The 72,089-nt window shown below is 32.6% G+C and overlaps 7 protein-coding genes and 1 long non-coding RNA gene across 8 annotated transcripts; 2 read left to right on the plus strand and 6 right to left on the minus strand.

Annotated features, from left to right (window-relative positions):
* Positions 1-11,502: 11,502 nt before the first annotated feature.
* On the minus strand, positions 11,503-12,853 carry LOC107941280 (uncharacterized). The gene is made up of 2 exons (XR_001695571.2): positions 12,209-12,853; positions 11,503-11,896 (listed from the first exon to the last, which is right to left on the minus strand). It is a non-coding gene; the product is annotated as an uncharacterized lncRNA (long non-coding RNA).
* A 7,384-nt stretch (positions 12,854-20,237) lies between these two features.
* Positions 20,238-21,961, minus strand: LOC107941283 (LRR receptor-like serine/threonine-protein kinase ERL1). The gene has a single exon (XM_016874841.2). The coding sequence runs from the start codon at positions 21,726-21,728 to the stop codon at positions 20,526-20,528; it is 1,203 nt and encodes a 400-aa protein (XP_016730330.1). The 5' UTR covers positions 21,729-21,961; the 3' UTR covers positions 20,238-20,525.
* A 2,456-nt stretch (positions 21,962-24,417) lies between these two features.
* LOC107941285 (RING-H2 finger protein ATL66) lies at positions 24,418-24,909 on the minus strand. The gene has a single exon (XM_016874843.1). It carries the CDS (start codon positions 24,907-24,909, stop codon positions 24,418-24,420), a length of 492 nt encoding a protein of 163 aa, XP_016730332.1.
* A 1,765-nt stretch (positions 24,910-26,674) lies between these two features.
* LOC107941288 (probable LRR receptor-like serine/threonine-protein kinase RKF3) lies at positions 26,675-29,079 on the plus strand. Its single transcript, XM_016874848.2, has one exon. The coding sequence runs from the start codon at positions 27,014-27,016 to the stop codon at positions 28,898-28,900; it is 1,887 nt and encodes a 628-aa protein (XP_016730337.1). The 5' UTR covers positions 26,675-27,013; the 3' UTR covers positions 28,901-29,079.
* A 575-nt stretch (positions 29,080-29,654) lies between these two features.
* LOC107941289 (probable LRR receptor-like serine/threonine-protein kinase RKF3) lies at positions 29,655-32,665 on the plus strand. Its single transcript, XM_016874849.2, has one exon. It carries the CDS (start codon positions 30,376-30,378, stop codon positions 32,215-32,217), a length of 1,842 nt encoding a protein of 613 aa, XP_016730338.1. The 5' UTR covers positions 29,655-30,375; the 3' UTR covers positions 32,218-32,665.
* Positions 32,666-32,748: 83 nt separating this feature from the next.
* Positions 32,749-35,204, minus strand: LOC107941290 (probable indole-3-acetic acid-amido synthetase GH3.6). The gene is made up of 4 exons (XM_016874850.2): positions 34,743-35,204; positions 34,615-34,644; positions 34,415-34,522; positions 32,749-34,307 (listed from the first exon to the last, which is right to left on the minus strand). The coding sequence occupies exons 1-4, from the start codon at positions 35,024-35,026 to the stop codon at positions 32,981-32,983; spliced, it is 1,749 nt and encodes a 582-aa protein (XP_016730339.1). The 5' UTR covers positions 35,027-35,204; the 3' UTR covers positions 32,749-32,980.
* A 1,534-nt stretch (positions 35,205-36,738) lies between these two features.
* Positions 36,739-43,344, minus strand: LOC107941295 (uncharacterized). Its single transcript, XM_016874853.2, has 4 exons — positions 42,258-43,344; positions 38,453-38,660; positions 37,620-37,749; positions 36,739-37,533 (listed from the first exon to the last, which is right to left on the minus strand). Exons 1-4 carry the CDS (start codon positions 43,118-43,120, stop codon positions 37,265-37,267), a joined length of 1,470 nt encoding a protein of 489 aa, XP_016730342.1. The 5' UTR covers positions 43,121-43,344; the 3' UTR covers positions 36,739-37,264.
* Positions 43,345-47,074: 3,730 nt separating this feature from the next.
* Positions 47,075-62,007, minus strand: LOC107941286 (piezo-type mechanosensitive ion channel homolog). Its single transcript, XM_016874844.2, is given in 22 exon segments — positions 47,075-47,662; positions 47,815-47,959; positions 48,059-48,212; positions 48,321-48,830; positions 49,388-49,546; positions 49,680-50,075; positions 50,220-52,273; positions 52,276-52,704; positions 53,062-54,615; positions 55,198-55,431; positions 55,550-55,723; positions 55,911-56,039; positions 56,432-56,606; positions 56,701-56,916; positions 57,024-57,108; positions 57,652-57,767; positions 58,435-58,621; positions 58,738-58,894; positions 59,823-59,980; positions 60,070-60,229; positions 60,596-60,676; positions 61,628-62,007. Coding segments are annotated over 22 exon segments (7,458 nt in total). The 5' UTR covers positions 61,677-62,007; the 3' UTR covers positions 47,075-47,526.
* Between the last annotated feature and the right edge of the window lie 10,082 nt (positions 62,008-72,089).

The raw sequence follows: 72,089 nt of genomic DNA on the forward strand, positions 1-72,089 counted from the left end.
ATATTTTAAAAAAAATGTTTATTACAATTAATTCTAATTAAAATATTTTAAAGATTAAAAAGAAATTAAAATCCGGATATAAATGCAATTAGCAAGTTTGAGGGTTGGGGCTCTACTTGCAAGCCCCTGCAACGCCCATAAATTCATTGTTTACCAAGTCAAAGCTTAGTAGTCAACTTTTTCAGACCCTAGAAAATGAAATGAATTTTGGCATTACATGAGGAGGCATTTTTAATAATTTATTATATTATTATATGTCTCAATTGTACTATCATATGTGCCTTGAAAACATAAAATTCTATTTTAGCATTTCATATTATAATTTCATATAATTGAGTTAGCATTTCTCATAATACTCTTTCCAATTTTTTCTATTTTTAGCCCACGATTTCCATTCCAACAATACTTTGGCAAAAACTTCTATCATTTTTATATAAGTTTACGTTATTTTAAAAAATTATAATTTAGTTATTTATTTATTCGAAAGCTTTTATTTAAGTTATTAGTTTGTTGAGATTTTCTTTTTAAAAATCTAGCTAGTGAGCTCTAAGCGACGATTCAACAACCAGTAGGGTGAATAAGTACCAATCGTCAAGTAGAAGAACATACCTTAGATCTAAGTAGATTTGACGTTTAGTGATGAAGATCAAATAATAAAACTATTTTTATTTATGATTAATAGATTTGTGACATTAAAAGTTGTTTCATGAAACAAAAACTTGAGTTGTAGAAGAGGAGGGGAATGAGAGCTTTCGATTAGTCTAGACGGTGCAAACAGAGAATGGCATACATAAGCTGTTTTAACAGTCCATTAACTCAAATGAAAACATTCAAATAGTTTAGTGATCATTTTGTAACTGTTTGAAGTTGAGTGACCAAAACATAAATTTATTAATAATTTATTCTGTTGTTTGATAGAGTTTCAGTTGTTTTGAAAGTCTGAGAGTGGGAGTTACTGGGAGAAAAAGAGGGGATTTAAGGATAATGACTTTTATTTTGAAAATTTCTCTCTTTCCTGGAAAAATTGACGTTCTTTCCTCCTCCTCTGCCGTCTTTCTTTTTTCTTTTCCAAACGCAATATTTTTTTCTCTTTTCATTACTCATTCTGACAAAATCGTGCTTCCTTGTCGCGGTATTTCTGATTGTGCACTCTTCGTTTGGTAAGTGGTGGTGAGTTTTGTCGAGGAGGGAGCCTTTGTTATTCTTTTTGGCCTTGTCGAATTCTCTGTTAATGTGGTACTTGTGTTTTGGTAGCAACAAATCATGAAAGTAAGGGCTTTCCTCGTTCGAAATTGTAATCGAATCGTCGAGGTATTAAAGTAAGTGTTGGATTTCGGTATTGGTTTCGTAGTCATGATTTAGTTGTGAATTAAGTATGATTCTAAGTTTTGGGTTGTTAATTTTTAGGTTTTTGGAGGCTTAGGAGTGGTTTCGTATTGAAAGGATACCAAGCGTGTACCTGAAACATAAAAAAACTATTATCGGCAAAAGCCGAAAACCTTTGTTGTCGACGACACACGGGCGTGTGGTCAACCGTGTGGAATGCTGTATGCGAAGACACGACAGTGTGGTTGAGGAAAGCCATATGCGCAACACAAGGCCATATGGTGGTTCGAGTGTGGCCATGTGGGCCATACGGGCTAGGCCAAGTTGGGTGTATAGGCCAAACGGGCGTGTGGGCCTACATGGGCATATCACACAAGCATGTGGATTTTGGGCCAGATTGTGTGGGCCACACGGGCAAGGCCAATCTGGGCGTATGGGCCACACGGGCATGTGGGCCCATTATACTAAAATTTTACAAATGGTCACACGAGTCGTCCTAATCAACTGTGGGCCTACTATAGGGTCAGTAAATGCTAGTTAAACCCTAAAATGATATGATTTATTAGACTGAATTATTATATTGAGCGTGTTTATGTTACGTGTATCTGTAATCTGTTTATGTAAGCATGTTAAGCATGTTTTATCTGCTAATTCTGTATGTATGCTCTATATCTGTTTTGGGGTGGGGTTTGTATATGTGGAGAAAGTATTTTGAACGGCGTTAAATGCCTATTTTCTGGCAGTTTGGCTGCATATTCTATCTGATATGTGTCTTAATGGCATGCCTTGGTGTGTAAGGATGGGTGAGTGTTTTTAATCCTACATGGTGTGATGGGATGGTCGAAGATGGTGTGTAGAGGATATGGGTAAGATTTTGCATATATGTAACTGATTCTGTCACTGTATCTGAAAAGGATATGAGTCCGTATCTGTATTTGTTTCTAGTTATGTACATGATGATTATATGCTTGCATGTTTAATTCTGTTGGGTTACACATTAAGTTTACGTAAACTCACATCTTTTTAATTGTTCTGTCAGGTAATCCACAGTCTTAGGCGAATCAGTGCAGTAGAGACTCAATGGTGGCCACTTTATCGTAAAACTGCTAAAACTTAGTATTTTGGTTAATTTAAATTTTGGATTGTTTTAAGAGTTGTAATTTTTGGGGACTCTTTGGACTATTGGTTTTTAACTTGACTTTAGATTTGATCGCTTGTTATTTTTCATGCTTGATAAATTGCTTATGGAAATTTTTTTTACATACAAACGTGATTTTCCTAAAATTACAAATCGAATTTCTAAAATCTATTGGTTTGATAAAATTCTACTATATTAAGTTTTGATAAAAAGATTAATTAAACTGTGTTTTCGATTAAACTTAGGAATTATAAAATGGTAATGCTCTGACGTGACAACTTCGTTTTCAAAACCTATTTCATGTGACATAACCAGATTCGGCCATAACGTCTAGGCCGGGTTTGGGGTGTACATTTAGTGGTATCAGAGCTAGGTTTCAAAACTCAACTGTAAATTTTGGGTTCCAAAATTTTATTTTAAAAGTATTGATTTTTAAATAATCTAAATAAAATAAGGAAGTATATGGTACACCGAGTCTCCGATGCCGATCTTGTAAGTATTTTCAAAACTTAGATAGTTTATTTTGAAAATACTGTAGATAGTACCTTCTGAGACTGTATTGAAATAGTTAGAGACTGAAACTTTTGAAAACATCTCTAAACTTTTGATAATTTATGCTTAAAACATCTGTTAATAAATATTTGAACTGATGCATAAAACTTTATAATGTAGATAAAACTTGAAATAGACAATGAGTGTAAGTGGAATCCGCAGACGTGGTACTCGTGGCCGTGGAAGAAGCTGTAGAGTGGCTTGAGCTGAGTTTTCCTCACTGGGCAGTATGTTGAATTTAGATACGAGTGAGACACCAGTTTTACCTACTACTGAGACTGGGTCTCAATGCTGTTTGACTGGGGACGACTATCAGGCATGCTGGGATTAGAAGGGTTGGTTCACAGGAGTCGCCGAATATTATTTAAAGGCCACGAAGAGGATTATGAATAATTTGGACTGCACTCCTAAGCAGAAACTGAAAGGTGCAATCTCTTTACTTTGCAATGAGGCGTATCAGTGGTGACTAACGGTTGAAGAGGGTACTCAGCCTGTTCGATTGAGTTAGAACTTCTTTAAGACCACCTTCCTAAGTAAGTACGTGGGGGCGAGCTATGTTGATGCTCGTAGGCGTGAGTTTTTGAATCTCATACAATGTGACAGATCTGTGGCTGAGTATGAGGTCGAATTTTTGAGATTGAGTTACTACGCTCGAGGCTGGTGGCGTCTGAGTACGAGAGATGTGTCCTGTTTGAAGATGGTTTAAGAGATAACTTGAGGGTCTTAATTACTCCACAGAGGAAGCGAAAGTTTGTTGTACTGGTGTAGAAAACTAAGACCACTGAGGATGTTAAATGTATGAAGCGCCAGAATAGGGATTGAGAGAGAGGCAAAAGCAAGTGGGAGTCGGAGCCCTCTAGTTCTGTTCCGAGGCTTAAGAAAAAGGTAAGATCTAATAGGCCAGTTAGAGTGGGGGCCCCTATTGCTCCTACTGAGTTACAGCCATACAGTGATTGTGGTAGGCGCCATCTGGGCGAGTGTTGGAGTAGGATTAGGGCTTGTCTGAGATGTGAGTTTCTCGAGCACCGTATTAGGAAGTGTTCCCAGCGGGCAGATCAGATACAACCTTCAGTTCCAGGTCCTGTGCAACCTTAGAGGACAGTTCAGCAGCCACCTAGGCGCCGTGGGCAAGTTAGGCGTGGTAATGGTATGGGTCATGGATAGAGAGCACTGGACAGAGGTGCTGGACAGACTGAGGCGAGGTAGTTTGTACTTGTTTATACTGCTCGACGTCGAGAGGATAGAGATACTCCAGATGTTATCACTGTTACGTTCTTTATATTTAATGTACCTTATACTGCTCTGATAGACATAGGTTCTGCATATTCCTATGTAGCTAGTACTGTCTCTAAAAACTTGAGGGTTTCCGTGGAGAGCACTTCTAGTGACGTTACAGTTCTAAGTCCATTGGAGCAGTCGGTTCAGTTTAGTAAACACTATAAGGATGTTTCGTTAGAGGTTAAAGGGATTATTTTCCTGGCGAACCTGGTGGAGTTATCGCTTGAGGAGTTCGATATGATTCTAGGTATGAACTGGTTATTCAAGCACCAAGTTAGTTTGGACTGCGTTGCTAAGAGGGTCGTACTGAAAACTGAGGATGATAAGGAGGTAGTTGTGATCAGTGAGCGTCAAAATTATCTGTCAAATGTGATCTCCACTCTTGTGGCTAAAAAATTTGTCCAGATAGGATGTGAGGTGTATTTGGCTTACGTTAGTGTTTCTTTTTCTAGGGACTCTTCTGTCAATGATATCAGAATTGTAAGAGACTTTTCGAACGTCTTTCCTGAGGAATTACCAAATCTACCTCTGAACCGAGAGGTTGAGTTTGAGATTGAGCTTCTTCTGGCTACAGTTCTGGTATCCATCGCTCCCTACCGTATAGCATCGAAGAAGCTTACATAATTTAAAGCTCAACTACAAGATCTTCTAGATTGTAGATTCATCTTCCTTAGTGTGTCTCCGTGGGAGACACCAGTTTTGTTTGTTAAGAAGAAAGATGGGGCCATAAAGATGTGCATCGACTATCGGTAGTTGAATAAGTTGACTGTGAAGAATAAGTATCCGCTTTCAAGGATCGAAGACCTGTTCAATTAGTTCCAAGGGGCTTCAGTGTTCTCTAGGATTGATCTTCGATTTGAGTATCATCAGTTGAGGGTTAAAGAAGCTGATGTTCATAAGACTGCATTTAGGACTCGTTATGGGCATTACAAGTTCCTAGTTGTACCTTTTAGTTTGACGAATGTTCCGGCTACATTTATGGATGTGATGAACCGAGTATTTTAGTCTTATCTGGACCAGTTTATCGTGGTCTTCATCGATGATATTCTGGTATACTTTAATACCGAGGATGAGCATGATGAGCATCTTAAGGTTGTGCTTCAAATACTCTGATAAAAATGACTTTACGCTAAATTGAGCAAGTGTGAATTCTGGTTGCGAGAGATAACTTTTCTGGGGCATATGGTTTCTGTTGAGGGGATTCGTGTGGACCGTCGAAAGATTGAGGATGTGCTTGATTGGAAACAGCCTAGGTCTGGCGAGATATTATCTGCAGTTTTTCGAGGGGTTTTCTCTGATTGCAGCTCTATTGACTAAGTTTCTGCGTAAATGTGTTCCATTTGTTTAGACTGATGCGCAACAATTGAGCTTTGGGAAGCTCAAATCTGTTCTGAATCAAGCTCTTGTTCTGATACAGCTTGAATCCAGAAAGGAGTTTGTGGTTTACAGTGATGCTTCACATATTGGTTTGGGTTGGGTCCTGATACAGGATGATAAAGTTGTGGCTTATACATTCCGTCAGCTTAAGACACATGAAGTGAACTATTCAACGCATGATCTTAAATTGGCTGCTGTGGTCTTTACGTTAAAAATATGAAGGCACTATTTGTATGGTGAGAGGTGTATTATTTACACTGATCATAAAAACCTCAAGTACCTCCTTACTCAGAAGGAGTTAAATCTTAGGCAGCGTTGGTAGATTGAGCTGCTCAAGGATTATGAATGTATAACTAAGTATCACCCTAGTAAATGTGGTGGGCGACATTTTAAGCCGTAGAGCGATGACTGATTTGAGGGCGATGTTTGCTCACCTTAGTCTGTTTGATGATGGAAGTCTGTTAGCTGAGTTGTAAGTTAAGCCGACATGGATTGAGTAGATTTGAGATAAGCAGTTAGGGGATGAAACTCTGGGTTCACAGTTCTATCAGATTAAGAGTGGTACTACTTTTGATTTTGGGTTGAATAATGATGGAGTATTATGTTTTCATGGATGGATTTGTGTTCCAAGTGATTCGGATTTGAGTAGGTCAATTCTGAGAGAGGCATATAGTAGCTCTTATGCTACGCATCTCGATAGGAATAAGATGTATCGGGATCTCCGTGAACTGTATTGGTGGCTGGGTTTGAAGCATAAGGTTACTGATTTTGTTTCTTTTTGTCTGACGTACCAATAGGTTAAGGCTGAGTACTAGTTACCCTCAGAGTTGTTGCAGCTAGTGAATATTCCCTTATGGAAATGGAAACAAGTGACGATGGACTTCATTAGTGTGTTGCCCTTGACACCCACTAAGAAGGATTCTGTTTGGCTCATCATGGATTGATTGACCAAGTTTCCTCACTTTATTCCTGTTCGGACAGACTACTCTCTACAGAAGTTAGCGAAGCTATACATATCTGAAATTGTAAGACTGCATGAGGTTCCAGTGTCGATTATATCTTATAGAGATCCTTGCTTCATATCTTAATTCTAGAAGAAGTTACACGAGACTCTGGATTTGAGATTGGACTTCAGTATTGCGTTCCATCCTCAGACCGATGGTCAATCTGAGAAGGTGATTCAGATACTAGAGGATATGCTTTGGAGTTCTATGATTGATTTATGAGGGAGTTGTGAGGATTATCTGCAGCTGGCTGAGTTCACCTACAATAACAGTTTCTAGGCTAGCATTCAAATGGCACTTTACTAGGCTTTGTGTGGTTGTAAGTGTCGTACTCCACTCTGTTGGACTGAGTTGGGTGAACGTTGAGTGTTGGGCCTAGAGTTGGTTTCGGAGACCAAAGAAAATTAGACTGATTCAGAACCGTCTGAAGGCAGTTTTTAATAGACAGAAATCATATCTAGATCTGAAGAAGCGTGATATTGAGTATTCTGTGGAGAACTTCGTCTTTCTTAGGGTCTTTCCGTAGAAAAAAGTTCTGAAGTTCGGTCGTAAAGGCAAGCTGAGCCCTAGGTTCATTGGGCCGTACCGAATTCTTAAATGTGTGGGATCGATCACTTTCAATTGGAACTATCTCCAGAGTTAGACCATAATTATGATGTTTTTAATGTTTTAATGTTGAGGCGGTATTGGTCTGATCCATCCCACGTTGTCTCTATTGAGGAGATCGATGTTAGACCGAACTTGACTTTTGAGGAGGAATTGGTCCAGATTCTGGATTGTGATATTAAGGTTTTGAGAAGGAAGTCTATACCGTTAGTGAAGGTTCTGTGGCAGAATCATGACACTGAGGAGGCCACGTGGGAACCTGAGGACTTGATGCGTCAGTAGTATCCTCATCTATTCTGATCAAGTAAATTTTGAGGTAGAAATTTCTTTTAAGGGGTAAAGTACTAACGCCCCAATTATTTTATCCATTCGTTTGTAAAAATCTGACACAACTGTGTATCTGCTTCAGCGGTTAAGTGTTTTGGGTGTGGTTGAGAGGTCTCAAGTTCAAGCCCTAGCTTTAGCAAATTTTGTATATTTTTGGAATTAAGCTCTATCTCTGTTCAGTGGGCTTATATTTAATTATTTGTAAATCCATATCAGAATGAGTCTGTTGGTTCGAGTGGTAAGGGTGTTGGTGTGTTGGAGGTCTTGTGTTAGATTCCTTTTGCGAGCGTCGGTATTAATTTTAGCCTTGCTATCTGATAGAGTTTCTTTCTTGGAAAAATTAACGTCATTTCATCCTCTTCCGCCGTCTTTCTTTTTTCTTTTCCAAATGTAATATTTTTCTCTTTTCGTTACTCGTTCTGATAAAATCGTGCTTCCTTGTCGTGGTATTTCTGATTGTGCGCTCTTCGTTTGGTAAATGATGGTGAGTTTTTCCAAGGAGGGAGCCACTGTTATTTTTTTGGCCTTGTCAAATTCTCTATTAATGTGGTACTTGTGTTTTGGCAACAGCAAATCAAGAAAGTAAGGGCTTTCCTCGTTCGAAATTGTAATCGAATCGTCAAGGTATTAAAGTAAGTGTTGAATTTCGATATTGGCTTCGTAGTTACGATTTAGTTGTGAATTAAGTCTGATTCTAAGCATTGGGTTGTTGATTTTTAGGTTTCTGGAGGCTCGGAAGTGGTTTCGCATCGAAATGATACCAGGTGTATACCCAAAACGCAGAAAAACAATTGTCGGCAAAAGCCGAAAAACCTTGCTGCCAATGCCACACGGGCGTATGGTCACTCGTGTAGAAGGCCATGTGCGAGAACACAGCCGTGTGGTCTTCGAAAGCATAGTCGTGCGCAGCACACAACCGTGTGGTGGTTCAAGCATGGCCGTGTGAGCCAGACGAACTAGGCCAAGTTGGGTGTGTGGGGCTACACAGGCATATCACACTGACATGTGGATTGTGGGCCAAGCTGTGTGAGCTACACGGGCAAGGCCAATCTGGGCGTATGGGCTACACGGGCATATGAGCCAATTATACTGAAATTTTACGAAGGGTCATACGAGTTGTCCTAGTCGACTGTAGGCCTACCATAGGGTCGATAATGGCTAACTAAACCCTAAAATGATATGATTTGTTAGACTGAATTATTGTAGTGAGCATGTTTATGTTACATGTATCTGTAATCTGTTTATATAAGTATGTTAAACATGTTTTATCTGCTAATTTTGTATGTATACTCTGTATCTGTTTTGGGGTGGGGTTTGTATATGCAGAGGAAGTATTTTGAGCGGCGTTAAACGCCTATTTTCTGGCAGCTTGGCTGCATATTCTGTCTGATATGTGTCTTAATGGTAGGCCATGGTGTGTAGGGATGGGTGGGTGTTTTTAACCCCATATAGTATGATGGGATGTTCGGAGATAGTGTGTAGAGGATGGGGGTAGGATTTTGCATATCTGTAACTGATTCTGTAACTATATCTGAAAAGGACATGAGTCCGTATTTGTATTTGTTTCCGGTTATGAACATAATGATTGTATGCTTGCATGCTTAATTCTGTTGGGTGACACACTGAGTTTACATAAACTCACATCCTTTTGACTGTTCTGTCAAGTAATTCACAGTTTTAGGCGGATCAGTGCAGCAGAGACTCAGCGGCGGCCACTTTGTCGTAAAATTGCTAAAACTTAGTATTTTGGTTAATTTAAATTTTGGACTGTTTTGAGAGTTGTAATTTTTGGGAACTCTCTGGACTATTGGTTTTTAACTTGACTTTGGATTTGATCGCTTGTTATTTTACATGCTTGATAAATTGCTTATGGAAATTTTTTTTACATACAAACGTGATTTTCCTAAAATTACAAATCAAATTTCTAAAATCTATTGGTTTAATAAACTTCTGTTGTATTAAGTTTTGATAAAATGATTAATTAAACGGTGTTTTCGATTAAACTTAAGAATTATAAAATGGTAATGCTCTGACGAGGCAACTTCGTTTTCAAAACTCATTTCATGTGACATTACCAGATTCAGCTATAATGTCTAGGCCGGATTTAAGGAGTTACAGTAGTTTACCCTTATTATGTTTGTTATACCCTAACGTCAAAATTTCTAAAACAAAAATATATTAAGCAACACCATTAAATTATTGTCTGAACAACAAAATTTGTTGTCTTAAATTTTATGCAACGGTTTTGTGAACGCTATGTATGCGACCATTGCCTAAACTCAAAAGCAACACTAATTTCATTTTAAACAATGATTTATTTTAATGTTGTCATTAGTATTTTAGGTAACAGTTTTTTATTGTTAAATGCAATATTTATTTGAAAGAAAAATACTATTTTTTATGGCTAATGCAACACTACGTGGTTGTTGCCTAAAGTAAAAAACAACACTTTTAAATTTTAAGTAATGGTTTATTTTAATGTTGTTGTTAGTATTTCGCGCAACGTCATTTTATAGTTACATACAACGTTTACTTGAAAGAAAATGCAACATCTTTTAACCATTAATGCAATGTTACGAGAGTGTAACCTAAAAACGAAAGCAACATTTTTTATAATTAATGCAACATCTATTTGATAGAATAGTCTATATTTTTTATATTTATTGCAATGCTATTTGGTCATTACTTAAAAAGTAACTTTTTTTTAAATTAAAGTCTCAATTAGTTGGGCTCACCAATACGAACTTCATCAAAGTGGTTACAAGGTCAACACTCTGAGTCCAAAATATATCTTTCAAGACAAAAGTTCGTGGGTTCATTTATACATGAATGGCGCAGTTGCAAGAGATACGAGGAATGCTTCTGCTGGAAGTATGCTGCGAGATCAACTTGAAAATTGGATTATGAGATTTAATCGATACTTGGGTAATTGTTCACCTTTTGAGGCTGAAGTATGGGGTATTCTGGATGGGCTCCTTGTGTAAATTATCTTTCTAATCACGGACGAACTTGTGTAAATTTTAAATTAATTGTTGACATAAAATCTAAAGTTGGTTTAATGTATTTATAAATCTCTTCATCCATTGTAATGTAATTACTTATTTGTATGAAAAGAATTAAATTATCTTAAATTTAAAATTAAATATGATTTAAAAAACTCAAATTTGGTTATTTCCTTAAACTTCAAATATTTGCTGGTGAAAAGAAATAGTTTTAAATGTAAGTATATAATTTTTGTTAGGTTGAATAGTAACAAAATTGATTTTTTAAAGTAAGGTCGTTTTCTGTATGAAAATACAACATTGAAAGAATTTTTCAATTAAGCTATTTAGTTGGGATCCGATGCTGCTACCAAATACTTCTTATCACTTAATTATAAAAAAAATTATAAAATTGTTACTAATATATTTTTATTTGTTTTTTTATTCTATTGTTAAATAACAAACCAAAATATGAGGTGATAGTTTTTAAAATTAATAAGATAATTAAATTAACTTTAATATTTAATTATAATAGTTGAATAAGCAGATATCTTATTTTTTATTAATTATTTAACGATTGATGATTAGAAAAATTAAAACTCAAATACTATTATTTTTTTCTATAGAAAATAACGTCATAAAGCGAATCAGCAACTAATTAAATCTTAACCCGACATCGGCCGAACTAGATCAGCTAATAAAGTTTCCACTGTATCCAAGGGATCATCGTATACTTGAAAACTTAAAATTCCGAGAGTATAACATTTAGCCATACAATCAATAATTTCATTATGAATTTTTGGAATATGATGAATCTTTACTCTTCAACTCTTCTCAAAATTTGATGCAACAAATATAACTCTACCAGACTGCTATTGTCTCTCCCATCAATCAAAAATATGTTCAACAATTGTTGGGATGAAAATAGATTTTTAATTAAATAAATTTAATTTGGACTGCCACGTACGACAGCTGTAAGAACTCAAATTTACCCGGGCCTAAAACCATTACCCAGCCCAAACAAAAAAACAACATAAAAACGAAAGCCCAAATACAAAAATTACCAGTCCAGAGTCCAAAATACAAGTCCAAATTTTTGCAGACCCAAAACTAAAAAAACTTAGCCCAAAGATAACAAGCCCATGTACCTAAACATTTTTTACAGAAGCCTAAACCCTAATTTTATGTGCGCCGCACCTATGCCCTCCTCGGCCACGTCGCCTGCACCTCGTCCCGAGGCTCGTCTGCAAGCTTGCACCGAAATGGAAAAAGAAACCTTTCTCCCCTCCATTGACTAAGCGCCGACCCTGCAAAAAGAAGAAAGAGAGACAGAAACAAGGATAATAGAAATAGTAGCATAAACGGAATCATGAACAGCACCAATAGTGAAATAAACAGTAGAATAGGAAGTTTTTATTTGGCTATAAAAGCCAGAAAGATCAATGTATTAAAAAAAATGAGAAGATTAAGCAATCAAAAAAGCAAAAACAAAAAAGGTTGATTTTAAATATCATTTACTTGTTCTTTTTCTTTCGGATTTCCCCTTTTTTATTTATTTTTCTGCTTTTTAAATTTATTTTTTGACAAAAATATAAAGGAGAGGAGAAGAGGAAGTTTACCCAAACCCCGGGGTCCCGTCCGTCTTCGAAATCGGGCTCAAAAGGGGAGGAGAGACTTTCTTCTCTTGATGTTTTAGGGCTAAAGAGATGGCTTTTAAAACCGTCTACAGTGGAGGAGCGGCGGTCATGGCGATGGTGGCGATGATGGGTTAAGAAACCCTAGCAGAGAAAGAAATGGGGAGAAGGGGGGTTGCTCTCTCTGTTTTTTGCAGAAGAAAAGGGATGAAATAAAAAAAATGAAAACTTTAGTTTAAATAGCAGTGCACAAACGGTGCCGTTTTGCACTAGGGGTACCAGCATTGAAACGACGCCGTTTAAGGCGACCTGCGCGCGACCCGACTAGTTCCAAGGGGGATACGTGTGTTTCTAAAAAAGGGTTATTTACAATCCAGGTCCCTCCACATTTTTATTTGTCTTTATTTAATCCGTTTGTTTATTTTCCCTTTATTTTTAAATTTAGCCACACAAATCTACTCGATTCTCATTTCGGTCCCTGACCCGTGGACGCAATGGGTAATGGACACGTGTCCAGAAGCAGGATTTTTGCCCATAAAGTCTTCAGGTCTTGTGTTTTTTTTTAATTTTTGCCCCGTGTTTCTATTTTATTATTATTTTTACTTCTAATTTCATTTATGCTCCAGTTTAATCCCTAAACAGTTTGATTTTTTTTATCCTACTATCATTTATTTACTCATTTTTTACGCACATTATTTATTTTGGATTTGTATATTAATTCATTAAAATTTTTTTATGAACCATACATCTAAATTTGCTTTACCAATATTATTAAATTCACCTGCTTTATTTATTTTAAATATTTTCGTGTATTGACTATTAACTTCTATGTATTATTTACCTTAGATATTTTTTTTATATATAAATTATTTGTTTTAAATTATTTTACATGTCATCTATTTTAAATCTTTACGTATAATATTTAGTTTGAACTACTTTATATGTTATTCATTTGTAAATTTTTATGTAGTGTTCCTTTTAAATTGTTTAAACACGTGTTACTTTAAATTTTTTACTTTACATTGCTTTATTTATTTATTTCAAACTTTTTCATATATTATTATTATTATTATTATTATTATTATTATAAATTTATATATACCTTATTCTTAGTCCTTTTTTATGGATTATTTATTTACAAATTTTCATATATAATTTATCCTAAATTCTTTATACATTATTTATTTTTATATATATTATTTATATTAGACCTTTTATTTTATGTATACTATTTATATTAAGTTCCCTTTTACATGTCTTAGACCTTTTGTATATAACTTCAAATTATTATATATATTATTTATCTCAAGTTGCTTTATTTTATTTAAAATCTTTCGTATATTAATTATTCCAAATTGTTAACTTTAAATTGCTTTTATAGTTTCTATTTTTAACCTTTTATATGTAATATTTGTTTAAAATTATCTCATTATTTGTTTTAAGTTGTTTTATATTTAATTTTTATGTTTATTAATGTTGCCATTACATGTTATGGAGATTTTTTATTTAAAAGCCCTCATATTATTGACTCCCATCAATCCTGCCTTTAATTCATGTATTATTATTTCATGTTCCATATTCCTTTTTGTTTCATCTCATTCAAGTCATATCGTGCACCAAATTAGTTGTCCAAACATGGATCGTTTCATTCCCAAAAAATAAATGCACATTTCTAAATGTCGCACTTGTTTTATTCAAAGAAAGGCAATGTTTCATATTTGGAAATTTTGAAAAAATCGTGCCCTATGTGTTAGGTTTCGATTTATTGTTTGACCGAACAACCAAATATGCTTTTTAAAATTTCAATGCATAAGTTTTGGAAATCATGAGATGATTTTGGTATTGAAGGTTTGAAATATCGTGTCCTACGTGCTGGATGTGATATTTTATTTCTTCGAAACAAGAGAATCTTAATCTTTTCATACTATTACATTTCTTTCAAGATCTTTTTTTTAAAAAAAGGGGCGCAATATTTCGTGTTTAGAAATTTCAAGAAATTGTGCCCTACGTGCTGGGTTTCGATTTTTTCGTTTGACCCAAATAACCGAATAACCTTTTAAAATGCCAATACATGAGTTTTGGAAATCACGAGACGATTTTGGTATCGAAGGTTTGAAATGTTGTGTCCTACGTGCTGGATGTGATATTTCATTTCTTTGAAACAAGAGAATCTTAATGTCCATTTCAAGTTACCCAAACATGCATAAAAAGGGATCGTATCTTAAATTTTATTTTAAATCTTTTCAACTCTCGACATTAAGACATTAATTAATCAATTAGGTACCAATTTTGGGCGTTATGAGGGTGCTAGTCCTTCCTCGTACGTAACCGGCTCCCGAACCCTTTTTCTCAAATATTCATAGACCAAAATCGTTGTTTTAGTAAACCAAAATATTTTATTAAAATGACCAAACTTCTTGGTGATCCGATCACACCTAAACAAAAAAGATTGGTGGCGACTCCCGTTTTCGTTTTTGCTTTCAAAACCAAAGTCGACGCCCTTTTCAAAAAAATGGTTTCGACAACAGCTATTAGAGAGAAAATGAAGCTTAACGGTAGAGTGACCACTTTGTAACAAAATAAAAACGTAAGTGATTAAAACATAACATTTCAAACCTAAATAATTAAAATGTAATCTGATACAAATAAAAGTAATAATGCGTAGTTTAATCAAAATAATTCGAACCATATATTGAAAAAAAAAATCCAAATCGTGGGTTACATCAATCTTTCCCACATTGATTGACTTTTTTTTCATTTTCTTTTATTTTAGTGAACATATTGTCAGCAGTTTGACGGGCATTGAGTTTTGGAGTGTTGGGATAATTGGCCTAATGCAATGACAGATTTGATTTTTTATTTAATAATAAAAACATGTTTTCTAATCAATTTAATTTCGACTTAAATAAGAGACGATGGTCCACGTTTAAATTTTAAATTTATAAAATTTTGTATCTTTAAATTAGTTTTGAAATTTTAGAACAGGTCCTTGACAAGAAAAAGGACTTGAGAACTTAAGTTTTAAATTTAAGTTCATCATGCGAAATTGAAATGGGTGAGTTTCCATCTTACTTTGTACATATATCATGTATGGGTTTTGGTCGATTCTTTTCAATTTGATTTGGTTGTTTTGGACTCTCCGTCTACTGTGTTTTGTACTTGTATTACATTGTAATTATTATCAATGGCGGATCTAAAAATATGACTTAGAGAGGACAAACTTATATTAGCATTGTCGACTACATATATTTTTTTAGTATTACTTTTCATGTGTAATTATTCAATAATTAAAATATAGATGTATATTTATGATTTGAAATATGAATAAAATTAAAGTTTAACCTTTTAATCTTGATAATTACATTGTGCTTCCAATTTCTAGTAAGTAATACCAACATATCAAAATCTAAAAATTAGTATGATCTTCTACCATCTGAAAAAAAAAAGAAAAAACAAACCAAAACTAAAAAATATATATTTATTAAACTTTTTTTTTGGGTTTAGAGAAAAAATTTAAATTTTTAAGAGATTTAATGAAATAAAATTCATCTTAAACGGGTACTATGTAAATTTCTAGAAAGCTAGACTGCAATGACCCTTCAACTCATACTTTATATAATTTTCATCCGATTGAAATTTAGTTGAATAATAGTCACTCTCTAAATCCATTAACCGAAAGGTATTTACCGGCTTCCATAAAACATAAATTCCACTAAGAAGTGGATTAAAACTAATCTTCTCCCCAAAAATTTGATCACCATGCTCTTTCTCCATTAAAAATGACAATTAATAACTTCAATCTAAGTCTTAGTGTCCACTGTTGTTGTTTAACCTAAACTTACAATCTATTATTGTTGTTTCTTTCCAATTGAGAATTTTGGAAGTGGTCTAAGGGACCACTTTGGAATTTTATTATTTTTAAAAGAGAAAACAAGGAATCAAAATTAAGGCTGTTGGAATTTTTTAAAATGGTTTTAATTAATGGAAACTAAACAACAATAGAAAGTAGAAACAGCTAAGATTGGACAAAGGGCATCTAGACATTGAACCCCCCCTTTTTTTTTTTGACTTTTAGGTCCCTTGCTTAGAATATATGCTCAATTCTTGCATTCTCCAATAACCACTTATTCATTATTTTATTTTATTTTTCTTGCTTTTCATGTTTTTAAGTTTTTCTTTTTCCTGTTTGTTGTCTTATTATGAAGCTGTCTCCTTGTAAATTAGCTTTTTATGTCTGAAAACGAAGTCTAGTCATCGTCAACATTTTGCCTTTTTTTTTTTTAGGTTTCATTAGTAAATTTTCACTCATAAATTATTTTTCTATTTTAAATTGGTTTTTAGTTTTTTCTAGAAGTGATTTATAAACTATTAACGTGCCATGTTCATATTAGTTAATTTCTTTGGGGGCAGACTAGGACTAACTTCAAGGATCAATGTGAAAATTAAGGAATAGTTTAAGGGTAAATTTACTAAAAAAAAGTATTTTTAAATATTAATAATTATTAGAGACAACATCTTTAATAATGATTAGGGACAGAATCTCTTCAATTAAGGTTTTTTTTTTTTAACTTTGATACTTTTTATGTCTGTTTTATAATTTATGTTTTAGGTTTATAATTGTCATTTTTAATAATGTCTGTCTTCAAGGTTTTAAATTGTCTTCTTTAGGATAATAATGTGACCTGTTACGAACCCAATACTTGTTAATTAATTAGTAAATTTTGTGAAAAAAATGATATAATAGTTCTAAAATTGGCATAATAACAAGCTCGATTTTTAACGTTTACATATTGTGTCGATTTGGTCATAATTTTAAAAATTAACTATCAATATTTACACATTATCTCAAATTAATCTTAATATTTTTAAAGATTGGAACTTTAAAAAAATTCAAAACAAATATTAAATTTATCAATCAAACATTAAAAAAATACAAACAATGGAGTAGGGATGTCAACTGGGCGGCACGGGTGCAGGGAGTGCTCCCTCCGCACTCATCCACGCCAAGAATTTTCATCCCTATCCCCGCTCCTCGATCTGCTACAGGTACAAAACTCAAAAACATCCTCGCCATACGACCCACAAGACTAAAACCATCCCCACCCCACCACCCACATAGGTCCCCAACCCACCTAATCCCCACTATACTTGCCCCGCAATCCACTTCATATAATATATTTATAACTATCGGTTAAATAAATATAAACCAAATTTTTTATGAAAAAAGTATGAAATACTTATCCTTCGAACTCCCACTACATATGTGATATTATTCGAACGATCACCGTTTAAAAAAAAGTCATCACGACCATTTAATTGGTAAATAAAATATAACTTCAATACTAGTTTAAAAATTCAGAAAATAAAATCCTTGCTTAATATCCAAATACAAACAATGTCTCAAATACATCATAAATATATTCAAATGCAACACAAGTGCAATAATTAAATATTATTAAATTAATTAAATATTATTAAGATAATTATTAAATTAAATTTTTATAAATTTTTATTTTTTAAATACATTTATTATATTATGCAAGACGGGTGGGGATGGGGTAGGTACAAGGTCATACCCACGCCTGCCCCACCACCTACGGCTGGTCTAATTTTTGCCCCCATCTCACCCAATTAAATGTGAAATGGGATGGGACCCAGCAAAACCCTCCCCATTGACATTCCTACAATGGAGTTTTTAAAATTTTTATTTTTGTTTTTTATTTTGTTAAAAAACTCATTTTAGTTTAAAAATTGGTTACATTTGACATGATAATACCCATCTTTTCTGGTGAAAAATTTTGATAGGGGCAATTTTTTCTATTAACAAAACCATCCAAAATTCAAAACAAATAATATTAATAATTAATTTTAATTAAATTAATTTTAAAAATTAAATTAAATATTAAAATATTAACACTTTCATCTTTAAATATCAAAATATATAACTTTTGTTAAAATATACAGATTGGACAAAAAAACACATATACAATATTAGAAAAAATCTCAAATTCTGATACTAAATAATATATAAAGGCAACTTAAAATTTAAAATTAAGAAAATACCCCTAATATAATAGCATCTGGGTTAATGTACACTTTAGTCCTTGAATTTAGCAACTTGTACTTACTTGGTACTTAAAATTTTTTTGGATCTAACTGGTACATAAACTTAAAAACCGTAAACTAAAGTGGTACTTTTTTTAAGTACTTAAAATTTTTTTGGACCTAATTGGTACTTGAACTTGAAAGCCTAAATCAAAGTGATACTTTCTTTTAGATCCAGTCAATCCTTGCACCTCATGAGTATTAAAAATGAGAAAAGAAAATATTTTTCAATTTTATTTTAATATTTATTTATTAAAATACATTGAAAAGTTTTAAAAAACTTTTATTTTTTTTAATACTCCCAACCAAACTTAATCATGGGTTGGGTTGGGTTCAGTTCGAGCTAATGTAGAATTTTAGGCTCATTTTTTATGCCAAAACTCATCCCAAAAAATAGGTCTAAAATTCTGCTCAAGCCCAAATCAGACTAAAAATACTAAATTCAAGCCTAATACAATCCGACCCACCCATATTAATTTTAAAATAAGTTAAAAAATATATAATATTTGAAAATTTAGCAAAAGAATGAATAAAACTTGGTTTGCATCCTCCATCATTGACTGGGGTTCTTAGGTTTTTTGTCTTACAAAAATATCTTGATTTTATTGAAATGGAATTTATTGCCATTTGAAGTTAGTTTCCATGCGCTTATTTTACAATACAAAGTCATGAATATCATTTTTATTTATTTTACTAACTCTATTTATTTCATTTTCTCTTCTATTCAATTCTCCAATTTTACTTCTCTTATAACCATAAGTTAGAAACATGAAGATGTGTGTTTCAAAAACTAGACAATTAAGGGAAAAATGAAAGAAAGTATAGGCACGTGTTTGGGCCGATCTGTTTAGAAAATGGGTTTTATTTTTATTTTTTATTTAAATTTATTTTTCGGATCTATATTTTTGTCTAAGCTAATTTTTTGGATCTATATTTTTATCCAAACTCTCTCACTTTTCGAACGAGCCTTCAGACCTAGACAGGTGACTCGGCTCCTGATAAGTTCTAACCCTACCCCTACCCCTTTGCTCTCCTTTTTCTTTCTTCTCCCAATCCCTCACTTTTCTATTTTTTTTTCCTTTCATTTAAAAGACGTATCACTTTATTATAATTTTTTAAATTTAAATATCAATTAAATAAAAAAAGTAAATATTAAATAAATATAAATTGTCAAATTTAAAGACTAAAGTCTACATTAATCCGACCCATATACTTAGATTACTGTCGGATCCATTAGCTTCATGGAGCAAAGACTGGGTGGTGGGCCTTAAATCCCATGCAACTTTGGCAAGTAAAACGGCTACGTTTGTAGTGACCTCACCAGTGTCAATGGGTTCAAGCATTTAGGCCCATTTAAGTTTGCTTATAATTTTAATATCTAATTCCATCCTCAAAGAATCATTAAGTGTATTAATTAATATAGTCGTTAATTTGAATATTTATAAAATCTTAATTAAGTTAATGTACGAATTAATGAAAGATCAACTCAATTTGGTAATAACTAAAATATCGTTATTTGTATTATTTTGAAAATATTTTTTTCTTTTTTATATAAAAAAATTGAAAAATGCTCATATATAAAGGATTTAAACTCCATACATTATATTTTTAACATTTTTATTTTACCATTTCAATTAAAGCACATTGTTAAACGTTTGTTTTTTCATAATCTAGTTAAAAAGTTTAATTTAATTATAACGAACTTATATTTATTACACGATCTTATATCTAACTTGTTGATAAAGCAAATAATATTTATGACACATTACATTTTCAAGAGAAAATGTAAATTCAAACCTTAAAATTATTAAAAAGAATAATCATGAACCCCAAATATGAAACTTAAAATAACTATGAAGAATAAAAAAAAAATTTAAAAAAATTCCAATTAACATTAAACAAAGTGAGATAGGTGAAATAGTACATATTATGAATTTATGATAATCAAGAACATAATAAACCACAAAAATAAAAAAAAAAGTAAAAATTACAACTTACATTTTCTAATTTATCAACAAATTGTCTTTGAAAAGAAAAAAAAAATCAACAAATTCGTTTTGAACCTAAAAAATATTCAACAAATTTTCTTATAAAAATAAACGAATAAAAAAATCCAGTAAAATAAATGAATAAAAAAAATTTCCCATTATTTTATCTTCCTAAAGTACCCAGCACTAGCACTTTCGAAATTACCAATCTACCCTTTCCATTCGTTACAGAGGGAAGTAGGCCTAGTCTTCTGTGTTTCAAACTTTAAAGGGCAGGGCGTCTGTACGGGCGGCACCATGCAATTATACTGTATACACAGCGAAGTGCTTTGAGGGATCTCAGCCGTTGGATTAATCCCGATCCCGGTCAAAAAATTATGCTGCAAATAAAGTGTTTGTAAGCTGGCTGATAATAAACGGTCCACTAAGCTGTCCGGTACCTGACCCGTGAACCGGTTATGATTCAAGTAAAGATTCTGCACGGTCGAGAACATCGGTGAAATTCGACCCGAAAGCATGTTATGGCTCAGATCAACGGTCGAGATCTTCACTTGATCGCCCGGTTGGACTGGACCGTAAAACGAGTTTCTTTGCAAGTGAAGGTTTGTGAGAGGAAATGAGAAAACCCGGTCGGGGATTGGACCGGTGAAACGGTTAAAACTCAAATCTAGGAAACTTAACTGGTCGAGCCGGGATAGGACACTGTCCACCGGTCCAGTCAGTTGGTTCCATGAGAGAGAGAGAAACTGGAGGGAAGGAGAGAAGGAGTTGGGGAGTGAACCGGTGAGAGCGTTCCGTTTTAGGTCCAACCGGGTTAAGGCTTGGGAGAGAAACGGAGGGACCGAACCGGAGAGGTTATTGTGGCAGAGAAGAACATTGGTAAGCTCCGGTAAGGTCCCGACAGAACGAGGGATTTTACCGGTGAGTCGATTGTAACTAAGATCAAGAGTTTTAAGCCTTCTCAATCGACCGACACTCGCCGGTATATTCCCGGAGATAAAATTCCGAGTTATCGCAAGAACCCGAAGGTTCTGTAATTGCGAAATCGACATCGGCAACGACCCGAAGACCCGACCCGGAACCAGAGAAAACTCTGTAAGTGCTGAGAGTTTCCCAATAGCCGTGTCTAACCTTCCGGTTAAACCCGGAAAACCAGCACGCGGGTCACCTAGATTAAGAGCTATTACCTTATCGGACTCACAATAAACTCCGGTGAAGTTACAAGGATCGGAGGTGAAATCCCAGGAAGCAAAAAAACTAGACCCCGGTAAATCATTCATCGACTTCCTAATCAACTGTAAAGCTAAAAAATCAAGTGGGTCTAAAATTGCAAAAGCCAAGAATCTACATTGAAACAGAGCAGCTAAAAACAGAGCATAAGAAACCAATCTCTTTCTTCCTTGTTTCCCCATTGAAAGAGCCGATGGGCGTTTTTGGGTCCACGAAGGTTAGCTTTCTTATTGACAGAATACTATCAACTCAAAGATGAAAGCTTTTTTAATGGCTTGAAAGAAAATGAAGAAGAAGAAGAAGAAGAAGAAGACTGGAGATTGGGTAGTAAGAGGAAATGCAGAGTATTGATGGCTTATAGATACTGATTACCGAAAAGGGAGTGAATCAGTGAACGTATATTTTTTGGTTTAGTTTATTATTATTTTTTGGTTATTGATTTTGTTTCATTATTGGGATAGGTTCGGGAATAAACGGTTGTCCGAGCCTACTCGTAAGGTAGAAATTTAGGTTCGGAGAGTGCGGAAGCTGTATTAGTGCAATTATGTTCTCTTATAGAAAGTAGTGTATAGAAAGTAATGTTACGACAAAAGCAATTATATTTCACCGGATCGAGGTTTAGGGTTGTGAATTCCATTCCTTGATGTGTTATATACATGTATCAAACAAGTCTAGGATTGCATTTCAATTTTTTATTAAAAAATAAGTTAATTAATTTTTATATATTTCACGCTATGTAAATTAGATTATTTTTTTAAAAGAAAATTTATGAGCCGCACAATTTAAAGAAAAATATAGTAAATACTCGTTATAGATGGTGAATGACAAGTTTCATTAACACAACAAAAGTTTTAGCCTTAGCATCAATAGAACATTATGACACGTTGACAATTAGCTTTGTCATAACTTAAGCATGACATATCCAGAGTGATTGCTAGCACTTAATACGTTAAGGAAATCAACTCTGGATGGTCCAAAGCGACGAGCAAAAATCGATAAAAGAATCGAGCATTTACTAAACTAGAGAGGACGTCAACAAAATCATCATTAATATCACTTGTAAAACTAAGATTATATGCATAAAGACTAAAAAACGTGCTACAAGAGCAGACAATACTTATTAAACAATGGAAAAATAAACAAAAATCATATAAAACTTAAGACAACATATGTCCAAATCGACATGTGAAATCATTTATTATTTTAAAATACTCTCAAAACGGAAACAAATTAAAAAGTTGACGAAGAGCCACCTATTTTTTAAGAAAAACTACTAGTGGCCGATGGAGTTTTAGCGAATGACAAATATCATCATTTGTCCATCACAACTTGTGGAGACAACAAATATACCTACAAAATAGATTCGCAAACTGAAAAGAGAGAAGACATGTGTAGTGAATGAAAAGAAGAAGAAATAAATGGTTGATGGGAGAGAAAAAAGGTGGATGATAGCTAGCCTAAAAGCTGACACTGACGCTGAGCAAATCAAAAAATAAGAATCAAATGGCTTGGGGAGAAAAAGATAAAAGTTTTTAGGGTTTTTAGTTATTAATCTCTGCATTTAAGGAGGATTTTGAAATTATAGGAAAATCACTAAACCCATATAGAAACCCGACCCATCTTATGCCCAATTGACCCGAGAAAACCCATGCTCGACTGACCCGACCCATCACTAATCTAAACAGACAATTAGTAAGGATATTTATCAAAATTTCTTAAGAATATTTACTAAACAAACACCCTACTTTTCACTACATTAATCATGAATTTATTATAAAATTAAAAAAAATTCCAATGTAAATGATTACTTTTGTTTCCTTATTAATATTTTCTCTAGACTAAAATAAATCAGATAAAATGATCATGGGAATCTTTTTATTTAATTATATGATTATATATGTACCAATTATTCGAAAGGGTCAACTATACTCATGAACACTTTTATTTATCTTAAGTTATATTTTAGTCACTTATATTTGAAATGTTTTGTTTTAGTTACTTACGTTATCATGTTGTAACCTTTTAGTCACTGAACTGTTAATTGCCGCTAACGTGACATGTTAAACACTCATATTTTTTCGTTTTGAACAATTTAATTTTTTCTTTATGTTCTTTAAACTTTTTTTTTCTTCTTTATTTTCTATTCTCTTTTGTTTCTCCCTTTGTTTTCTTATTTTCTCTATATCTTTTAACACGTCAGAAAGTTAATTGACAGTGAAGAAAGAAGTAAAAAATATTGTCAAACATTATTATCGTATCTTAATAATTCTATTATTGAATTATAATAATTGAAAAATATTAATGATATTGCATCAATTTAAAAACAATGAAAATATAAAAACATTGAATCCCGTGCATCGCACGAGTAAATACATTAATTTATTTTAAGAAAATTTTTATAATGATACCTTAATTTCGAACTAGATTTCTCTAAGACGAGAGGTCTATCTTTTGCTCATTGACTTGTTTAGTTACGGAGTTTTTATTTCTTTTAATTAAAAATTTTGTATTTGGTTAATTGGAATTTTTTTTTTATTTAGATAGTTGAATTCTATTTGAAGTTGAGTTACATTTAAGTCTATTAATTAAAAAGTGATTTTTAAATCAGATATGAATTTTGAGTTTATTAATTAAAATTTAATTGACTTAATCGAAATTAAAGAGAAAAGAAATTCGGAAAAAAACCAATTTATTTTCAATTCTTAATAACCAAAATTTATTGTTGACTTACAATTGAAATTTAAAAACTTATAATTGTATTCTCAAAATTTTAATATTATATCAATTATGTCCATTCATCGATCTATTGTTCACTTAAACATTAAATACCAACTCGTATCTAACCCATAAAATATGTAAAACAAACAAATATCAAGTGGTGGGATACGATGTTAGTTCCAAAGTGTAGACTGAACCACGACAGAGAGGGCAACCCTCATCCTTAACCAACCATTTATCTATACAAAGTTGATGGTACATATGTTTGCAGTTAGGAAGAACCCTACAAGTATCCCCATCTTTGAACTCTTCCAAGCATATAACGCAATGACACGATTCGATTTCTCCCTCAATCTTGTACTTAACAACGGTCCCGACCGTAATCGGCCTCGGAACTTCATCCGGCAACATTGATCGGCTTCGCATGGCGTGATCAATTGCCGCTACATATCTCGGCAACCTGTTTTCGGTATCCTCGTCGATATCCCGGCAAAAACAATGGAGCAGCATCAAGATAAACACGACCGTGAAGTATAAACAAGACCAGACAAGAAATACCATGAAAATAAGTATTATGATGATAATGGGGATAGCAAGCATGACCCCTACGGGTATTGCAATTATCATGCTGATCGGTGGTTCCATTATTTTGAGAGATTCGAAGAGATTTTTTTGGTATATTAATCAACTTAAAGGCAAATTCGATTAAGGGGCTATATAAAGATAAGATAATAGACTTTTATTATAACTAGGATTTAACTATATAAATTAAAATATAATAATAAATCTATTCTAAAATCTTAAATACTCAAATTTTAACATTTAAACTCTAAACCCTAAACATTATTTATAAATTAAAACCCCTAAATTTCAAAAAAAAAAAAGTTGGTTGCTCTAAGCCCAATCATGAAATCTTTTAATAACGAAGCTATGAGTTTTATTAGAATAATTACCATCACTAGCCCAAAACCTAAATGGATTTGAGCCAAATTGCAATAAGCTTGTAGGATTGATTCACAGGTCGAGCTCGCTTGATCTGGTTGCAGAATAGGTTCACATAGGACCCTATGAACATGAGTTTAGTCTAGAAGATGATACATGTCTATATGCATGTATATATTGCATTCTAATTATTGAATCTTCAAAATATCACTATCGTATCAATCAATTCATTCTATAATTAGTTTAGGCATTAAATAGTATCTTAAATTTGAGGTAGAACATATATATATATATATATTGCATGAAAGGAGTGAATAGTTATCCTATATTTTAATGATATTGTCTATTTTTTAAATATGTCAGATCCAAGTTCTTTATATAGTAAACACACACGTATTTATTATTTTGTGAAATAAAGATGCTACATATCTAATTTGTATTGTATTTAACAACTAAACTGATAGAAAAACATGATTAATGCAATGTTGACACTTTAATCATTTATTTAAAATATTTTAAGTTTTAGGGACTAATTTGCAATTCATACGTCAGTTTTAAAATGTTTTGGTATTATCCCTTGAATTGACTTCATTTTCACCTTACTGAGGTTCTGGAAACAGTCGGAAAATGTTTGCCCTTAGCAAAACATGTGGGAAATTCATTTTCCTAGATGGAAATAAAACATGCCTCACTATAATAACACAAGTTGTTGAAATTTCAACTAACACCAATATACTTTTTATTTACAAGTGGAAATTTATTTAGTCATATACTAAATGGAAAAATAAAAGTCAATATGCTCAATGCAAAATATTGTAATAAGATGGGTGGATTTTTTTAAATAATATTTCGAGTTTAAGTTTTATTAACGTGGGATGGTAGCGTTTGCTATAGTTTATTTGATAGGTGGAGAGGTTTATGCGATTAAAGTTGATCAAAGTCTAAGTTCTTTGAGTTAAGAGAGTCATTTTTAATCAGTTTACAACTTTTCATTCATCGAGTGAATTGTCACAAACTATTATAATCTTAACATTGTTGTACCGATAAGTCTTATGAATAAAATATATATATATATAAGAACTGTTTTATAGAAATCTAATCCGACTTAGCTTTGGATTTAATCAAAATGCCAATAAAGGGTAAAAAATACCATAAAAGCTCTTGTACTAAGAGTCGAAATGTATTTTTTCGTTTTATTAAAAAATGAGTAAAGTAGTTCATTTACTTAGATGAAAGAATAAATTGGTCTTTTTGTTAAAAATTCATCTATTTTTATTGTTAAAAACCGGTCTCTATACATTAGTATTAAATATAAATAACATATTATATGTCACTGTTTAATTATTCTATTAATCGCGATAATTTTTAACTCTATTTTAAACAAAAAGAAATTTTTGATTTCATATATAAGAATTAATTGTAATCTCCTTTTGCATCATCTATTACCGATAAAGAAGAACACTGCAACAAGTAAGAATGTGTTTGGCTCCTGAGAAAAAAATGACACCATTTTGAAACCTGGGTAAAAGACAAAAGGTTTTTAGGAACCCAAATTGGACCCGAAACGAAGAAAAACGAAAAACCAATCACATCATCGATAAATAAAAGTAAAAACCACAAAACCAACCTCCGACGAATTTCCCAACTTCATTTCTCCGCCGCCATCTCCGCCGTCTCCGAATCTTTTTCACCCTTAACTGTCTCTAATCTTTCAAAAACATAAAGCCCAGAGACGAAACTTAATCATTAATCCCATAATCACCACCACCAATGAATTATTATCTTCCATAATCAAATTTCCTCCCAAATGTCCTTTCATTATCTTCTCTTCTTGTTCTTCATCTTAAACCTTTTCCCATTTTGCTTTGCTGAAAACGACACCGTATCATGTCCCTTAAACTTCACCATCCTACGGCCGGCTCTTCCCAACAGACCCCAACACAACACCACCAGCGAGTGCCATTACCTCCTCCAAGGCCTCCGCCTTGTCCTCTCCGACTACCTTAAACGCACCGGTTTGTTCTTCCCTCCTCTAAACACCTCGGAGTCCTGTTGGGAATCTTATCAGTCCCTCCTCCCAAGTTTCAACATCCGTTCTTCATGTGGTCTCGAGACCGATTGGATCTCCCAAGGCTGCAAGAACTTAACCACGACGGCCGAATTCGAAGCTTCGACCCCAAACGCCACTTTAAACGACGTGGTTTTGAATTGTAACCAGTCGTTACATGGTTCAGCTTGTGCTTCATGTGTTCGAAGCTTGGCTAGTTTACAAGCTTTACACTCGGTGAACAGTTCGATAGCAAACGTGTCTGATTGTACGGATTACCCCTTTATTTACGCAGCAGCTGAAGCTAATTACTTGGGACCAACTGATGAAGATACAGCTTATTGTTTGTTTTCAATTGATTTCAGTAATGGTGAAGGTAAGAAAAAAAATGTGAATTTGGGTCTAATAATTGGTGTTGCTATTGGTTTAGCTGTTTTCATTGTTGGGTTTTGGTTTGTTTATAGAAAACTTAAGGATTCAAAGAAGAAAGGAAGGGATCAAATTGGGAATCTTGAGAACAATTCTGGGTTGGATTCCATTAGTGAAAGTACTAATTTGGTTAAGTTTACATTCAATGAGATTAAGATGGCTACTAGGAATTTCGCAATAGATAACATTATAGGAAGAGGAGGGTATGGAAATGTGTACAAAGGGTACTTACTTGATGGTTCTGAGGTAGCTTTTAAGAGGTTCAAGAACTGTTCTGCCGCCGGCAATGCCAATTTCGTGCACGAAGTCGAGGTTATTGCTAGTGTTAGGCATGTGAATCTTGTTACTTTGAGGGGATATTGTACAGCTACGATGCCATCAGAGAGTCACCAGAGGATCATTGTGTGTGATTTAATGAAGAATGGGAGTTTGCATGATCATCTCTTTGGTTCCACTAAAAGGAGACTTACTTGGCCTATACGTCAAAAGATTGCCTTAGGGACAGCAAGGGGATTAGCTTACTTGCATTACGGGGCACAATCGACAATCATTCCTAGGGATATCAAAGCGAGTAATATACTTTTGGATGATATGTTCGAGGCCAAAGTAGCTGATTTCGGACTTGCTAAGTTTGCGCCAGAAGGGATGACGCATTTGAGCACTAGGGTAACCGGAACAATGGGGTATGTTGCCCCTGAATACGCTTTATATGGCCAATTGACCGATAGGAGCGATGTGTATAGTTTTGGAGTAGTGCTTCTTGAGTTGCTGAGCGGAAAGAAGGCACTCAATATGGGTGATGAGAACCAACCTTTAGTGGCTGATTGGGCATGGTCATTGGTGAAGAACGAGAAAGCTTTAGAAGTTATCGAAGATGGCATGCTGGAGTTGGGGCTGCCGGACGTTATGGAGAAATATGTGTTGATAGCGGTTCTTTGTTCTCACCCGGAATTACAATGCAGACCATCTATGGATCAGGTTGTGAAAATGTTGGAAACAGACATTTCGGTTCCTTCGATCCCTGATAGGCCAATTCCTATCGTAGCTCGTATTGATGAGATTGAGAGATCTATAAGAAGTAATGGCTCAGGTCAGTCCATCAGTTCTGGTGGTTATCAGATGTTTGGTTATGAAAACAGTCATCATTCTGATTATAAGATGGGAGGGACAAGTTCAGGGTCTTCAATAGAAGTTCCTCATAAACACAACTCAACATAATAAAGGACCATTGAGCTCTCCAATGGTGTTATAAGGATACAATAGATTTACAATCAAGTAACATTCATTTAAAGTCGATAGATATAAGGCATACGGTGGTCATTTCCATTTGTAAGTACTTAAAAGGTGTACATATAGCAATTTTTTTTCTCTATCCAACATCAATTGATTTGTTCAAAGGTGTATTGTATTGTGTTGTTTTTTTTTTTTTTGGAAATTCTTCTCTTCCTGGTCCAACTCTTCTATTGAGCTTCAAAGCTGACTTTCTTCATATAGAAAGGGGAAGGCAAATTTCATCTTCAAAATAAAATAAAAGAAAAGTTAATATATATTTAGCTCTAAATTAAATAATTAATTATTCTAGTTGACATTGAACTTAAAAATTGTTAATAAGTTGTTACCTATCGTGGAAATTTTCAACTTCTCAATAAATCTTCGAAATATTGATCATAGATGGCGGACAGATTCCTCTTAAAAGGTCCGTTATTGGACTTTGTCTTCCTCATCTGTCAAGATTTGTGTCAGGTTCATAAAGGAGGAACACCTTTTACCTATTCAACTCTTATATACAATAAGAAATGAATTCAATCCCCATCAATTGCAAAATTGTGAGTTTGCAGGGTGGATGGAAGGTGTTCTCCCTTAAGAACATGGCGCTATTCCCGAAGAAGGTAAGAGACAAAGTTCAAAATTTATTGAAGGGGTTTGTTGGCCCTCAACGAATGACACCTTTCTGTTAAAGGAATTTCTACTCACTTGAAAAAAAGGCTTTGAAGTATGATTCAACAATGATTGATGGACTCCTCTTAACAGGCAAGGTGTTGAGCTTAGGTTCCATACTCAATATCAGCCTTGGAGTTTGTATTTCGCCTTTACCAAGAGCTGCATCTGGTTCATGAAGGGAAATGCCTTCCATCCTGCAAACAAATTCACAAATTACATTGGTGGAGTTTTAACCCATATTCTATGACATATTGGAGTAGAATAGGTAAAAATGGGGTTGAAAAAAAATCAGTAAATACTTTTTTAGTTTAGCAGCAATGTTATAATCATAAAAACTTAAACTCCATCCTAAACAATCCTATTTGTCTTTCCAAATATAAAAATTGAAAAAAATTAATAAAATATTTTAAAAATATACGACACGTTATCTAATTGGTTTTTTTAATATACATGGAACGAGAAGCAGGTAAGTGAAAACAAATTTAGTATAAACTAAGTAGAAATTGCTGCCTAAAATATGCATTAATTCTATACAAAAATAAAATAAAATAGAAGGAAACAACTTTGAACGAAATTGCCCACTGTGTTTCTCCGCCGTTTCTTGGTCTGCGCTATCCGGCTTATTGCACATCATCTCATCTTCCGAACTTTTTCTTTTTCCAGTTTCCTTTAAAACTCTCAACGAAACTTAAAAAGTTAAAATCATAATTGCCTCTATGAATTGCTATCTCTCATAATCAAGTTCGACCCCTATGTCCTTTCACTACTGTCTTCTCTTCTTCATAATCTCAACTTTCTTCCCAGTTGGCCTTGCTCAAAATGGCAGCTTACCATGTCCCTTGACCTTCGCCATCCTCCAACCCATACTTCCCACCACCTGGTCCCAACTCAACACCACTTTGGGCTGCATGGCCGTCCGCCAGGGTCTCCGCTTCGTTCTCTCCGACTACCTAAGACGCACTGGTTCATTTGTCCCTCCCTTAAACTCCTCCGAATCATGTTGGCAATCTTACCAATCGCTCATCCCAAACTTCAACATCCGTTCCTCGTGTGGTTTCGAAACCGCTTGGATCTCTCAAGGCTGTATGGATTTAACCACGAAGTCTGATTTCGAAGCTTTAATCCCAAACTCTACCTTAACCGACGTGGTTTCCAACTGTAACCAGTCTTTGCGTGGTACCGCTTGTGCTTCGTGTACTAGCAGCTTGGCCAATTTGCTAGCTTTATACTTGACCAACAGTTCGATTGCAAGCATCTCTGACTGCGTGGCATACCCGTCTATTTATGCAGGGGCTTCTGCTATTTACTTCGGAGCAACTGACACGGCCATTTGTTTATTTTCACTTGATATCCCTGTCCCTGATACCAGCAATGGTGAGGGTGAGAAACAAGGTGTTAGTTTGGGTGTATTAATCAGTGTTGGTGTTGTTGGTCTAGCTGTTTTCATTGGTGGGCCCTGGTTTGTTTATAGAAAATATAGGGATTCAAGAAAGAAAAGGAGGGATCGAATTCGGAATCTTGAGACAGATTCTGGGTTGGATTCCATTAGTGAAACTATCGATTTTGTTAGGTTTACATTCGATGAGATTAAGAAAGCTACTGAGAATTTCTCTACAGATAACATTATAGGAAAAGGAGGCTATGGCAATGTGTACAAAGGGTACTTACCTGATGGTTCTGAGGTAGCTTTTAAGAGGTTCAAGAACTGTTCCGCTACCGGCGATGCTGAATTCGCTCACGAAGTCAAGGTTATTGCTAGTATTAGGCATGTCAACCTTGTTGGTTTGAGGGGGTATTGTATAGCCACGACACCATTAGTGGGTCATCAGAGGATAATTGTATGTGATTTGATGAAGAATGGGAGTTTGCATGATCATCTCTTTGGTTCCACTAAAGGGAGACTTACTTGGCCTATACGTCAAAAGATTGCACTAGGGACAGCAAGGGGACTGGCTTACTTGCATTACGGGACACAACCAGCAATCATTCATAGGGATATTAAAGCGAGTAATATACTTTTGGATGATATGTTTGAGGCTAAAGTAGCTGATTTCGGACTTGCCAAGTTTGCGCTAGAAGGGATGACACATTTAACCACTAGGGTTGCCGGAACAATGGGGTACGTTGCCCCTGAGTATGCATTGTATGGCCAATTGACCGATAGGAGTGATGTGTATAGCTTTGGGGTAGTGCTTCTCGAGTTGTTGAGCGGAAAGAAGGCATTCACTATGAGTGATGAGAACCAACCTTCTGTATTAGCTGATTGGGTGTGGTCATTGGTGAAGAATGAGAAAGCTTTGGACATTATTGAAGGTGGCATGCTGGAGTTGGGGCCGCCGGAAGTTATGGAGAAATACGTGTTGATAGCGGTTCTTTGTTCTCACCCAGAGTTACAATGCAGGCCATCTATGGATCAGGTTGTGAAAATGTTGGAAACAGATATTTTGGTTCCCCCGATCCCTGATCGGTCAATTCCTATTGTAGCCATTGATGAGATTGACAAATCTATAAGGAATCGTGATTTTGGTTTCGAGAAAGGAAGGACAAGTTCAGGCTCTAAATTAGAAGTTACTCATAAGCTCAACTCAAAATAATAGGATCATTGAGTTCTTCAATGGTGTTCCCTGTTTTGTTTAGACTTTTGCTTCGTGAGCTGAGAGTTAAATCTGATGGCATAAAGATACAATAGATTTACAATCAAGTTAGATTCAGTTGAATTCAATGAATATATTGGGCATACGATAGTCACTTCAATTTGTAATAGCGTCTTGTTTTTTTCTCTGCTGCATGAATTGATATCTTGAAGAAATGGTGTTTTTTTCTTTTTGGAAATTTGCTATGAGCCTTGGCATAGGATCTAGTCACAGGTCAATATGAGCAAGAATTCTTATCTACAGCCTATGGTTACTCAAAGAGGCAGATTTTTGCTATGAGCCTCGTGCATGAGTATAAGATATGGATTTGTGTATAGTGAGTGCATGCTCAATTATTTTTGCATATATTTAGAGAGTTCTTGAACGGTCATATCCCTATACCCATATCTGGGCATACATGGACACAATAACTTCAAGAGATATAAAGATCCAGATCAAAATATAAATGGAACAAGAGAAAGAAGACACAAATGAAGCAACTATCGTTCTGTTTAGAATATAAATATGATAGTAGTTTACATATGAATCCAGTTATAGCTTGTATGGCATTTCAATGCTCACAAGTATTTAGGAACTGATAAAATAAGATAAATTCTGTTTCTCAAAGCACATTGACAAGTCCATTGAAGACCAACCTTCAATTATTCCTATAAGTAGCAAAGGGCTGCAAGCCATTGAGTATATAGAGATTCTTTAGCTAAGCTTATATAGTCACAATAACATTTTCTTTCAAAACATCAACAATGCTAGGGTTTCTTATAATCTTAGGTGGCTTATATTGACTAGCTGGAGTTCCATTCTCTATTGCTAGTTTTAGTAACCTATCAAAGCTACCACATTTCAAAACTGATAGTGATAAAGGGCTTATCTCTCCTTTGTTCCTCTGCACCTTATAAATACTTCCTAAACTGTCTTCGAGATCTGAACAACATTTTCTAAGGTTTGATTCCTGCAACTTGTCCTGCAAAATCATATCACAGTCTTTAACTTCAATAAAGATCTTCAATCTCTTAGGACTTGAACCAAAGTCAACGGAACTCGTAAACTCCACAATCTCTATCGCCATGCCCATAGTATTTCTCAGTACAAGTTGAAAATTTTCCATGGCAGCCATCAGATCTCCCTCAGTCACTATCTCATTTGAAGTTTTAGGAGCTCGCATCACAAACTCCAGCAAGGGAGATGAGTTGTAGAAACCAACAACTCTTACAACATCACCTAGGCGATATCTATAAAACCCTCTATAAGTAGTCACAACTACTTCATACACCTTCCCTACTTCAACACCACAAACATCCACAGTTTCTTCACCAACAACATTGTTCTCAGCTAAATCAAATGGAAGGAACTCGAAATATGCAGCGGTTGGAAGCATAACAAATCTAGTCAAATCAGGTGGTTGCTTGATATCCAAGTTAATGGCCACGCAACACTCTGATGCAAAGTAATCCCCACCTACCAGAGGTACCTCCCCTGCATAGTACTTAAGCTTGGAATAGTACTGCTTCATACTACCGGTCATGACACTTCTAATATATCGAACATTTGGCCATAATTTACTCAAAATCCCACCCCAATCCTTCTTTTCAAAAATCAATCTAATTCTATTTGACAAATCTGGTTGTGGTCCACCAAGAACCTGAACAACAGAATCCCTCATTCGAACATCATTAATCACCGAACACAGGATCCCTTTTTCAATATCATCACATAGTTGCTTCCACTTGGATTCTAAGACCCACATAGCTTTAATCAAACCTATGGCATATGGGACATGAATAGCATCTATAGAATCAGAATTTCTAAGACCACAGAGAAGGTGACAGTACATTTGGTGCTCAACATTTGATCCAAGAATCACTTCCATGGGGCTGCTGAGAGACATAAATAGAGAGCGATTCGGATTACTACTACTATGCAAAGGGAATGAAGAAGCTGCCATTACCTTGAAACCCCCTTTCGTTGTTGTAATGCTATCGGCATATATAAATGCTAGCCTCTTATTCACTTCGGGCCTTGGAGGAAAAAACCTAAAAATTGAAAAAAAAAATAAAAATCATCGAATTAACAAATGTCTTTGAACTGAAAAGAAGATCAAATCATAATGCACTTATTTAAATTTGAAAAAGAAAATTACTTCCGAAGAACAGCGGCGCTTCCTTGATGAGCTATATGCGACGCCCCTTTTGAAAGCGTTGAATCAAAGTAAGGTATCAATTTAGGCTTCATTGAACTCGTTCCAGAACTACTCAAAAACAAAGAAGATTAAAAAGTCAAACATATTGAAATTTTTGTTGACTTCTAAAAGAAATAAGTAGAGTAGAGTAGATCAGCTACCTGTAAAAGAAGCAAACGAGAGGATCAACGTGTTAACATTATGATTAATGGCAGACAATTTTAATGGAAAACAATCCAAGTTAGTACAATAATTTACACGCTTCCGACCCTATTAGAACAACACAACGGACAAGAGGTGGCGATGATCGTGATCATCATCACTGGTGCACTTGTCTCCGTCGGCTAATTGATTGATGTAATCAGCGTAGTCATCGTAGCAAGATAACGGCACGGAGAGTCTAAAAGTGGCGGCGTCGATCAGGAAATTGTGATCTCCAGCACCGGGGAGGTGGCGTTGGAGATAACGCACGCCGCGCTGGTGTTGGAGGATGGATCGGAGAGTCTCGGCCTGATGACGAGAGAAATCCTTCGTTGATTCCTCTAGTTGCTTCAACAACGCGTCGTCTGTCATCTTAAATTGAGGCTAGTGGTACAGTTGATAACCGGGTTCACTTACTGGACAACTTGGTGGTGGCGGTGGTAGCGGAAGACGGTGGCAGTAGAAACAGGCGGGTTGTTTAAATAAAAATAAAAAAAAAGAGAGCAGGGATTTTGACACGTGTTATGACTTTTGAAATTTTGGTACGAAGAAAATGAAAGAAAGATGCATTTGGATTATTTTAATTTTGGACAGCTAGATTTTAGCTTTAGTCAAAATGGATTCGGGTATTAAAATAATTTAAAAAAATTAGAGGAATAAAAAAATATTTTAAGATATTTAATTAATATAATTAAAACATAATCAGATATTTTTAAAATTTATCTAAATATATTATTAAAAATAAATGATTTCTCAAATAAACTTTCGATAGTTTTAATTTTTTTAAATTAATAAAATTAATAAACATTTTAAAATAATTAATTTTTTAATTTAAAACTAATTTTAAATACTGTACTAGATTAATAGAATTGAAAAACAAATTAAACCTTTAAAATTTTAATTATATATTAAACAAAATATTTTAAATATATATTACTGTAGCAAGTTTTGAAGCAATTATAGAATTCAATCCCTCAAAAAAAAACTATTTTTAATTATTTATTTTAAATACTGTTTACAAAATTTATTTTTCTAACATAATAAAAATATATTAGATAGATGGCTTTAAAAATATACTGTTTTAAACGAAAAAAAAAATTTAATTTCTTTACCATATTATATTTATAATATAAATAAATCTTAAAAAAATAATTTAATATATTTTAATTAATACATACAATTAACATATATAGCATTTTAGATTGTTATGATAAAGATATTAGGTCGGTTCAAAAATTTACATACATAACAAGTACAATTATATCGACAAATTCAACTGATAAATTGTTAAAATAATAATTGTACGAAAAGATACAAAATATTGTAAGTGAATCCCTTCTCCTATTTTAAATATAATATTTTTTTTCCCAATAATTAACTGACTTCACTTACCCAAAGTCCATTAACATCAAAGTCCATCAATTGATTTTTGAAAAAAAATAGTTAATAAAATTAAAGGAAAAGTTAATCTAATTAAACGAAAAAAATTATTGCAATTAGATCCGATCACAAGCCAGGCTAGGCTGATGTTAACTTTTAGGCTTGAGCCCAACCCGACCCGAAAAATGGACCTAAAACTTTGTCTAAGCTCGACTTGAATAAAAAATGCTAAATCTGAGCCTAACACAACATGCATTAAAAAATTTTATATTATTTTTTATATAAAATAATATTTAAAAAATATAATATATCAAATACACTAAAATATTAAAATAAATATTTCCTAATAAATTAAAAAAATTATACTTAAATAACACTAACATAGTTACAACTTAGGAAACAAATGCCTCTAATATAGTAGCAAAATTAACAATAAAATAAGAATTATACAATATCCAAACATTAATAATAAAATAGTAGCAATATAATAGTAAAATGATAGCAAAATAATAGAAAAATGGCAACAAACGGCAACAGAATTTTTTTTAGGCCAATTCAGGTTGGACCTAGCTCAGACCAAAAATATTATCGAGGCCCAACCCATTTAAAAAATAAGTCTTATTTTTTGTCCAAACCCTCCCACTTTTTGAGTGGGCCTGAAGGCCTGGACAAGTGACCCGACCCATTATCATGTCTAATTGCAATGACAAAAAATATATTTTATTAAATTTTAAATTGTTTTCCTTTCAGGAACTATGTACATTACGCATATAAATCCCAAATCAAATATAACTCGGTAAAAATATCATGGGAACCTCTGTATTGATAGTCAGATTGCATTTTGTCACATTTACTCAAAAAATAGACAAATTAGTCACTATACATTAGATCAAAGAGCAAATTGATCATTTCAATTAAAATTTTCATCAATTTTTGCTGTTAAAAATTGGTCTTTGCACGTTAGCATGAAGTACAAATGACATGCCACGTGCAACAGTCTAATTTTTTTGTCAACCAGACCAATTTTTAATAATACAAATTGATGATATTTTAAAAGAAAAGACCAAATTGCTCTTTAATATAATGTACAGGGATTAAGTTGCCTATTTTTTAAATAGAATGAACAAAATGCAATCTGACTCCTAGTATAAAAAACTACATGATAATTTTACCAATATAACCCTATCGTTTCTATTTCAAAATTATTTAAAGCAAATTATAAATTTCCCGTCATGTATGTGTTTTCCATATGCTTTTTGATGGAGAACTGTCTGCTGTAATCTTCACGACTCTCTGTTTCGGTTGTTGCCGTCGCTTCCTGCTGCCATTTTCTTTGACATTTTCATCTGTTTTTACTACGTCGACTTTCACTATGTGATGATCTGAAGTCCCTTTTGAAGACAATACCGAATACGAACCCGGAACGAATTTGTACGGCGAATTCGGAGATGCTAGTATGTAATCAACCCGAGTACCGTACTTGCATGTCCCTTGCACACCTGCAAGCATAGAAAAAAATAAAACCATGCTCGCATGACATTCACTGAGAATTTTAATCAAACAGTTGGTGGGGTTATTTTTTTACTTTGTCCTTTGGCAATCACGACGACGGGCTCACATTCCCCTGCGAAATCCTTGGCATCAGTGTACTGTTTATTCTTTAGGTATTTCATTACTTCAACCTTTGGTGTTGGTTTACCAATTTCTTCATAGTACTGTAAAATATAAAGTACATTTATGGATACGTTGCTGCTTTCGGAATTGGGAATTAAAATAGGTAAACTACATTAGTAGTCACTTAACTATGGAAAAGTAATAATATGGTCATCCGATTATGAAAAGTTATAAAAATTTTAACCAACTATTCAATTTTATCATTTTTTTATCACCAATTTTTAAATTTAACAAAATAGCAACTTTAGCCCTCAACATCCATAAATTGTCAATTTAGTCACGAATCTAAAAAATTTAATTCTCAACATTTACACATTATGTAATTTGTTATTTTTGTTGCAATTTTATTTTTCTTTGTGACATTGAAGTTTATTTTTAGAAGAATGAGAAAAAATGAAAAAAAATGAAAAAAAATAAAAATTATTATCTTGAATTTTTTAGTGTTATCATTTTTTTTATATTTTCAATTAAATTTACCTGATAAATTTATTTTTTTAGACTAAATTATACAATGTGTAAATGTTGAGAGTTAGATTTTTTTTTTAAATTAACACTAAATTGACATAATTTATAAACATTGATGGTTAAAATTGTTATTATACCAATTCTAAAAACTACCATCAACCGATGATCAAAAAGACAAAATTAAATAGTGATGTGACAAAAAAAATATTTACAAATATTTAGGTGACTACTAGTATAGTATTACCTATTAAAATATAACGGGGCTCCATGGATATTTACCTTAACAATATCAGTCCATCTCTCTGTGGAGTAATCTGTTTCCTCCAAGGAATTGAGGCCTCCAGCTAAAATGTGTGGACCATCGTCGGATTGAATTATTGCGTTTATCTGTTTCATGCGCCAGTTCTCATCGAGATGATCGAGCTGAGTGCAGTGGAAGTCGATTTCACCTGTTTGGGGCACATCAATGGTTGCTTTTAGGACATTCCTGTCGTCAATTATTCCAAGGGAATCATTAGCACAAGTTTTTAGTTCCTTCACTAGTAGATACATCAAAACCTAAACTCAGAAACTCGAATATGATTTAATCATAAAAAAAAATTAATAATTTGAATCTCCTAGAAAGGATTCAAATCTAAAATAATTTGTACTTAAAATGACTCAAAATATTTTGAATTGAGTGTTAAACCTAAATAACCAAACCCAAAATGATCCGAGTGTCAAACTTAAATAACAAAACCAAAATTATTTTAGACTCAAAAAATTCGATTTACAAATCCAAATTATCTAAAAAAAAATAAAGTTAAACCCGAAATAACTGAACTAGAAATGATATGAACTCGAATTACTCAGAAAATTTTAAAATCCAAAATGATTGATCCAAATTCACACGACCTAAAATTATTCTATTTCGTTCAATTGACATGTCTAGTTTAATGTCATGGTTGGACATTCTTCCCCAAATAATTAGAAAAAGCTAGCCACCCGTTTAGGTAATACGTTAATGTAATTTTTGGCCACCCTTGAACCTAACAAGTAAATCTATACATGGGTCAGGCTTGAATAAGTTTTTTTTAATGTAATTTTTGGCCACCCTTGAACCTAACAAGTAAATCTATACATGGGTCAGGCTTGAATAAGTTTTTTTACACTTCAGATAGATCTGACCCGAATTGTTAAAAGTTAATTTTAATTATAAACATATACTTTTTAAATTTTTGAACAATGAAACAAGCTTTTTATAATTTTTTTTAGAACCAAGCCTCGATTTGTCAACCCGACCCATGGACACCTCTACTAATAACTAATTGTACTTTTTTTATTCACTTTTATACCTGAACTAGAAACAAAGTCAACTTTAATACTTAAACTTAAATACTTAAATATATGATAACGTGACACTCTTATTATATTAGACAATTAAACATGCGATCTAACATGGACTACAAAGGCATTGCTTATAGCTATTAGTAAAGAAATTTCAAATAAAGTAATTTTTCCATTATCTTTTTTGCAAGGTTTTTGAGAAACATTGGTAAATTGTAGTGTTTCATTAATTCATCTAAATATAGATATGCCAGCAATACATTTTACCTAACTTTTAATTTGATATACATTCAAATCATGATTTCGTTTTCCCATGAAACAAACAGAAAATAGAAGTTGGAAAAAGCTTGTAGCACTATCTTCTTCTCCAGTTTAAGTAATGTTAACAACTATCATTCACTTTTCATCATTGTCACAATTCTATAATTTCCCCACAAGAAAAAAAACAAACATAGCTAAAAACTATGTGTTTGGTTAAATGCTATTTTCTTTACTAACTTTACCCACAAAGTCCACATAACCATTGATGTTGAGTGTCTATTTAGTGTTTTTTTTTTTAAATATTCATATTCAATATAGGTATGAGGATATGTCACTCAAAAATAAGATGACAAAGGGTGAGGTGTGACTAGAGCGAAATCAGAAAATTTTTTTAGTTAAATTAAAATTTTATAAAACTTAAAGGATCAAAAATAGAATTTTACATTTTAAAGGGATCGTCTCTATGATCCCCTCCCTTAGGGGTCGCATCTAGGTGTGATGATTTTTTATTTGTCTAATTTTTATACCTACACCCAACCATTAAAAAAAAGGATAATCCTTTACTCTTACTTTACTCGCCTTGAAATATTAAATTAATATTTATAAAATTAAATAAAATCTTAGGTTATGACAAACAATATGAATGAAAAAAATTTAGGTAAAAGATATATTTATAAAAAAAGTTTATATTAAAAATTTTGTTTAAAATAATTAAGTTAGAAGTTTTGAAGATAATGTATCTTTTATGTTCAAATCCCATTACAGTAATATTTTATTAAAAATACTTTTATATTAAAATTTATTGCTTTCAACTTGCTTTCAACTTGATGTCTGCTTGACTCATAACACCAACTCATTAAAACTTTAAATAATAGATATATTATAAAATCTTATAATAAAAAAATCTAATTAAAATATAAAAATTAGTCATATAAAATTAGTTATAAAGTAAATGAGGGGTATTTTGAGTAGGTAAAAATTCAATCTCAACTTAAACTCAAAAAATTTAATTAAAGCCAACCCATTAAGTTCACTTTTTTCAAAAGGCTTCCAAATACATATATTCATTCGAAGCTCTCGAACCCAACTAATGTAGGGTTAACTATTACTTGCAGTGATAAGACTTCAATTATTGGAAGATAGGTAGGAAAGTTAGCCCAAATGAGAAGAAAAAGTAAAAAAAAAGAGTAGAAAATTCTGGGAAAAGAAAAGGAAAAATAGGTTGGAGCTGCAAAACAATGTGGTAATTTTCTTATAAATTTTTTCCCTTTTGGGTAAATGGGAAAATATCGGAAAAAAATAAATTAGTGTATAAAAGATGAAGAAAGTGGGTGCAAGTCCTTTTATTCTGTCAAACAATATACAGCTGTTTATGAAAGATAATTGTTTGGAAGTACATGGTTATGCAATGACGATGAAGACGAAAAAGAAAGAGTTGAAGTTTTTACTTTAAAATTATTTGATACTTGATTTGGCAGTGTTCAAGGGACCATTCTTGACTAAAATGATTTGGATGTCGGTTAGTTTTGTATAAGTCAATTTAAATATAATTATTTTTTAATTTTAAATTTTCGAACTTATTTTGTGTTAAAATTTCGAGTTTAGATTAATTTAGAATTTGAATTGTTTCGAGTTTTAATTATTTTTGGGTTAAAGTTGGGTAATATTGTTTATGATTAATTTTGGTTACTAGTTAAATTAAAATCTCAAGTTTGAATCAAGATTTATAATAAATGATATTTTGTGGTTAAAGATTTCAAACTCAAAAAAAAGTCTACAAAATGTTATTGTCCTTCAGGGTTTGTTTCCCTACTCGATCAAGAACTAGAGTGCTTGAAGAATCTACCTCTTTTAGCCCATGGGTAGTATACTTGACCAACAATGCCCTATAGATTATAAAGTATGGGTCTAAATCCATGTGAACCCACCATTGTTGTTTTTTCAAACACTCAAGTTCGGGGGATAAACTTTTAGGAATTTCTTACATAAATACTAAATTTTTCAAAATCATCGTATAATAACCTAACATTTACAAAAGTGATCAAATAAATATTTTTCAAATAATTCAACTCAATTTATAGTAAAAATGTTAGACTTTTTCAAGAGTCGTGTAGTCCGCCCAATCCGATAGGCTTGGGCCAAGTACTTTTCACCTCGAATTAACTTAAATTCATTTTAAATAATAAAAAATATTTTTAAAATTTTAAAATATTTTTTAAATACTTTATTAATTTTGAATAGTAAAACAAGTTGTTTTAGCAAGTCGACCCAAAAGTAAAAGTTTGAACTTTAAAATTTTTTTGGAACCGAGTTGATTCAAGACTTTCAAAAAAAATTTGATTTTGAAATGTTTTAAGTCTTATGCGAACAACTCTAAAAAGTTGAACCAATTTAAATATTTAACTGTTCCTTAAATACTATTCAAAGGGTGAATAAAAAAATAAAAATAAAAATTGAAAACATTTAAAGACGGTGAAGTAAAAGAAAATTTACTCACCTGAAATCTGCGTCATCAAATATCTTCTGCACTTTCCACCGCTTAATCGGCCACTTCGAAAGCACGGCGTTGCCGTACTCCGGCGCCCAACTCTCGGCAAACACGTAGTTCATCCCCAACGCAGCTGCTAAATCCGACAAAGGTCTCATCCCTTTCTCTTCCTCCGCTTTCACATCTTGCAAACCCAATATATCTGCGTCCAATTCTCTCAACACTTCCAACACCGTTTTCCTACTTCTATAACCTTCCCAATCATCGAACCAGTTCCCCAAATCCATCGAAAAACTCACCGGAGCTTTACAACGACGGCGACCACCACCCTCCTTTTCATTTTCCGAGAAGCTCAATTGCCGGTTTCTCAGCAACGAAATCTCATTATCTGGTAAATTAATCGACACCCTCAGCTTAGATTTCACGAATTTTTGTTGTTTCGTGAGACTATCGTTTTCGTTCATGGAATTTGGGTGTAAGGGGGATTGTTTTAGTATACCCTTTGGCCGGTGATCGTTTGTAGACTTTGTAAAACCTTCATTATCGTAGTCAAAACTCGAAGATTTATCTGGTTTTGGCATTGCAGGTGCCATTGAAAACATGGCGGCATTGAAATTCGCTATACGAATTGGCCTCGCCGACGCCGAGTTTAAAACACCCGATTCGCCATTTTGGTGAATTTGCGAACCTCCATTCACGGTATCATCGTGAGGTTTGGTGTAGACTTTAATGACGATTTTGGAATTTGAACGGCAACGAACCGGCCATCGGAGACGAGGGAAAAGGCCTTTGATTCTTTTGTGGAGGATTTTGAGCATAGTGGATAAATGGGTTTTGAACAAAATGGGTTCTATAGCTTTTGATGATTGCATGAGAAATTGAAAACAGGGAAAAATAACGATGATGAAATGAAATGGAAATTGAAAGCTATTTTTGTAGAGTTAGAACACTGGTTAGAGGTGTAAGAGAGGAAGGAGTCTTGCTGGAAAGGGTTTGGTGACACTTTGGTAAACACAAAGAAAGGGTTGAATTTTTAAAGATTCTAAATTCTAAATTTTATAACTCGAGTTGAGTGATAAAGATGTTCGATGTTCGGATCTCAAAATCAAATCTTTCGATTAATTGGATAAATCAATTCAACTTGTTAAACTAAGAATTTATGGTCTAACTGATAGTATAAAATTAGATATAGATAAGATTATTTGTGAATTAGTAAAAAAGCGATGACTAAACCACTTTATAATTTTATTGATTTAATGATTATTAAATTAATAATTGAATTAATTAAATTAAAAATTAATTATTTTATTTATCCGAATTTTAGAACCGATTTAAAAAAAATTAAAATTTAAAGAATATAAATTTGATGAAAGATTATGGAAAGGCAATCTTTTTTGAAAGGAAAATTTGTGGGAGATTAAGATAATGGGAAAAAGCTAACCACTCCAACTAATATGCATTTAATTATTGATACTAAGTCTTTAATTAAGATTCTTATCCTGCTTACAAAATTCCCATGCAGTTTCCTTAGTGGAGCCTACTATATTTGAACTCAGAGATCAAGTATTGGCAAATGACTTGCTTTCATATCCAAACAAGATTGAGTTGGTGTGGGGTTAGATTTGTTGATTTCCTCCCAAATTCAATTCCATAATAAAAAATTATTGAAATTTAAAGTAATTTAAATCTAAAAACAAACTTAAAATGATTCAAATCTTAAGTAATGTGTTGATTAAGTCTTAGTTTAATTGATATGTGTATTATTGCCAATGCAGGAGGATGTGGGTTCGAGTGTTTTAAAGTACATTTTCTTCTTATTTATAGATTGGGAGAGTTATGAGTAGTTCTAAGCCTGTAACCGTATTTCTCCTTCATATGATATTTCATCTTATTTCATACTCCATACAAAATAAGGATAGGGCAAATTAATGGCATTTTCTATTTGCACCACCTGCATTAATCGAAAACTCCCATCCCCTTCTCTTTTACAGATCATTTTTTTTATGAAATAATTTTGAACGTCATGAATCTACGAACCAAAATCTAAACAATTTTTTTCTCCGATCTAGGTATGTTCTTCTACTCATCGATAGATATTAAACCACAATACCGATTATCCAATTGTCGCTTAGAGCTTGCTAGCTGGACTTCAAAAAAAAAAACTCAGCCCAATAACTTAAATAAAAACTATCAAATAGTTCAATGTTTATTTTGAGACTTTTTGGAGTTAAGTGATCAAAACATAAAAATGTTAATAATTTAATTATATTAAATGTAGTTACATAAAATAAAAATAAAAATAAAAAGAGAATTAAGAAGTTTCCATTTTTGGGCCCAAAGAACAGCTTGTAAAGATCAAAGGAAAATTAAATTTGGCTTAATAGAGAATCTTGGTTTTTAGAGTTTTTTCAGCGTGTTCATATTTACAAGCTTATATTGCTTGTATCTTTAAATGATTTGTTTACAAAGGTAAAATTTTATTATTAGTCCCTATATTATATGCAAGTTTTGAATTTTGTTACTTCATTATAATTTGGTTCATTTTTGTTTCTAAACTTTTTAAATTTTAAAATTTTAAAAAATCTACTATTAATCGTGTACTATGCATAAGGTTTGAATTTAGTCCTTATTATTTAGTTTGATTATTTTTAGTCCTTATTCAAACAATAGTCATTAATCTCATTAACTAAAATAACATGCTTTTTATGAGTAATAAGGGGAAACAACATGGTAACATGGTATTACACACGTGAGACTATGTTTATCGTACGATATTTAGAAATAATAAATTTAATGCCAGTTAAATTCAAATTTAGTGCATGTACCACGCGTAAGTTGTTAAATTTGTCCGTATATTTTAATTTGATCATTTTTAATCCCTATAATTTTTTAATTTTAAAATTTTTTATTTTTGACCAAACGGTAGTTGTTACATTCATTATGTTATGCTATTTCCAAAACTTGACACAACAAGCATATTATTACATATGTAATCTCATGCTAGCTTGTTATTTCCATATATTACTTTGAGAAAAACAAGTTCATGGATTTAACAATTGTCATTTGTATCTAACACTAAAATATTGAAATTGAAAAGTATATGACTAAAAATCATCCGAATAGAGGCCATGAACTAAACCTACAGCTTTACATATATACAAGGACTAATAACAAAATTTAATCAATTGAATTTAAAAGACTAAAATTTCAAATTTCTAAAAATGTCAAAAAAAAATACATGAACTAAGTTTAAAATTGACCAAATTAACATAGACTAAATCTATTATTTACGCAAAATATAGACACCAAAAGTAAAATTTAACCATTTAACACTTACTAATTAAGTCATGGGCTGAAATTTCAAAATTTAAAAAAAAATACATAAAATAAAAATAATGTGCATAAAATCTCATACACCATCGATAAAAAATGACACGATACATTTTCATTAAATTAAATAAAAAATATAAAGAACTTATAAATAAATACTATTAATTTTATTTATAATTTAAAATTTTAAGATTTAATTATAATCAATGCAGCTAGCAATAGTAGAATCATGGTAGGTCCCATGAAAGAGTCCTTGTATGGCCTGCATCGCACAGATGTAAACATAAGAGAATTGTGTGAAGAGGGGACAAAAGATTTAAAAAATATAGTTTTACAAGGGTTAAGTGGAAAATGATTTGTATTTAAGACAATATTAAATATGTGGGTCTACTTCAGATTTGCATTTTCAAGGAAGATACCACAAGCTTCAGTTTTGTAATTTTTGTTTCTTGGGACAGAAATTAATATCTGAGGAATATTGGCTTTTTTCTTTAATTTATAAATAATAAAATTATATAAATTACAGAGAAATAAAAAATCATAACAACTGCACATGATAAAATAAAAGTAGAAGACTTATACATGAAAAATTGAGTTTAGAAACCCGAAGATCCAAGGCTTCAGTCTTGATAATCAATAATACCAAGATTTCTTGCAAATTCCATGGTTTTTGTTGTGATTAAAAATGAAACCCATTAGAGATGTAATTTTTTTTCTTTTTTTCCAAAAGTTGATTTCATAAAGTTTTACACATACAAATGCCAACAAAGCCACAAATCCAGTTAGAATGAACAGTTGTACTAGACAAAGCCCCAAAAAGCTAATAAATTAATTCTTGAAAAAGTCTTCCCACCGAAATTTAAAACAATAAAAACAAACAAGAGATCCTAACAAGTTATGACGATTTTTTCAATCAATAACACTTTCAGCGGTGAGTTTTTTTTTTTTTTAAACAGTTCCTTGCTCTCGTGGCAGTAAAAACATCTTTTAACTTGAAACAACAAATGTAATAGAATCCCAAACATAATCGAATTCCTCTAAAAATAAATCACAAATCACCCAACAGATAAAAAGAAAACAAGCCACCACAAAACTCAAGCGACAAACTCCACAACACACAATCACCCAAACATTATTCTCATATAGATTGTACACTACAATTTTTTATTTTTTTTTTTGTGGACAAAATATTAAACCTCAAAACTCAACAAATGTTCACACAGAGCATGTTCCACATGGGCCATGTTTTACCTATTCACCCGTTATTGCATTAGCACTTTGACAACAATTATTGAGATTTTTATAATTGGGTCAATTCATTGTATATTATATATATATGTGCCTCTTAGTCACTTCTTAGTAAGGTCAATTCATATACATATAGACATAGTTCAAAGGATTATTCAAAAAATATAGTTTAAAGGAAAAAAGGAAAATGCTATTTGCCAAGGTATCCCCATTCTATCAAGTGGAAATATATATATATATCATCTATATGTATGAATAGATCATCCTTGTATTAAAAATAGGCAGATGTTACAAAAGAATATACTCCCTTTCAACATATATTTTTCTTTTGTTGTTTTTAAACTGATATAGTACAAATTATGTACACAATCCCTCCCAAGAAACCATTTCTACTCTTTAATATTAAGCAATGGTGCTTTTCTTTTAGACCAACCGTGAAGGACAAAGTTCAAATATAGCAAGACCCTGAATTGAAGTTCCATTTCATGGCTGTTTTGTTCATGTTTAGAGCAGTGTAGCATTTAGCATTTTCTCCAACATGGTAATCGAAGAGACTATGACCACCATAAAGCTTCTTGGCCACCGAAGAAGAAGCACAAACCAATATTTGATTGATTCCGTATGTCCGTATGTTTTACTCAGCTTGTTTCGTGAATACCTGTGAAAACTCTTGCAACCGAAAGTGCATCAGTGATGGTGACTAGTCAGGTTTAGTGTACTCAAGTAGCATGTGCGGTGATCTGTAAATCTTCACTAGGGTCCAGTAAAGGACCTCTTCGACTCCAAGCTCACCCTCTGCTCTCGCAGCATATATATCCTCACAAATGGCTATCAACCTACATCAAAACCGGATAAACGGGTGTAGGTGAAATAAGAAATGAATGTAAATGTTCTCCATGCTTTCGTCCTTTAGCCTTCGGCATAAGGAATTCTACCATAAAATTTTCTTATAAGGATGCATATATATATGTACGTGTATATATATTACCTGTCACAGGAAGGCAGGTTTTCATACGGTATTCTCATTCTTAGGTCGGAGCATTGAAGCCTGATAAACCGGCCAACAGCTAGTACAAAAGTTATGTAGAGACCCCAAATGCTGAATTTGCTTAGTGTGTCTCCAAGAATACCCTCTGTTGCAGTATTGCAATATTAATCACGACGACAAAAAAAATCATAAAAAGTTACTATCGAAATAAATATACAACAAAAAATAGTTTTCGAGAACTGACGTGGTGGAGTTTCTTCGGATACTACAATGGCCATTGGTCCTGTGAAACCTCCACAGTGAACCATATCAGATGAATTGATAATATGGAAGGACCACCACTCGAAAGTTGCTCGATTGATAACAAGATCTGCACTCACTGAACTGACTGAATTTACCTGTAGAATTTGGTTTCAAGTCAATGATATATTATCAATGGCAATAATAGAAAACAGAAGTTAACAATGTATCATGAAAACAAAACCCGAATGAAAAGTGCTATATACCTCTTGCTCAAAAGTTCTGACTTCACCAGAACCGGTAACACGGAAGTATCTTGAATAAAGATTGTATACCCTAAAGCCATTTGCAGAGCCATTGAAAACCTTTTGAACATCAGATCGATCGGGAAGATCCTTAGGATCTTGAGGTTTTTCATATTTCACAACTTCCTTGCCTTTTGGCCGATCCCTTGAAAGCAGCCAAGTAGATGTGATACCCATGTCCATATCCCAGTCAAGGGACTGAATAAATCTTCTCTGAACGACGTTGGGAACGAGCCACAAAGTACTCGCATCTGCTTGGCAGCATATCAATTGTACATCATTCTTATTGTAGGTGTCCAAATAATTTAGGGGATCTAGATTAGCATCGGAATTGAGCTTATCCCATGGGATCTTTTCACAGAGGGTAGTATGATACAAGGTCAACCTTCCACCAATGGTACTGATGTCTATTTGAAAAGTTGCATCTTTGATGGGGTTTGCAATATTTGTCGGATTGCCACTGCTGTACATCTGGCAGAACCAAAGCAAAACAAAGTTATTGATGGATCGAGTTATAGAATGCTTCTTCCACCTGATCACAAGTAACAATATACCTAGATATCCATAGGTGTACATGACTTATGGTAAAAACATTAACGATGCCTGCAGGCCCACAAGTAACGATATACATTTTCCTCATTTTCACAATAGCAATCTACAAATTACAAAACCCCATTTCCCGACAAAAATACATGCACACAAGATATTAGTGGCACATACATCCAAGAACAAGGAGTTGTTTTATAATGCTTCAAGCAGAAAGTTGCCAACTCAAGTGTTTGTTTTACATATTCAGTGGTCCTGGACACCTAGTATTTGCATGCACATGACTCACTATCCACATGGAAAATTACGAAGGACACAGGTCCTAGCATACCAGGAATGAGAAAGAATAACAAAATGCCAATAATCAAATGGAATCCCTTCTGAGAAAAGTTTCTCAAATGGTTTTTAGGTAATAAGTACTAGACATCGAAAAACATATTGTGCAAATAGTAGATCTGGTTAACGGTTATGAAGTCTCTTACCAGCATAGGAGCCCAGATAACACAAATTAAGATAAAGAACAGACATATCCCATTGCAGCACTTGGTCATTTTTTTTTGCTTTTCTCCTTGTTTGTGCTGAGCTCTATTCAACAAAGCATCGCATTTGACGAGGTACAGGCTTGCATTTATGTCTTCCAGCTAAGGAAAAAAGTGACATGTTAGTTCTAAAAATCAACAAGAAACAATTCAATCAAAGAATCCCTGCTTACTGAAAATCAAAACAACTATTCTTTATAAATAATAATAATAATAAAAGAAACTCTGGACTTACTTTGAGCCAGTCATACATGGTCAAAGATGTTGTTGTGCATGACCAGTCAAGTACACATCGTAATTCATAAAGAAATGGTAGAGCCCGATAAAGTCTATAGCCTAAGTAATTAATTCGTGAGACCTCACTGGTCAAAAACTGTCGAAACAAGGTGCTTTTATGGGGAATTCCATGTCGGATTTGTACAGCCTGAAGTGCTAGAGAAACTGCTTTAGCAAGAAATATAGCACGCAGTACTAGCCGTGCAGCATGCTGGTCGGAAGGTTCCATTCGCCAAGCATACTGTGTAATCGAATATGTGAAGAGAACAAAATTGAAAAGGTAGAAAACAACTTTTGCTGTTGCAAATGAACAGAGATAAAGTATTCGATCAACAACAATCAAGAAAAAAATGATCTGCAAAAAAGAATATGACCCAGTTAGGATTAGATCACAGCATATCAAGCCTATAGTAGCCCAAGTAAGAATGCGAAGAAATGACAACTAAGCCATTAGAAATAGTCGAGCAAAGTTAAGAAGAGAAATAAGAAATAAACTTACAATCAAGATAGTTACATATTCTATAGGAAATTGATCTTCTAGCTGATAAACATCAAGAAATTCACTCTTGTTCTTTATGACAGACTGGTAGAACATTGCAACTAGGAAAAACACAGTCAGATCAGCAACAAATATGTAAGCATACAGATCAAATTCCCTTTTTCCACCACCAATTACAGAGAGTATTTGGTATGGGAATCCCGTTGCTTCAACAAGCCCAGCACGCTGTGCCTCAAGAATTTCTTTCGCCACATCAGCTGCTGGAGTTAGTGACTTGTACCAATCTGCTGAGGTACATCCTGTCAAGGGAGATGCATACACCACCTCAAAAACAATCACAGCCACATTTGGGCTTTCTCGACTTCTTTCAATGCTTTGAACCTGGACCCTACTAGCAAATGGACAATTACTGGGGATTGTTTGAGTACATCTCTCATCATGAACTAGCCTAAGCAGTTGGTTCATTCCAGACTCAACCTTTTCTGGCTGAATCCCATCCTCTGGCCACAAATGAACATCCACCGAAACTTGAATAAAGTAAGGAGGAGTTTCCGCTCCCTGTATCAATGATTTCCAGTACCAGAAGAAGCTTCTAATTACCAGTTTCGCCGTATTTATTACAAATTGGAACAACTCTGATACCCTTTCACTCCAGCTATAGTTCACAAGAACCTCTTTTCTACAAAGAGAACTCCTATGGGAGTTATAGTCAGTAGAGGGCACCCATTCACCATCTTTTGCACTTATAGAGCTTTGTAAGAGGGTAAATAAGTACACAAGAAATAGAGGCAACGAACTCACAACAAATGACGATTTGATTTCACGAGCAGGAAATCCTATTTCACGGAGCAGGTCTGACATGATACTCAATCCACAATGCTGGATTACAATTTGATACAGATACTGAAGCAACATATAAACTTCCGTGTAAATCAGCATGACAACCCAGAAGATATAAGTTGGACCTGTATTCACACATAGAGCATACAAGAAAAGAGCTGCAAGATACACCATAGATAGCAAACTGAAGTTCCATAGAAAGACAAGGATAAACAAACAGTAGCACACAACATCGATATTAGACCACATCTGGGACCATATATGCCGAAAGATCCGCCCCAGCTGCAAACTCGTAGCATCAGAACTTTTATCAGATTGCAGAGAAGATGAACGGTTCAAATGGATATTCTGCATCTTTTGGCCCTCCATCTCATCAAAGGCCTCATCCTCACCAGATGAGTGCTCATTCATATCGGAATCTTCTGGTGCAATGTTTAAGAAATTTACAAGGTTATTAACTGCCTGATTTCCAATAGACTGTACCTGGGAAACGCCATCACCGAGGAGGTGTACTGCAGAAATCAAAGGATGCTCCTTTGCTTGGTTTTTCCTACTTCTCTCTGAATCTAAAAAAGCACTATCAGCATCAGATTCAATTTCAGTGATCTCACAAGGTGCATATTCCATTGAATTCTTTGGAGATTCCACAACTTCAGGATTTTCTGCTTTCATATAAGCAGCATATGTGTGTGTTTCAGGGGGGAACACTGAATCTTGTTTATCAACTTGTTCTTGCTTCCAAAGAGAGCTTTCCTCTTTGTCAAGAGGCCCAACATCCCTACTTGAAGTAAGAGAAGTCCTCCTCCTCCGCAGGCCTTCATCGTCAGGAGAGACATCACCAAAAGTTGCAACAGAATTCATGCTATGGAGCTTTATTTGCAAGTTAAGCATCTCAGATTTCATCTTCTCCACTTGCAAGTTGCGTTGATGTTTCTTCTCCTCAGCTTCACGAATCTGTTGCAACTGTGCAGTTTTCCAAGCAGCTTTTTTCTCTTGCTCACGTACAATGGCACCAATTTGCTCCGCTTCAAGGTATCGTGACACATAATCAGACTCGTGGGAGGAAAACATATATGACTGAAGTGATACCAACATAAATATCACAATCTCAACAAGTGCGGATCTGGCAGTAATTCGAAACCCATAGTCATACTTGTAAAATCCAATGACTTCATATATGTAGCTCACAGTATTGCACTTTCCAGAACTAAACTCCCCACGAAAGGTGATTGATAGGCAAGAGAAAGAACGATCACCACAAAGTTGTAGATACGCAAGAACTTGAATATTTTATTCTTTTTCTTGAGAATTTCAAGCCTCATCCGGAAAAAAACAAGAGCAAAAGCAAGATAACCCAGGTGCAGAATATCATACTCAAGAGTTCCAGTAATCAAAATCAATACAAGGACCAAGTCCAATAGATGGCAATAACAATAAAGCCTTACATAGTCAAGAAAGGTCCACATGCTTTTGGTTTCAAAAGAGAGATCTCGCCAAACAAATGAATTTTCACGTTGAGACAACATTTGCCGATATGTTGATGAACCTGAGAAATCAGACAAGTGATCTGCACGAAGCTTAAAACATGCCAGAAGAAAGACCAAGAAATAGCTAATAAGCATTCGGGGATCATCAATGATCAGTCCTGCAGGAAAAGGAGAAATTAACAGCAGATTAGTTTGAACCTCCATCATAGGCCAAAATTAAATAATGAATTGATAGATAACTATGAACCACTGACAGGAATAGACAAACTCTTCCAAGCATAAGCTAATTTAAGCTAAGTTAGAAAACAGTCTAAAATTGTTCAAATGCCCGTGTCAAAGATACCAGACTTCTTGTAGAAAGAAAAAGGATAAAACATGGCAAAGTAACATAGATGATAATGCTAAAATAAGAATCATTAAGTCAATTTTCTTCTGCCAGTCAAAAGCAAAGTATAATAATTTGTGCAGTGCTTATCTGCCCTATTTAAGCAATAAGCAGATCCAGAGATTAATACCCAGCCAACAGCTCCTGCAATACTGAAAATATGAAGCCGAGCTTTTCCAGCAGTCATGGCAACAGATTTCAGACTGACTTGGCTTATTTTGATTCAGAGGGAACATACTCTTCCAAATGGCAAAATACTCGAGGATGAGAACAGAAGCAAACAAGAAGACAAGAACTGGCCATAATTTACGAATAATCTGCCGATTCAAAAGAATACAAACAGCAAGCACTGCAATATATAGCATAGAGATGGCATTCAACAAAGCAAAACTTGCGAGAAGCAAAGCAATCATGTTAATCTCCAGGCCATAAAGGCTAAACATGTTCTCTATCCAGAATTTCAAATATATTTTTAAGAGAGCCTTCTGTGTTTCAAATCTCTCTTTCCTTAATGCAAGGATTCGCTTCTTGTTCCACTTATGACTCTCCTTGGTGCTTCCCCAGAAATATCCAAATGAAAATTTTCTCACACCATTAACCTCAGAACCTCCTGCTGCTTTGGAGGACCCATGATGAGGTGCTTGAGAAAAAGCACTGCTCAAAGATGACCATGAATTGCTTGCTGCTCTGTCTTGTCTTATAGGTTCTGTCCCAACACTAGAAGATGGCTTATCTTCCCCATTAGACATGTAGCCATTGGTGTAGTTATCCTCTGCTGGTAAAAATAAAGGACAGGGCTCTTCCCATTTGCGTTTCTTGGAAATACCACTTGGCATATTATCCAACCAACGGAAGACATTGTACTGAAGGATGCATGCAGCAATTACCAGAACCTTTCCTCTCAAGCCTGATTCTATACCCCAAAATCCTGGCTCATATGCACGAATACCCAAAAAGAGCGACAAATCAGAATGCTTTTGCCCTGGAAACATTTCAGCTTGTTTACCCCACATCTGAAAAAGATACTCTGATGTAACCAGAAATCCCGTATAAACTAAGAATGATTTGGATGGGATTTGAGAAGCTTTAGGTAATGTTGAACATATGACAAGGCCAAGTAGATACAAGAATCCAAAAGCACAAATTGGAGATAAAGATGCATAGAATAATGAGACAAACAGGACCTTCTGGCTGTGCCAAATCAGAAACCGCTTGGCAAAGCCAAGTATCCCAGAACCTAAAGGATTGGGATGGTAAGTTCTGTTGTACTTGCTCTGCCTCCTTTCATAGCTATAAAGTTGCATCACAATTAGAACAGCTAGAGATTGCCAAATATTATCCAACAATGAAGCTTCAGGATCATAACCCAAATAAAAATAGAGATTTATAAACCCAGAGAGCCAAATCTTAAAGCTGGTAAAACTGCTTAAGCTATAGATAATAATGAACACCATAATTGCATATATTTTTAATGGAAACCATAGGCGCCTTTTAGTTCTCTCAACAAGTTGTCTTCCAATAATCCAAACAAGGAGAAGAAAGATGTATCCAAATGATATATAGTTGGGTGTCACCATGTATACTGTGAGAAGAATAGTCAGCAAAGCAATGTAGGTTCCACATGATCGATATATTGATAAAAACTTCTGCCCAATTTCGCTAAGGAATGATGCTATCCTTCTCTCTGAATAACATTAAAACAAACAAGTAAAAAAATGCTGTCAATAGAAGTTTAGAGGTAGAAGCAGTAATGGAAATATTGATAGACAGAAACAAAATATTATAATAAACAAAATGGCCTAGAGACAGCTATCTTGAACATTCCTAGAAGTCCAAATTCATCAGAAAGCAGACATCTCATTGTGGCCTAAGGTCAGGCTAAGAACCAGCTATAAAATAATCAAAAAGTATTTACACTAGATCCATAAAGCCTGCACATCATAGCAGGATGATACCAACTTGTTCTAGGTTTAGTTTGCTATAATATTTGAATAAAATGTAAGGCATGAAATTTATTAAACGGTTCTCTACTTAGAATGCAAGTACAGACATAAAAACAGTCAATTTTACTACCAAGTTTCCCATACCTGATGAACATAACATTTCGACATTCATATAAAATAAGCTAAAATATAGGACTACCTATCAAAATAATTTTAGCATTTGCAATTAATAGTGGAAAACCAAACTTTTTTTATAGGTATTTTCTTTTTCAATTTTAACAGCCAAATTTGGACAGAAATTTTGACATGCATAGAGATTATACCATAAGAAGGATTATCATGGTAGTAGGAGGCACTTGGAGATGCATAGACTGACAAGAGGACAGACTTGTTCAGACCAGCTCTCAAGATGCTAAATCCAACAGGAGGGCTAGGGGTGTGCTGCACAATTGCTGAGAATGAAAATAGCATCTCAAACCCATGGTTATGGACTGCACAGAAGCACGCAAGCAAAGCTATTTCCAGAAAGTTCAATGAACTGTTATGTTTATGGAGACCTACATCAATTCAGAGAAGATTGTTTAGTTTCTTTCTCTTTCCAGGGCCAGGGTAGTTCATTAATAGCCATAATCATGACATATAAATGAAATTAGATAACCCAAAGCAAATACATACCCAACTGCGACATGATTTCCAAAACAATGGAGCCTTTTTGCTCCAAAGCATTAGAGATCAAATCGATCTGAAGAAGGTACAACAATGCAAAGTGAGCTTCACAAAGAAGAATCAGAGACTGGCGAATCTTTCTGCTGATGTTGTGGCTCAAAAGATAGATCAAAAAGAAAACCACTGAAGCAGAGGAGAAACACATAAAGCCAATTAGAAACTGCTATGGATAAACTTGCAGTAATAATACAAATTTGCACTTGCTTATGTGAATTGTACAAGAACATTGGACAAAAATCCTTATGCTAAAGGAAAATTTATAATTATACTTAACTAAGAACTAAAGCCAACAAGGTTTAATAGAACATACAATAGACAGCATGGATTAATCCGGGTTTCATTGCTATGATAAATATCAGTGCAAGCATGATAGCTCGAGAACATTTGCGCAGTCCCCATGCAATTGTAGCCACAATGAACACCTTGGTCTCTCCATCCACTGCAAACAAAGGACACGAAGAAGCAATTATATAGATTAAAAAGTAAAATTACCACCCTTTTGTACTCAATATCCGTAAATGATCTTAAAATAGATAAGAGAAGCAGTCTAAAGCAATGCCAGAGTAGTAGATATACGAGAAAATAATCAGTTTTATGTGCTGTCAGAAGACAGAAAATCAAAATTAAATCTTAAAGATATCTTAAAATAAAAAACTAACTCTTCAAGCTCACTGTTGTAAGATAGAAATCTAACTCGCTAAATGCACAATCCTAGAAATATATACCTTCTCAGGATTTCTAAAGATATATTCCAAAGCCGACCTGATGACAGTCCTCAAAATGCAGATGCCAAGAAAGAAGTCTGTAGCACTCAGAATATATAATTCATACCTTCCACAGCAGAGTTGTTCGATGATATAGCGTCCTCATCAGATAAATAGAGGAAAACAGAATTATTTACAAGATTCCCCAAAGCAACCAAAATTCCAAGACAAAATTGTGCAAGCAAAAAAAATCCAGGTATGGGATAATGCCAAAACCCAACCATTTCCCAAATTTCCATATCCTGCATGAGCCCATATGTTGATGAAAACATAACAAAAAAGAAATCTGAACCATTTAAATTTATGAAATGATGAATTTGCAAAAGAGAGGAGTACCTTCCCAAAATTCCTATTCAAGAAAGCAAATGCCACATTGAATATATAGGTGCTTACAGCCCACAAAAGAATGAAGACAAGGAGAAGCCCATTTAACCGGTGCAAACGGAACAGGGAAGGAAAAGCATACACAATGTAGCCAACATATGCAAGTAGCCCAAAAGCACATATACTTGCAAAGTGGAAACTCCAAAAGGAAAGAGCAAACAAGGATACCTGTCAAAATTTCCACAGACAATTTACATATATATCTTAATATTGATAAAATTAGAGAAAAGACCCATAAGATTATAGAAACATTTAGTAAAAGGTAGCAATCATACTGGAAAACAGTAAGTGAAAAAGTTGATGGTAAAAGTCCGGAAAGCTGTCCCTCGTAGTAAAACATTGGTATGCCTTACACCAGATCTGGAGAATTAGAATAACTCATTACAGAACTCAAAATAACCTATCAGTTAAAGAATGGACCCTTTTGTTTTCTAGAAAATAAAAGCAGAAGCATAAATGATACATGAACATCTTATACAGTGTGCCAGATCCAAAACAAACATGATGGTGAAAAGAAAAAGTTAATTAAAATGAGTGCTCGTAATTAAAATAATTCTGCAAAGGAGCAAATTGAATCAGTAATTTGATCATGTTCGGTATCCTCTCACTACTGCTTTCTTTCAGGATAGCTCTATTAAACATAGAAAAGCATGATCAAAATAGTAAAGTGTAGATAAATACACATGGGTTAAGAATAAGAGAAATTTCCAGGATATAGCAGTACAAATAGTTATTTGGATAAACTATTTCCAGCTTATAGGTGCAAGAAATGAATTAAATCCATGGATAAATCAAGTATCCTAGAGTTTGCAATTTATGGTGTGTATAATATTTTGCCTCTTTTTAAGATTTAAAAGCATATAACAAGGGAAGAATCAGAAATAATATAAATAGGTATGTTACCTTGATTCACGAATGAAGAATGAATGCTTTGATGGAAGTAGTTGCTCTGTCAAGCTACTTTCCCGCGTGGACATGATAAAATCCATTTCCTCCAAATCACATTTGACATAGGATAGCTGCAGTACAAGACAGAATATTTAAATAGAAGAAATAGACACCAAGACGAAAGCAGTACAGAAATATTTTAAAAACAAAAAGAACACAACACATAAATAAATAAGATATTTTCAAAATATTGTCATATTATGTCTTACAAGTAATCCAAAACTTCAGGTATTACTAAACAAAACTTAAGACGACCATAAATACATGTACTAAGCATATACATAGAGCTGCTCTAATCTTGTTCTCAATTATATTATTTCTTTATAATTAATTTAACTTGTTCAAAACTATTAAGAACATATATTATATAAATATGCGGTTTCCAACTAGGAAGCTCTCAAATTTTCAACTGCAATTTCACTGAGCAAATTGAATAAAAATTGCATCCAGAATGGAAAAAATGTCATCAATCTCCAAAGTTTAGTTTGCAACTAAATAGTTCATATCTGTCCGGGAAAATTTTCTTATAGAAAGAAAACACTTCAAACCATCTTAAATTAGTAATATGGGGAAAAGACTTATTAGATGGACAAATGTCAGACACAGGAAAGACTCAAATGAAGTCAATTTCATAATATAAGATTCTAGGAAGAGGGAAGAGTGTCTTGCATTTCATTTAAAGGTTCAGCTAAAATCTTTAAACAGAATCAGACGTATAGTAATAAAACTAGTACATACCATGATGTAAAAAAGTACAAGAGAAACAGAAGAGCAAATTTCAGTCCACTCAGATGTTGAACATATTTTGAATAGACCAACAAAATCAGCTATCCACTGTAACATACTTGAGAACTCTATAGGGAGTTGATACACATAAAGCATGAAAATGCTGAAGCCTGCATAAAACTGGAGAGCCTTCCACAACCTTGACAAAAAAGAAACAGAACATAAGCTACTAAAAACATTAACCAATGATAAAATCAAATTCATTGACAAAGAAAATGAAATAGAACAATGTACAAAGAGTCAAGAAGAAATCACCTGAATAGTCCTAGAAAATTGCTAGTCAAAGACCAATCCACTAGCCCAATGCAGCTTCCAATGAAAAATGGCAGAGAAATCCACGAGGGATGGCTAATTCCCACAACCAGCTGAATAGCAGGTAGAAGCAAACAGGAAGCAACTTTAAGATGGGAACCTTTCATGAAATAAACAATGGAAATAATTTTATATCAGTTTCAATTTAAACATGACTACCTGAGGTAACAAGTAAATTAAAAAAACTCAATTAAAATTTTAAGTTCAGAAGCTGAAGCAGAATAAAGATTAAGAGAGAAATGTTTAAGATAGTTTTAACTTTTCTTTCTTTTTCTATAGTGTCCGAGGCCAACAAAAGTACCAACTTATTGTCAACAGCATAGACTTAATGGGAATTGAAATTTATATATAAAAGTAATAAAGCTGACTGCAATGCAGATAAGCAACGCGATCATTTCAGTTGGCTAACCAGCGAAATAGCAAACTACCAGGCATACACATTATATGTTATTAATGCAGTCTGTGCATACATTGGATATTACTAAGTTGGCAAGGATACAACTCACAGTAGAGCTATACTGCACGAAATACAAAGCATTTGTTTGCAGAGAAAACTCAACTGTCTGTTCTGTTACCACATGAAAACCCTTGACTAGATTGACAAGAACTCTAAATTGAATATGAGGCAAAATAATGCTTTAGAAGTTCTAGTAGCTAACTTATAAGCTTTAAGTAGGCTACAGAGATCAATATTTTCACCTCCAATCCACAAGGCCCCAAAGATCACAACAGAAATATTCCACTAGTAAAACATGTGCTATCATTGACACAAAATGAGAAGAGAATAATAAGGCTTCACTGCTGCTTTAGAAGAGGGACAATTGGGGGAAGAGTGTTGAACTTGATTTAATTCATTTAACAAAGTGAATAAAATCATCTCTAGTTCATATCCTCTGCATGCAATAAGTTAATCCTAAAACATGCATATAGGATTGCTAAATGGATCCTGTTTTGGGTGGGGAGAGTACATAGTGCAACAATATCACTACATAAAAAAAAATTAGAAAAATAAGGAAATACTTACAAACCTAATTGTTCAACTGTTGTCAAGAAATGACCCCAACAAGTATACCGCCACGGAACAAGACCGAATCTGTTCACATGTATATCAAGCAATGCAACTACTAGCACTAGAAGTTGTGTAACCAAGAAATAGATCACAGTGGGAGATCTCCAAGACTGGATTCTGCAAAAGCATAGCCAAATGGACAAACTGTCAAAATATGCAGAGACTGAAGGAACAGAAGAATTAAAGAAAACAAAATATATCCTTACATCATAAAACCAATTAGCTTGAGCCACCAAGCATCTCCTACACTCTGTTTATAGCCTCCAACAGCCCATATAACAAGATATGCAACTTGTGAAAGAAAAACAAGTAGGGAAAAGATGATAACAGGCCACAGTAACAAATATTTCCTCCTGAAACGAAATCCTATAAGAAAGTAATCCCATGTTACTTTATAAGAAATGAAAACAACTTCAAATAAAACCATTAAAATAACAATAATCAGAAAAAGAAGTTAAACTTATAAAAAATGCAAGAAGTCAAGAAATATCATAAACCCCTCTTCTAATTTTCTTATAGACTCGGGGTTATGTAACATTAAAGACTGCTGAATTCTACAATAAGCACTTAGCAAAGTTCATTAGATACGTACAGCAAAATCTAAAGCACCAACAAGATAAAAGTAGTAAGAAAAAACAATGAACAACTGAGACCCTGCTGAATTATGGAAAATTAGAACTACAGAACTGCAAAGATAAAGCAAAAATTTACCAGAAAATCTTCATCACTTACCTATTTTAGGTGCAGTATACTGAATGAGAAGGAAAGCGATCAAATCAACATGAGAGATCAAACTCCAATTGAGCAATGAAGCTTCAAGAAAGACAGAACAGGTAAAAACTATTAATTAATTGATGGCAGAGCATATATGTATTTGTATATGCATACACACAACAAAAAAAATGCAGTTTCAAACAGTAACTCATAAAAGAATAAATGATCTCAACGTCAGTAGAGAATTTTTCTTGCTGGGAGTCTTCTATGTAGAGCATTCTGTAAGTTATCAATTTACAGGTCTCTCAACTTATAAAATTTAAAATTAACACTCTATGGCACTCTGCTAAAACCGTGCCTCAAAGCTCATTAACAAACCAACCTGTCTCTCACCAAAAAGAATACCAATGAAGTTTTCGCTTTTCAAGTGACTTTTAACTGCAAAATCCCTTCTACCCTTCTCACCTTTCAGGTTCCAAAATAACAAAGACTGGATGATGTCCTGTGTCACAAGCTAATTTTAAACTAGGTTCAGGTACCCAGGAATTAGATTTTTACAGTCTCAAAAACTTGAAACTTACAATTGATACTGGTCTAGTTCAAGAATGACCCCCTCAAAGTGAATTTTCCAAACAATATATGAAAAGAACAGAAGGTTGCATATAAATGCAAAGACTAGTGTTCCCATCATGAACTCATGAGCAGTAAACAAAATCCCTACTCTTAAACAGCAGCTTGGATGATAAAAAAAAAGGGTCATTTAGACTCTCCTCAACTTCCTAAGACACTCCCTTATGGAATTCGGATTTCGTTATTTCTCTATGGGACATAGCATAGCTCAAATTATACAGATAAACGCGAGCACTTTAAGACATAGCTCAAACAATGCATATGTAAAGTAGATTCCAACAGACAACCAACACCACTAAATGAATTTCTAATTAAAAAAAAGGGGGGGGAATGAAGCAAAAAAGAAAGAAACCCGGAGTCTTTATATAAATTTATAAGGGATGAAATTAAAAGTAAAGAGTATTAAGAAACAAAGCATACCTGTAAGAAGCAGCAAAGGCAAAGCAAACCCAGTTAGAAAACTCCCCATGAGATTAGCACTTGAATTCCACCAAAAAAACCAGATCGATTCACAGCAAAAACACAGAATACGTTAATGGGTTTTCGTTTTCCATTAAAATCAACAAAAACCCATTTCACATCAAATCAAAAATTTCCTCCTAAGCAAACGAAACGAGGAAATTTTTGACTTGAAAACCCCAAGAATGGAAGTTCGGGTCACGTGTTTTTCAGCAAAAGAGGGAATAAATTAATAAAAATAAAAACGAAATTAGCTATGGGTTTTACTAAGTACAAAACCAAATTCGTCAAAATCTGATGTCCTGAAATATGTATTAAGGAATTAAAATAACAGCAAGGTTGATTTTATATTATGAACATAAAAAATGATTTTTTTATATAAGGAAAATATGGCTTTACCTGATATTCTAGAATATTATATAACTCAAGATATTTCTTTTACCCGCGCAATGCTGCGAAGGGAAATATCTTTCTAGCATATTCATTGATTTATTTATTTATTTTGGTACATATAATTAGAGTCAAAAATTTTAAAATTCCATGGGTGATTGAATCAATTATATCACCAGTTTATTTAATTAAATTAAATAAATTATTAAAAATTTATAAAATATTAAAAATTTGGTTTGTGTTTGAATTAATTGATTTATATCAATTTCTAAATCTATTGATCTAATTACTTTTTTGAATTGGTATCCTAATTGATTCTCGATTCGATCAATTAATTTATCTAATTTGATTTAAATAATCTCAATAAAGCTAAATGAATATAAAATTTAGAGGATAAATAAAAATGATAAATATTGTATATGTATAAATGAAGGATTAAAAAATCAAGCAATGAAATATGAAAATATTTATTTTAATATTTTTTTAAGAAATAAAAAATTAAAGTGTTGTTTTTGATAAAAAGGTTATCAAAATAAAAATGGAAAGAAAAAATTTTCAAATATTTAAGAGTTTAATAATATTTTTTCAAAAGAAAAAATTGAGGGTTTAATTAAAATTTTGTGAGATTAATGAGAAATTCAAAAAAAATTAGAAGAGCTTAATTAAAAATTTCAAATAAATTAAAATACATAACGAAAATTTTCAATACAAAAATAAAAATAAAAATTTTCAAAAAATTAGGAGATCAAAGCTCCCTTAGCCTCCATTACGATCCGCCACCGCCTTTATGGTTCATCAGTTCACTATTTGAAAGAGTAAGATATATGATGTGCTTATTAAGTTCAACTGAACACTTATATTATAATCATTTATCAATGGTTACAAATATTGAAAATCAAGACCAATTAACCATATTGAACTAAGATTTTTCGGGCTTCATTAAGTTGACATTTTTTATCATTCTTTCTTTTGTTTTCTTGATATATTTATCGGATATTTCATTGATATTCAACCCCAAACCTGTAAGCACTAGTCTCGAATCATCAGGTCGGACTGGTGTTGTCGCCATGGCAAATTCATTGCCTGCCTCCCCACTGGCTACAGGGACGATGATCTTTGGGTGGCCTATACCAGTTCGCAATGAATTCTCCTTCTTACCCGAGGGGTCAGGGACCGACAAACCGAACTTGTCAACGGTAGGCTGATCATCCAACTCTTCTGTTTGCTTAAACAAAATCTTAACTGTAGGATCTGAACCATCATCCTTGGCTTGGCTTGCAAGTGGTTCTTGTACTTCATTGCTAGCAAATTCACCTAGTGACCCTTTACCAGTTGAGCCCTGAGTCATGATGTGACCCAAGGTTAACCATTTCGAGCCTTTACGAATGAAGTTGAAGAGCCTATGGCAAATGCCAAATGGCTGATCATCCTTTCCCTTCTGCTCCATTGCCTTGGCTGAAAATAAGTGGAAAAGAATCGCTATTTGAATGATTCGAAACTTGGAGCTCAAAAAAATGAAGAAAGAAAGAGTGAGATTTTCCATGGAAGGGAGGGATATAATTTAATGGATTCTTGGAATAAGGGAGGAATTTGTACTTTCCTTTAAGTCAAATTTTATTCCAAAACAGCAACAAGAAACATCGAGGGGAATTGGTGATTGGTGAATGTAGTTGATGGAGAGATTAAGATACCATGTGAACTGAAGTTTCTTCTTTTTTTTTATTAGCAAATATGCTTTGTGAAATTACTAGGAGATAAGATATTCTTTCTACACTTGATGTAAACATATCTATGGAATAAAGTTAGATGGAGACTTTTGACATATGTGCATCAGTCTCGTGCATATTCAATAAACAATGACATGTCATCAGTGAAATAAAAGAAATAGTGAAAAATTTATAAATAAATATTAATAACTTCATTCTAAAATAAATCTAAAACTCTAAAATTATCATAAACCTTACATCTTAAACTATAAAATCTAAACTAAAAACCCTAGAAAAAAAATAATTATAATTAATATTTATTTTTATTTAAATAATTATTATTATCTCCACTATTTTATTATGCACACCGATAATGTATAAAATCTATACACATTAAATATAATTCATATATATTATTAATGCAATTTAAGAATCTTCCACGGGCACTTCAATTAGAATATGCATAAATTGTTCTTCACATGCATGTGTGTGTGTGAATGGCTATTTATAAAGAAAGAAAAAGCATAAATTCCTAAGGGGCAGCATTAAGGGAAACTAATGGGTGTCTGTTTCACATGAAAAGAGAATATCAACTTTCATCTACAACTTTGGGAACCCTTTCCTAATGAAAGAAAATCATAACATAAAAATAAGTGAAGGGATTGGATACGGTGAGGTTTTCTGATTTGGTGTTTTTTGTGGTATCATCAATTTTAATAGCCAAAATCTAGAAGTATAATTAATTGAACTCTTTTGATTGATCTCACTTAGAGAACTCACTCGAGTTTAAACTTGTGGAGGGGTAATGGAAGGCCTTTATATGGCCAGCTCTTTTAGGATGTTGTGTGTGCGTGTGTAGCGTAACAGCTTTTAAAATTGGCATAATGATAACTTTAATTCTCAACGTTTATATATATGCCAATTTATTTAGTCTTGATTCTAAAATATCTAACCCTTAACATTTACATATTGTATAATTTGGTCTTTTTTGCTTTTTATAATTGGGTAACCATTTTATAATTTTTTATAATTGGGTGACAAAAAATAAATTTACTAAGTTGGGTGACTACAATGTGGTTTACCCTTATAAAATTTACATTTGTCTAACCAACAAATTGCATTACTTAATTTAGGGTTGAGTAAAGAAATTGAGAAAGCCAAAATTTGATTTGAACCATTGCATTTTATTCGCTTTGATTTGGTTTCAGATTGATGTTATCACTCATATCTCACAATTCAATTTGGGTTCAATTTTTCCGCATGAAACTCACTTTATTCAAATCAAACCGAATGAAAAGAAAACCATATTTAAACAAATAGTCGTGATAGACTAACAGATAGATTATTAATATCTACATGGCTAATTCATTTCACCCAATTATTATTATATTGTTAAAAAAAACTAAATATAATCATACAAAAAGTTAAAGTTGTTTAAATGTTTCAAACAAAAAGTTTATATATATTAATGTAAGTGGATCATTTATTGAATATGATAGTTATATTTATAAGCACAATTATAATTTTAGTAAATTACTTTATAAAACTTTTATAATAATTTATTCATAAAAGAAATTGTTCACAAATTGTCAACCGTGTATGTTTGATCGTTATGAATTTAATTGATTATATGATATATTGCAATGACTCAATTATAAATAATTGAAGCCAGCAACTAATGAAATTAATTAAAAAACGATACAATAAACATTAGGTATATGAATGATTTATATGTTTCTTTTTAACAACTTTGAATGATTTATCAACTAAATAGCTTAACTTAAAATGACTTTTTTAAGTGAGGATAAATATAAAAAAGAGTACACATGAACTTTCATCCAATGAATAATATGATATATGAATTTTGATTTTGTACGGTTATACACATGAAACTTTGATCGATGATCAATTTTATGCATAGAACTTTGATTTTGATTCAATTAGTAAGTATTTAAATAAATAGATACAATAATTTATTTATATTAGAAAAGTATAATCATCTCTGCATGTAATGTGTAAACGTAAAATGTATTATATCAGTAATAATGTTAATGGTTCGTGAAAATTGAATCAAATTAAAATGTCATATGTAAAATTGCACAAAATCAAAGTTCATATATAACATTGCACATTAGACTCAAGTTCATGTGCAGTTTTGATATTCATCCCTTTTAAATAGTATTTGCAAATTGATTATGATATTAATTTAATTATTTAATTCACTTTATAAATGAATGTAAAGTATGTATTATGATGGTTAAGAAAAAATTAAGAATTGCAATATTAGGTTTTTTGGGCCCAAAAACAATGTGGTTGTTTTTTTCACAAGCATTGTCCAAATTTGCCAAAGAATTGCTAAATCGAATCACAATTATCGATTTCAAATATTTTGATTTTTACTCAACACATTCGATTTTAAAGGTCGAAAATCAAATGAAGCAGTTCAGTTCAATTTTTGTCTAATAAATATTGTATCAAACTGAATCAAATACACCACTAATCTAGTTGATGCCTAGTTCAGGAATAGGTTGTGCTATATGTGATTTAACTAGACAAGGTAATGTAAGAATAACTCACAATGATCCAAACAAGTAAATAAAGATGACTCAGACTTGAAGTTACCAAACCCATAATGACTCGATATGAAAACAAAACTCAAAACCTCAAATTTGAATAACCTAAGCCCAAAATACTCGAGATGCGAAGTCAAATCAAACCTAATACAAACCCAAAATCAACTCAACCCGAAATGTTCTAAAAATTTTAAAAATTTTATTTGACCTGACCTAGATGGACTAATTCAAAATCAATCTGACCCATACAATCAGAAGTTATACTTATCATCTATTGTCGATATGAACATTTATAAGCAGAGCAAATATCTACTAAAATATTTCTAAAAAATGTAAAATTATAAATTAATGTAACGATAAGATTACACCGTTACTCTCAAAAAGGAATTTCTAACTTCATCCTTAATCATCTCATACCCTTGAAGTTGATATCAAAAGTATTACATAATCAAAGCATTCCACAGCTTGGTGATAAGGGTTTGATTGGAATCAATTTTGGAGAATTTTTTTTGCTACCCTATGTTTTTTAAAACTTAAACTAAAATCAAATCGAAATTTAAAAATTATTTGATAAACCATAAAACAAAACTCTTATTGTAAAGTATGTAAAAAACAAAACAGAAAATTAATATAAAAAGCAAAAATTGAATTCAATCGAATCAAATTATTACGGATAGTTTGAAATTTTTATAATCCAATTAAAGTAAAAATCAATGGTGACCAACCAGCTGGAAATTTTTGTATTTGGTTGATTTGCAAGTAAAAGTTTTAAGGTTAAAGTTAAAATTTCGTGTTAAAATTATCTAACTGAATTATTAATTTTTACAAAAGATCGAAAGTACAACTTCTCATTTACTCAAGTATTTAAAATGGATTATGTAACATCCTCAAAACCCTATTGGTCGTAAATAATATGAGATAAAATCTTACAAAAATAAGGTATAAGATCAAAGAAAATGAAAGTTGCAATATATCAAAAGAGAGTTAAATCAAGAAGCATGACACGATGTATTAAGGAAGTGACTAAATCGTAAATATGTGAAAAGCTTTTGGCTCAAGTGTAAATATTTAAAATTTAGGGGATTGAAATGTAATAATGGGAAATTTGAAGGACCAAAAGTGAAAATAATCCAATTTACTAATATATGGAATTGGCATGCATGGACCAAATTGAATAGGTGAAGAATTGTGAGGGACTAAATTACAATTTTACTAAATTAAGTGATAATTCAATGATGGAATTTTGAAAGATCATAAATAGTAAAATTGTCAATTAGCAAGAGGGAGAATTATAGAATATAATGATGATGTTGATGATATTTTGGTGATTTTTTTAATTAATTAGTTAAATATTATTTTATTAATATTTTACTTAGATATTTATTATTATTTTATTTAGAAAATGGTAGTATAAAAAAAAAGGAAGGATGAAAGAAATTTATCATCCGTCCAACGTGAGTGAAAGGGTAAGAAAGAATGTTTTCTTTTCTTTACAATTTAGTCCTTTGTCATGAAAACCTACATTTTTACCCAAAATCTTTAAAAATTTCTTTAGATATTAAAGAGAGAAGATGAAATAGAGATTTTAGAGAATATGCCAATCAATTTAGAATCAAGAAAATAGTAGATGAAAGTGGAGAAAATGAGAAAAAAAAATGAAGGAAAGCGGTGAAGATGAGAAATGCATGGAAATGAAGAAGAAATGAAGAAATTCTTTACAAAAGAGGTAAGTTTCATACTAAACCTATTTGTATTTCAATAGATTGAGTTAAAGATATTTTGAGTAAGATGTATGAAACATGTATTTAATCTAAATACTAGAAATAGAAAGTATTTTGATGAAGAACAAATACTTCAAACACTAAATTGGTAAGAGAGAATATGATTTGTATAGTGAAAAGTACTAATATTAAGAAATGAATATGTAATCTACACATAAACATAAGTAACTAAATTGTATAGTAATCAAAAGTATGGCAATAATGTGTGATTGAATGAAAGATGGTGCAAAGGACCTTGAAAAATAAAATATTTTCATTACAGTTTGGACAATAGCAGTGACTTAATTTTGAAAATTCACCTAAAATTTTAGAAATTTAGTTAGAGATTTAATTAAATATGGAATTAAAGCTTATTGAGTATAGTTTCATATGGAAGAAACGGTGAAATAAATTAGACTTTATAGTTTGAGATATATTAATTTTTGTGAAACAAGGTTGGAGTGGATTCGGGTTCTCCTGTTCTAAATTTGGAAAATCATAAAAAATTGTAAAAAAAAAATGATTATGAGTTTAAATTTATATGTTTAAATTATTAATGAGTCTATTTTCAATAGAAACAAACGAAAAAATCATCCAAACCTCGTACTAAGAAATAATTAATTTTTAGTAAAGAAATATCGAAGTTGTCAAGCAACAGAATAGGGACAAATTTGAATAATTTACCGTACTGATTGGCTAAATTATAAATTCTGAAATTTTTATGGTAAAAATATATTCGAGTCTAGTTTCAAAAATATCAATTGGATCTTAATTTCAAATTCTGTAACTCAAGACATAAATAATTTAGTGACTATGACTTAAGTGGACAGCTTTGATATGAACATATAAGTAAATAGTGGAATTATGGACAATGTTACATATAAGCATGTTATATACCAAAAGCTAAAGATTCTAATAAATATATACATAAAAGATGTGGAATGGAGAGGAAGATGAGGGAAAAAATATATATGATTATATATATAGTAGATGAATTTGAAATGTTTCGAAATGGTTGTAAATGATGAAATGATTAATACATGTGAATATGTTTAAACGAATTGATAAAATAACAAGTGAATAATTGTTAATTGATGTGATATTGAATTCTTATTAAAATTTTATGAAGAATTAAATTGATTGCCACAATTTAGAAATAAATATGAAATATACATAAATTGGGTAAACTACTTTGAAAGTGCAAGTCCTCCAATGGTCTTATTTGTAAAACTTTGATATTTGTCTTAATTTTATAAACTTTGTTATCTTTAATCGAATATCATGTTTTTATGAGGACTTGGGATTAGAAATAGATATCAATGGATGATATGTAAAATGAAGTGGCAGTTACGATATCTAAATACGGTTCATGTAATGATATAAAAAAATAAATAAATAAATAAAAATAAAGCATGGAACTTGTAGGAAAATGGAGATTATGTTATGATGACAAGTTTGCTATGTCATGACGTGAAAACCCCAATGTGGCGACGACAATTCAAAATTTTTTATGAACTATACAATTTGGCATTTGATCAATTGTGGACGTTTTAATGAGATCATTTAACTTATAATTATTTTTTCGTAAATTTAATTATTATTGAAATGAGTTAATGATCTATATTAATTAAATAATATGATACATTGATTTGAAATTTTCAGTAGTTGCTTCGGTAACGAATGTAACATCCTGATGCCTTGACTCGACGACCAGGTCGAGTATGGGGTTGTTACAAATTAAATTAAAATATTATATTTTAATTTATAACTTACACATAGATCTGTTCTTAGATCGGGTCACTTGACCCGATAAGTGGGAAGGTCTGATTAAAAATATATGCTCGAAAAATGGGCTTGAACAAAAAAATAAGACTTGTTTAAAAAATGGGCCAAGCTTCAGATAATGCTTTTTTTGACCCGAGCCCAGCCCAATCCGACATAATTAGAAAAAAAAAGACAAAAAAAGCTATTTTGATGCTATTTTTTATTATTATTTTCTCACTATTTTACTATTATTTTACTATTATGTTACTACTATTTTGTTGTTATTGTTTGAATATTGTATAACTCTTATTTTGTTATTAATTTTGTTACTATTTTAGAGGCATTTGATTGTTAAGTTACACATATCTTAGTGTTATTTAAGTATAAATATTTTTTTAATTTGTTGGAAAATATTTATTTTATTTTATAAGTATTTTTTATGTATTGTATTTTATTTTTTTATATAAAAATTTTAATTTGGCCGAGTTGAGCTTGGGCTAAATTTTAGGCCAATTTTTTAGGTTGGGCCCGAGCCGAACAAATAGGCCTAAAATTTTGACAAGGTTCAACCCGACCCATTGACAAATCTACTCATATATAATATATGGACTAAATTCATAACTTACATATAGTATAGGGTCTAATAATAACTTAATTTATAAAAAAATAACTTTATAAAGTTATGATAAAAAAACTATAATATTTTTAAATGAATAAGTATGTTATTTTTATAATGTAAAGCATAGACACGTAGATAAGTTATGTCTATATTTCTTCGTCATAACTTTTTATAAATATATATTTAACCCTTTCATAACATGTAAATTATTGTTTTATAATAAACTTTTGATCATAATTTTAGAATTATTTTAGGATTTTAAAAAATATTTTTTATTATAACTTTATAAAATACACAATTTTTTTTACAATATAATTTTTTAAGGTTTATAATATAAGAAAATTTTGGCCATAACTAATCCAAGTACTCATTCATGTTTATAATATAATTTCTATAACTTGTATAAAAATAATTTTTAAAAATTTTATTTAAGTGTAATTAACTGCGTAATTATTCTAATTCTCACCATCCCCCTTAACAATTGAAAAGTTTAGTTGGGGTGCTCCAATTTCACCCAATGCAGTGGGACTCATCAATTATAATGGTTACACAAACACGTCATCCTTGTGTAATTACTAACAATTACACTTAAATCTAATTATTAGATGCATTTCCAAACACTGCCTAAACGATAGGCAACTTAAGCAAACTTACTTTGAATATAATATTTATTTGGATAAATATCTTATTTTCGTATCTAAGTTTGGCTTCAATGTTCAATTTGATAAATGAGTTTTTTTTTTCTCAATTTGGTACTTGAGTTTAGCTTTAATATTTACTTTGGTACTCGAGTTTTTTCAATTTGATATTTGAGTTTTTTTTGTTCAGTTTAAGTATCTAAGTTCAGCGTTTAATTTGGTACGTGAGTCTTTTTTTGGTCCCGATTAAGTATCTGTGTTCTTTTTAGCATAAAACACATGTCAATCATTCATTGGGCTATATTATATCATTTGGCATAGGTACCAAATTGAATATTGAAGCCAAATTTAGATATCAAGTTAGGAAAAAAAACTTAGGTACCAAATTGAACATTAAAACCAATCTCATATATTGAATGATATATTAATAGTATTTTTTAAACATAATATTTTATTTATATTATTTTATTGACATATATTCGCAAGTGTCTTCATCTGTTTTACAATTTAAATCTAATCTTATTCGAGAAAAAAAAATATTCAGGTAAAACACTCCTTACATGACTACTCCAGAATTTTATTTATATTATTCATTCATTATTAAATAATAATGTTGCACCATGAAATTTGATAGATATTATTATTTTTATGCACGTATAAGTATAGATAAAAGAGTTATTTTATATTGTGGTTGTAAAATTTTAAAACTTTGAAACTCATGTGATGGCTTGATGGCCAAGAGTGTTCACCGCCTCATGTGTGACCTGGATTCGAGTCGCACTAGTCACATTGGTTGTTTGGGATATGCCCTGTTATTGTAATTCACCAAAAAAAAATTAAAACTCTACAAATATAAAAAGAGATGTAATAAATAAAAATAAAAATTAATTATATAAAAAGGATATTTATCAAATTTTTAATTAAATATTTATGTCATATAATTACAATATTATTATTTTAAAAAAATTTATGA

This window comes from Gossypium hirsutum, chromosome A08, assembly GCF_007990345.1.
Source record: "Gossypium hirsutum isolate 1008001.06 chromosome A08, Gossypium_hirsutum_v2.1, whole genome shotgun sequence".
In the NCBI taxonomy this organism is placed as follows: Eukaryota; Viridiplantae; Streptophyta; class Magnoliopsida; order Malvales; family Malvaceae; genus Gossypium; species Gossypium hirsutum.

What these genes read in the sequence shown, in the direction of transcription:
- LOC107941283 (XM_016874841.2), bottom strand. Translation starts at nt 21,728, where the DNA reads ATGGGGAAACAAGGAAGAAAGAGATTGGTTTCTTATGCTCTGTTTTTA.
- LOC107941285 (XM_016874843.1), bottom strand. Translation starts at nt 24,909, where the DNA reads ATGGAACCACCGATCAGCATGATAATTGCAATACCCGTAGGGGTCATG.
- LOC107941288 (XM_016874848.2), top strand. Translation starts at nt 27,014, where the DNA reads ATGTCCTTTCATTATCTTCTCTTCTTGTTCTTCATCTTAAACCTTTTC.
- LOC107941289 (XM_016874849.2), top strand. Translation starts at nt 30,376, where the DNA reads ATGTCCTTTCACTACTGTCTTCTCTTCTTCATAATCTCAACTTTCTTC.
- LOC107941290 (XM_016874850.2), bottom strand. Translation starts at nt 35,026, where the DNA reads ATGACAGACGACGCGTTGTTGAAGCAACTAGAGGAATCAACGAAGGAT. An exon ending in GATCATCGCCACCTCTTGTC is followed by an intron (nt 34,645 to 34,742) that starts CGTTGTGTTGTT and finishes ATAATGTTAACA; the next exon opens with CGTTGATCCTCTCGTTTGCT. An exon ending in AGCGCCGCTGTTCTTCGGAA is followed by an intron (nt 34,308 to 34,414) that starts GTAATTTTCTTT and finishes TTCAATTTTTAG; the next exon opens with GTTTTTTCCTCCAAGGCCCG.
- LOC107941295 (XM_016874853.2), bottom strand. Translation starts at nt 43,120, where the DNA reads ATGCAATCATCAAAAGCTATAGAACCCATTTTGTTCAAAACCCATTTA. An exon ending in GATGGACTGATATTGTTAAG is followed by an intron (nt 37,750 to 38,452) that starts GTAAATATCCAT and finishes TATATTTTACAG; the next exon opens with TACTATGAAGAAATTGGTAA. An exon ending in CGTGATTGCCAAAGGACAAA is followed by an intron (nt 37,534 to 37,619) that starts GTAAAAAAATAA and finishes CTATGCTTGCAG; the next exon opens with GTGTGCAAGGGACATGCAAG.